At 38.2% G+C, this 71,204-nt stretch overlaps 5 protein-coding genes, 1 long non-coding RNA gene and 1 other non-coding gene across 14 annotated transcripts in view; 3 read left to right on the forward strand and 4 right to left on the reverse strand.

The window, feature by feature from the left end:
* LOC103715567 (probable RNA methyltransferase At5g51130) overlaps positions 1 to 6,909 on the forward strand; it is an 8,951-nt gene extending 2,042 nt beyond the window's left edge. The window contains exons 3-11 of one of the 7 annotated variants that reach the window (XM_008803240.3): positions 1,276 to 1,323; positions 2,554 to 2,827; positions 3,063 to 3,150; positions 3,261 to 3,326; positions 4,961 to 5,029; positions 5,134 to 5,736; positions 5,878 to 5,997; positions 6,495 to 6,591; positions 6,707 to 6,909. In XM_008803240.3, coding sequence (XP_008801462.1) covers positions 1,276 to 1,323; positions 2,554 to 2,827; positions 3,063 to 3,150; positions 3,261 to 3,326; positions 4,961 to 5,029; positions 5,134 to 5,223 — 635 coding nt within the window. In that variant the 3' untranslated portion in view covers positions 5,224 to 5,736; positions 5,878 to 5,997; positions 6,495 to 6,591; positions 6,707 to 6,909. Of the gene's footprint in view, positions 1 to 1,275; positions 1,324 to 2,553; positions 2,828 to 3,062; positions 3,151 to 3,260; positions 3,327 to 4,960; positions 5,030 to 5,133; positions 5,998 to 6,494; positions 6,592 to 6,706 lie in introns of all 7 variants that reach the window. The other 6 variants (XM_008803242.3, XM_008803244.3, XM_017844810.3 and 3 more) reach the window with 6 other exon arrangements.
* Positions 6,910 to 14,185: 7,276 nt separating this feature from the next.
* On the forward strand, positions 14,186 to 17,657 carry LOC103715566 (transmembrane protein 234 homolog). The gene is made up of 2 exons (XM_008803239.4): positions 14,186 to 14,702; positions 17,436 to 17,657. The coding sequence occupies exons 1-2, from the start codon at positions 14,354 to 14,356 to the stop codon at positions 17,465 to 17,467; spliced, it is 381 nt and encodes a 126-aa protein (XP_008801461.2). The 5' UTR covers positions 14,186 to 14,353; the 3' UTR covers positions 17,468 to 17,657.
* A 524-nt stretch (positions 17,658 to 18,181) lies between these two features.
* On the reverse strand, positions 18,182 to 20,958 carry LOC103715565. The gene is made up of 3 exons (XR_605406.3): positions 19,294 to 20,958; positions 18,617 to 19,209; positions 18,182 to 18,503 (listed from the first exon to the last, which is right to left on the reverse strand). It is a non-coding gene; the product is annotated as an uncharacterized LOC103715565 (long non-coding RNA).
* An 8,283-nt stretch (positions 20,959 to 29,241) lies between these two features.
* On the forward strand, positions 29,242 to 29,348 carry LOC120110704. Its single transcript, XR_005511845.1, has one exon. It is a non-coding gene; the product is annotated as a small nucleolar RNA R71 (small nucleolar RNA).
* Positions 29,349 to 30,614: 1,266 nt separating this feature from the next.
* On the reverse strand, positions 30,615 to 33,742 carry LOC103715595. The gene is made up of 7 exons (XM_026807885.2): positions 33,603 to 33,742; positions 33,168 to 33,309; positions 33,041 to 33,097; positions 32,500 to 32,685; positions 32,260 to 32,422; positions 32,100 to 32,143; positions 30,615 to 31,429 (listed from the first exon to the last, which is right to left on the reverse strand). Exons 1-7 carry the CDS (start codon positions 33,740 to 33,742, stop codon positions 31,415 to 31,417), a joined length of 747 nt encoding a protein of 248 aa, XP_026663686.2. The 3' UTR covers positions 30,615 to 31,414.
* A 10,241-nt stretch (positions 33,743 to 43,983) lies between these two features.
* LOC103715564 (aldehyde oxidase GLOX1-like) lies at positions 43,984 to 47,271 on the reverse strand. The gene is made up of 3 exons (XM_008803238.3): positions 46,707 to 47,271; positions 45,428 to 45,588; positions 43,984 to 45,279 (listed from the first exon to the last, which is right to left on the reverse strand). The coding sequence occupies exons 1-3, from the start codon at positions 47,154 to 47,156 to the stop codon at positions 44,103 to 44,105; spliced, it is 1,788 nt and encodes a 595-aa protein (XP_008801460.2). The 5' UTR covers positions 47,157 to 47,271; the 3' UTR covers positions 43,984 to 44,102.
* Positions 47,272 to 50,654: 3,383 nt separating this feature from the next.
* LOC103715592 (protein SPEAR1-like) lies at positions 50,655 to 58,951 on the reverse strand. 2 transcript variants are annotated; one of them, XM_017844816.2, is made up of 5 exons: positions 58,577 to 58,944; positions 58,330 to 58,428; positions 57,574 to 57,641; positions 57,384 to 57,471; positions 50,655 to 50,979 (listed from the first exon to the last, which is right to left on the reverse strand). In XM_017844816.2, the coding sequence occupies exons 1-5, from the start codon at positions 58,778 to 58,780 to the stop codon at positions 50,863 to 50,865; spliced, it is 576 nt and encodes a 191-aa protein (XP_017700305.2). In that variant the 5' UTR covers positions 58,781 to 58,944; the 3' UTR covers positions 50,655 to 50,862. The 2 variants fall into 2 exon arrangements, with proteins under 2 accessions (XP_017700305.2, XP_017700306.2); XM_017844817.2 differs by having other exon boundaries at positions 50,824 to 50,979; positions 57,305 to 57,471; positions 58,577 to 58,951.
* Between the last annotated feature and the right edge of the window lie 12,253 nt (positions 58,952 to 71,204).

Here is a 71,204-nt window from a genome sequence, read left to right on the forward strand (position 1 = left end):
TCACTGATTGAAGAGCTCGCGCTTTCTTCCCGACGAAGACATCTTTCTCTGATCCTTGAATGCTTCCTCGTTGCTTTGCCTTTCGAAGGATTCCCTTCAGCTTCCGCAATGATATTGTACCCTTTTTTCAAGGAAATCCCAATGCTTCTCTTATTCAGTAGTTCAATCCGCCTTTGTTTTTGCGAAATTTCAATTAGAAAATCTCAAAACTATGAACAGAGTCGCCGGTCAAACCGGATTTATAGCATCATTAAGGTAAATCAAAATGAAGATTGCAGGGTCTTTAGACATGTTGGGAGGTCACTCTTCTCGCAGGATTAGGAGGAATCGCAGGTAGGGCTGTTAACGAGCCGAGCTGAGCCCGAGCCTGGGAGAGCTCGGCTCGGCTCGTTTCACAGAAGCTTGGGCTCGGGCTCGGGCTCGGTAACGAGCTCTATATTGGGCTCGAGCTCGGGCTTGCTTGGCAAAGCAAAGGCTCGGGCTTGAGCTCGTAAAGCTCGTTTCAATTACGAGCTCCAGAACGAGCCCGAGCTCGGGCTCGTAATCGGGCTCGAGCTCGGGCTCGGACTCGATAACAAGCTATTTTTCTCTATGTGGTCAGATTTTTATGAATTATGGTGCTAAAATAAGATTTTTCAGTGGGAGACTAGAGCTCATTTGGGCTCGTGAGCTGCTCGGGCTCGGGTGTAAACAAGCCTCATATTGGGCTCGGGCTCGGGCTCGTTTGACTAACGAGCCGAGCCCGAGCAGCTCGGCTCATTAACAACCCTAATCGCAGGAGATGTTTGAGTTTGACTGCCTCGTCGCGCTTACCGGAGTCTGAAACTTGTGTGATGCCCCCGTGTCGACTGCTCTTGCCCCTCTGCAGCTTTCCTTTTCATTGTCCACTAATAAATAACTGATGGGTGACTGTGATCTCACTGTGTGAGATGCATGTGAATGACTTATGTGGACCAACCAGTTGATGGATCGCTGTGATTCCATGAACTAATAAAATGATCGGGATTGCTGTTTTTTACTTTTTATGTTAATGAGAAATTTTATTAATTTTGCAAATGATTTGGCATGGTGTCTATTCTAAAGGGAAGGGTATTTGATGGATGGTTAATATCTCATCACACATGATGGTTGGTTAAACTTACATCTCTTTTCAATTAAGCTTGACACTTTTTCCTGACTGTGCAGTGTCGGCTAAAGTCTAACTCTTTAAATATAACTATTCAGCATCCTTCCATTTTTCAATTCTCTTAGAGGTTATTTTTTTCTTTGATGCAGTAAAGAAGTTCTTCTGCCGAAGCATTCTTGGAATAGATATTGATGGAGGTGAGCTTACCCCCATTTCTGTTCATCTCTGATTCAACCATCTGATTCTACTTGTTTTTGGGGGTTTTTTTTAACTTTTTAAATATGTTTGTCAGTGAGTGCTAAACCAGAAAACAATGTTACATTAATTAATTCCTAAATTGTTATATCTCATTAGTTTGATAGATGTTATTATAGATTTGAAGAACTGCTGCTTCAAGTCCATCTTAAGCAAGATGAGAAACTAGATAGATTAATTGCACAATATCTATCGTAACTCAAATCGTCACCTGCCTTTTGGATAATCCACTTGCTTAACGTGCAAATGCAGGGTAGCCTTGTTTTGTTGTTTATGGGTAATAACTGGTGTTTTTAAGTAGCTCTTTAGCAATTTGTTGGAAATTTGTTTTTTTGCAGTTTAAAGGGTATGGATTATCACACTACGAATCCCTTATGTGCTTTGTAACAATAACAAAGGTGTGTTGTGATTGCCAAAACTTTTATCAAAAGTTAGTAGTATTTTTCTATGCTTTCATTTGTTATTTTACTGTTGGTTTTGTCAGCTGGACTTGTAAGATGTGGTCTTCTTCTTTTTTTTTGGTTCTTGGGGATGATATCCCCATCTTTCTTCTTGTTGCTGTTTTAAGGTGTTTTGATTCTGTTATACTTTACCTTTCTTGCAGTGTTTGCTTCCAAACTATTAGTTGAGTTATCAAATAAGTTTGCTAGGAAATGGTGAAACAGCTTTGCAATGGTGTTTTGCAGGATGTTGCTCCTGATAGGAATAGTGGAAAATATTCTGTGTTTCCTTATGTTATTGTGCCTAGGCATCCTGAATTGAATTACTGAACCTACGACCTCTGCTTGACAGGATATGGTAACACAGCTTTAGAAAGGCCTGTAGTGGAGCTCTTGATAGGAGTAGAGATGATCCATTTGCCAAGCTGGTCCTGAATTAATGTGATATATTGTTGTTGGTTGCAAATGAATTGATTTTAAAAATTTATCTTGGACTTGAGCAACAAATTTCAGCAGTCTAGATATGCTGCTCATTTGCTTTAGCTTTCTGATACTTTTCCTGGGCTGAGATTGATGACTTTAAGTGCAGTTTATGGGTATTTATTATATATTAGGTTATATGTTAGTTGTTGCTTACAGAACTCATTTGTGCTGTTGTGCTTATTTGTTGCATTCCTAATTCTTTATATTGTTATCTTTGAAAATCTTTTGATTGTTCTCTCTATGTATTAGGTTTGATTGAAACTGCTAACTGGAACTTACGGAAGATCGCTAGAATAGAACATAGTAATCATAAATCGAAGGAGGCTTCTGATTCACAGATTTTGGATGGTTCAAATTATTCAAAGCACAAGGTCTCTCAAGCTTCAGATGGGGAAATATTTTATGGTCAGCATGATGCCTCTTCTCCCTCAGAAGGCAATATTTTTGAAAGAGTTAGTTTCCGAAAAGAAAATTTTATTGAGGGTTTGCGCGGATGCTCAGAGAAGTATGATACTATTATTTGGTAAATTCATCATACAATCTTAGTCAGAGCTAGTACCTCAAACTCATAGTGTATGGCTTTTTAATAATTCAGGTGCTATAATTCTTAGTGGTTTCACATTTTATTCATGCCCATAGGCATTATAAATATAGATAATGTCTAAGAGAACTACTATACCTGATTTTTTCACATTTATTCAAGTAAAAGTTAAATGGCCTACCTGTTGCATGCTGAATGACTTTGTCCTTGTATGCAGTTTGAGTGTAACAAAATGGATCCATCTGAATTGGGGTGATGATGGATTGATTACTTTGTTCGTAAAGATATGGAAACTTCTTAGACCAGTATGTCTCGAATTGTTTAATATTCTTCTATTGTTCATTAGTGCATAACAAGCTTGGAAACCATAAAAACAGTTTGTTTCGTGTATTTGAATTTTTTTTTCTTTGGCCAGGGTGGGATTCTTCTATTGGAGCCTCAGCCTTGGTCTTCATATAAAAAAAATCGACTAGTTTCTGAGGTAATAAATGGTTCACTGTTAATTACTGTTTTTGTTTGCTTTGGTGACTTTGTGACTTTCCAACTGTATGAATTTCCTTTGAGGCTCAGCCTCGATTATTTGTTATCAAGATACAATACTAGAGAATTCTTTTCAATGTTATGGTATTTTCTTTTTTAAATGTATGCATGATATTCTTTTAATATAAGAATGTTCAGCAGATAAGAACTTATTTTGAATCTTAAGAATATCTGCTTAACCATGTGGGTGCAATGTTTTTTTTGTTTTTTTTGAGGCTGATATCTTAATTAGATTATGTCTTGTTTTTTGAGTATGTTGTCAAAAGAAAGCTGTCAGGGATAATTCTTTTCGATAAACCTTAGCTTTAAAACTCATGAACATGATCAACATAAATACAGCCATATTTGATCTTACATCCATGCACACTTTTAATTGTCCAACATTATTACACTATAGACTTGTCATCTTGCCGTATGTTTTCTCCTTTTGAACTTAACCCTCATGGGACATGCATGCTACATTTTTGAACATTTCCATTCCATTAATCCTGCTAGAAATTTTAAAAGTAATATTTTTTCATACGCAAACAACTTTGATTCTCCATTCCTTCAAAAGTAGACAATTTTATAACCTAACGGTATGACTTCAGGCCATGATCTGGCCTATCCAATAAATAAACAGAGAAATAGACATGCACAGCCTTAAGTCTGACCATATGAGGTAACAGGGAGCAACCTGCTTGTAGAAACGCCTTTCATCATCTTGCAACTGTTGGTTGGTTTTATGCAGCCATAACAGATTATGATAGGGGTAATTCTTCGAGACTATTGCTTCCTACCATTTGACCTTGTCCAAAGATATGATACATGAGGAGGATAACAGAACTGTAATGAATGGATGTGAAAATTTGCAACTCATCTTGGAGGGCAATATTAAAAAAAGAAAATCATTTTGTCACCCTTCATTCAAGTGGGCTTTCAAGATAAACCGCATTTGGTTGGCACTTTCTTGTATCAGGTGGCGTTCCTTTCTTATTTGTAATTAAACTCAAATGCTTTCAGCAGGATATGCCACGAGTTAAATCATTGAGCACAAAGTGATGGATGTTAGATACTTATAATCATGCTTTGTGCTGTTATTTTACTTAGAGATATGCCAATATATACATAATTTGATCTTGCATTTTGTTAGTAAAATCTTGTCATGAACTGTTTTACCAGACAAATTTAGTAGTCTCAATGTAGCGTTGATAATTTATACCAATACATACACTTTGAGGCTTCCTGTAGCAGAATCCAGACCTAACATACACATACACATGCATTACATGTATACACATTTACACACATTCGTACTTGAAACTATGTTTTTGCTGTGGTCTAAGCTTTAAAATTTATTGATTTTCAGTCTATATATGTTTTTTAACGTATGCAGATCATGATAAATAAGTTGGATTCTCAATTTAAATACTTTGCCGTATACTTTAGCACACTGACACAATGGAAACCATCCATTTCTGTGTCGACATGAAGAATAGATTAAAAACCCCTAAAATATGGACACAGATACATATGTTGTGAAACTTACTGCTAGATACTTGGTCAGTGGACTAATTAAATTCTGATTGTTTGCAGACTGCAATGGCGAATTACAACGAAATTACTCTGCATCCAGATGAATTTCGAGACATACTTCTAGACAAGGTAAACAGAGCCCAAGTACATTATTTGTTTTCGAAGTGATTTTCTGATTATTTATTTGGCTACCTCAGCTGGGCACATGACTGATAATTAATGTGTTATTGTAGGTCGGATTCAGGTCAGCAGAGGTTATAACTGGCAGTTTGTCCGGCACTGTTGTTGGGTTTGATCGACCTATTTTTGTCTTTCACAAGTGACCCCATGAAGCTAAGCTAATACGATAGCCAGCATACCTTACCTTAAGATATTTCTTAAATATTTGGATTCAGCTTTATGATGCTTTGTGACTCATTTCAATTAAGGTTACATTTACATGCAACCAATTCTCATTGTCTCTAACCATTACCTCATATTCAGTTTGTGTATGCTGTCTCTAGTGCGTTTCCCTCCTGACCTTATCCTTCTAGGTGTTCTGACTTCCTTGATGCTTGTATCATATGCATTCGCTTAATGTTTTGATCTATGCAGCTTTTCTTGCGTCGTCTGCCTTATAATTTTTACTTAACCATTAGATGCGCTTAACACTATGAGTCGGTTCACTGCATTATGATTATCCACATCCTTTTGAATAAATTTAAGGTGCGAAAAACTGTCTTCCTTGAGTCAGGCTATGTTAGATTCTTTTTTCTTTGACCATGGGATGCTCGCTTAACACCATGGAGTCCCTTTACTGCATCATCATCTTTGACATCCTTTTGAATAAATCAAAGGTAGGAAAAATTGTCTTCCTTGAGTCAAGTTATGTTGGATTCTTTTTTCTTTAATTGCACCGTGTGGGCTTCATTAGGCCTTCATGCTGAACAGACTCATTACTTGGAATAAGAATCCTCTCATTTCATTTTGTTTTCCAGATAGGAAATTTTGAAGAAATTGCAAGCTTAACAGTGGGTGTCCAATAGGAATTCTACACTGTTAAGATCACATTTGGATTGGTTGGCAAATTCCTGAATTGCTATCAGATCTGCACCATGGTGAGTCCTTCCAGCAAAATTCAAGCGATACAGAGTAGCCAGCATCTTCATCCATATGTATTACTTTTCTATTAAAAAGGAGCTATTGATGCCCCATCAAATAGACTGTAAAAAATAAAAAAAAATGTTGAATATCTATTTAGAGAAGAATAGGATGCATCATCATATTTGTCTTGAAGCAGTATCTCAAGTTTGAATGGGTAAAAAGGCTTATTGACATATACAAACTAAGCTAGAGATAGTGTACAACATGCAATTAGACCAAACTTTAATCAGGTTATATGTTTATTTCTTGCAATCTGTGTGCCTGCTGACAACTGTGCATATTGATTGATCAACTAAATTGGCATGTACCACTATGCACAGTTCAGTGTACGGCAAGCAATTTGTACCATGCAACTTTTAATGATGGTGTGTGTTTTGATGCTTGAAATCTATGTACCTGCCATTAAATGTGGATATTGGCTGATGAGCACTAAAATGGGGTTTGCATGCAGTAGGCTTTACGACCTGGCCATATTGCGAGTTTTTTCCCCGATCATAGTCGATCGAAGGAACGTATCCACATGACAACTTCAAGTACTTGACCATATTGTGAGTGTTCCCCTAGTTCTCCTTTCCCCTTTCCATATATGTTTAAATCTGTTGCCTTTATATTATCGGATTGAACCTCTGTTAATTAATATCTTCTACATGTCTTTGTTTAAAGATTGCCGAGGCACAAGTTGGTTCCGTCGCTTATTGCAAGGACTCTATATTTGTTATGGGGCACTCGCTTATGTAGGGATATGGTACGAGGGACATGCCAGTCCTGTTTTTTCTGGTGGTATGAATTGATATAATATTAACAACTGATACTGATCAACACAATGTTAACATATTTTTTGTAATATTCAATATTATTTTAACTCACTGTTGGTTTATTAGTTACTGGGAATGTGTAGGCAGCATGCTTGAGAAAAATGATGAAATGTACAATACAAATTAACAATAGATTGAATAAATGAAAACAAAAAACAAAAATAATAAATTGAATGCATAACATTGATTAAAAATAAAATAAAATTGATCGAAATTAAAATAAAGTGACAAGTATGCATAGTCAAATCTTCTATTTTGGGTCTCTTAATTACTTTCTTCTAAATATACTGTGATGTTAAAATAAAGATACATAAACAAGGAAGAGAGGGATCTAATAATATGTTCCAAACAAGAAAAGTTTCTGCTCATGTTTTTCCTCAAAATATATAGGTAGAGATAGAAACTTGGAATAGGAAGAGGGTCTGAAAATGAATTAGATACCGATATATCTATATTTATATACATATTTTTAAATAGATGTAGATATTAATCAAATGCCAAAATTAGTATGCGTATTTGTTCTATATCGACTTGGGTATGGTTAGGATATTAAATGTATATAAATATGTATGGATACAAGTGGGATACAAGTTGAATATTATTTTGATATAAATAAGATGTCGAGTAGAATTTAATAATAAAAACTAAATAAATGATATAATCATAAGGGATAGGTATGAAATCCACTATTGTGATTGCAAGCGATGTATTATAACTTGATAATGGTCTTGGGGCAAGTATTAAATTTGTGTAGAGTCTCTTACCAAAGATCGATTTGACCAAAGGTTTGGACCATTGATATTTCTAAAATTATTTACAAATATAGGAATATGTAAAAATATTGATATTTTAAATATTTTAAGCAAAAGTTTTGAAAATATTATAAAAAATAAAAAAGAATTTATTCATGTTTTAGTTTTGTCCAAAGGAAGAGAATTGATTTTTTAAAATGAAAATAATTAATTATTAAAATGTAGAATATCAAGTATATTTAAAATGATTAAATTTTATATTTTGGTAAAGTTCTAAAAAATAAACCATAGTGTTATATAGTAGAAATTAATACTGTTATAGTGGTTGCATGGTGGGCAACAATCCAATATATTTTAGGTATGGTGTGTTAATGAATTTTTTTACATATTTGATATCACGCAAAATTGTAGGCTATATCTGAATCTGTTGAATTCTAATGAAATATTTGAATTTGATAAAAATTGGATACGGAAACAAATTTAGTCAAATAATATCCGACTTAGTCCTAGATCAAAAAAAAAATCCGAAAGCATCTACCTCTTTTTCTTTCCAAAAATTAGAGCCAAAGAATTGAAGCCTAAGAAGAATTAGAGACTATCTATTTATTTGCCAATGAGAATGTGGGCTTATTTTTTTTCCCAAGAAAATATCGAGATAGAAAGGAGGATCATTGTTGTTTTGTTTTTTATTTATTTTTAACATAGAAAATTTAAGGATAGGGAGGGAAGAGAGACAGGAGGGGGGCATGTTGGATGGAGCTTACAATGGAGAGATGATTAATATTTTTTTATTTCTATTTCCTCTATTTAGATTTAAGAGAAATTTTAAGATTTATAAAAAGGAAACTATTGGCATAAAAACTAGACAGCTGGAATCGAGAGTAGATAATTCTCTGACTTTCGTACTTTTTTTAATAATATAATATATATTAGATTATGAAATCAATATGCTCAACAGCAATTAACCTCTCCAATAATATTAAATTTCTTTATCTTGGATGTGAAATATTGTTGGCTGATCTGTTCCTTCTTTTGTCACTTCTTATTTTATACATTCAAATTGTAGAGGTACTTATTCTCAATCAAGCAGCCGGTATAGTTGGCATGGTCACTTTCAGGGCCTTAGTAAGTAGGATGAAGAAGTTGCCTCCTCTCGCCCAAAATCTGTCATAATTGCCTCCACTCATGAGAATAAGTTGCCCTGTCCTCTCCAATAAGTCCAATTGCCTCCCTGTCTTCAAGGAAAACCCACCATTTGGCCATCCCAAATTTTCCTGCCGATCCTTTCCCCTTTTTTTCTCCATTCTCTCTTTTCTTCTCCTTTTCTTTCTTTCTTTTTTCACACCACCCATTTTATATAGATGGTTCAAATCTGGTAATAAAGTTAAAGAGGTTTTGAACATTTTGAATGATGATTGGTATTGTTGCTAGAAATTGGACCCGAGGACGGCTGTCGGCTGAGGAGGAGGAGCTCAAGTGCTCGAATGGTGGATGGCGATCTGTCGGCGGTCGGCATCCTCCGAAAGTCCTGCAAGAAGCTGGTGGCCGGGGTTTCCGGCGCCGGCCCTCCGATGCTTAAGTCAGAGAGGGGCTAATGTGCAGAAGGAGGAAGGAGATGTGTTTCCTGGGTTTCAAAGTCCAATCCCCTCCAAAGTGGAGGGGTTCCCCTTTTATAGAGGGGGATTGTGTTACCTGTGAAGTGACAGGGCAAATGGTTCTTTTTTGGTCATAATTGAACACGATCGTGTGCATTAATATAGTGTCGTGGGAGATCAAACCGGAGTCAGTGAGCCGTCGTGGCTGATCGGATGTGGCGGAGTAGTTCAACTGCCTGCCGTGGAGGGCTGGAGATCCGTAGATAACGAGCGCATTGATTGTTAAGTGAACCGGAGATCAGCGGAGGCCATACGCTTTATGGTTGAGTGAACCGGAGATCAGCGGAGGCCATAGGCTTTAATGGTTGAGTGAACCGGAGATCAGCAGGGGCCATATGTATTAATTGCTGATGGTGAACAGGGTATGGTCTCTGGCTGGGCTACGGAGAGGTAAGTAGTAAGGTTAGGTTTCTGAAAGCTCCCAAAGGAAATCAGACTGAGGTCGAATGCTATGACGGGGCATCCCGGAGTTCGGGATCTGGTCGGGCGCCGAGCCGAGCTAGTTGTCTTCTGGTCGGGCGCCCTCTGGTCGGGGCGTCGTCTGGTTGGGCGCCCGCAGGTCGGGCGTCTTCTGGTCGGGCGCCCTCTGGTCGGGGCGTCGTCTGGTTGGGCGCCCGCTAGTTGGGTGCTTTCTGGTTGGGCACCCGTTGGTGATTCTGGATAACATGGTTTTTTCCCTAACAGGTATGTTATGTATGTTAAGTTTAATGTGCCTAACCTCTCCATTGCTTCCCTTTTTTTTTTTTTATAAAACGAGAGGGGAAGGGGGGAGGAAGGGACAAGCCCACCCCCGCGTAGCAGCCCCCACTGGGCCCTCCATCCCACCAGGAGAATGTTCGATGCGGGCAAATCGGGTCGTGTGTTGGGCACGCCGACCTATTTTACTTATACCCTCCCCACCCGTGAGACAGCTCGGTTACCCGACTCGACCCTCCGTGTGAGTACATCACACCTGGCACCACCCAGGCTACCAGCCGACCAGTAGCACTTCCAGACCCCGTGTCCAGGCGTGGAGCATTCGGTCCCCAAATTTAATCGACGCCCGCGCGTTTCGAACCTGGAACCACTTGGTTGGAAGCAAACGCTCCGTTCCAACTGGGCTACCACCTTGGTTGCTCCATTGCTTCCCTTTCATGCACGCACATATGCATGTATTAAAATATATATATATTAGGCAATTCGTCATTTTTAGTCTGCAACGTAGCCCATCATCTCCCTTTTCCCACAAAATCGCAAGCTCTAGTAACTGATTGATCTTCGGATTTTAGAGAAATTTTAGATGTATCGTATGTAATTTACGATACTCGGGGCAGGACATCAATTCCGTCCCTGTTCAGGAATAAAACAGCCACGCTTGCCTCCCCTACAGTGTATATGCACGGCCATCATGCCCCTCTCGGCCTCGCTGTACGACTCTGGATGATAGATTCATGTCGGATACCATGTAATCCCTTCTCCTTCAATCAATTGCCGCCTCGTTTCCAGAGACTTACAGGAGAGAGAGAGAGAGAGAGAGAGAGAGAGAGAGAGAGCAAAGGTTAAGGAAGAAGCATCGAAGGAGCTCCGGCCGTACCGCACGCCTCCCTTTTCACTCCAGCGCGCGTCAACGGGCTTGGTCGCGGTCGTCTCTTTCGCGCACGCGCGCCAGGCGCTTCCAACGCGTCAGTCTGCGGTTAGGTCGTACGGGTCTTTGGGCCGCTCGCTCCGAGGGCGGGCGCGGACTCTCGAGCGGTCGCCACGCGTGGCCGGACACGATTGCCGATGCTGGCCCCATGCCCTTCGCCCTCGGGCCTCTCGGCCGGCGCGCGTGCTGCACAACCCGGCGACAGAGACGGCGAGTTTGGGGCATTAATAACTCCTAACCACCCCCCACGGCCACGAAATACTCCTACTTCTTAACTTCTTTCTCTGTCCCTCAAAAACTTTTTGTAGTAGTGTTCTTGAACAAGAGAACATGATGTGGGAAGCCAAAGTACCGGGAAGGTGGATCGGAGAGCCACTAAAAGGGGAGCATGTTTGCTGGAATTGGCGGCTGGGGCCCATGCTGGATCTCTTTCACAAGGTTCGCCCATGGCAGGGGAGAATGGAGAGGGCCCACCAATTAAAAGGTTGCTATAAAATGGTACGGTGAAGAGAAGAGCTTGGATACACCCCGTGGTGGAGGTTATTGCTTCGTATTATATTTTTGAAGATGCAGGATCTTTAAAGAGGGTAGAAAGGAAGATAGAGTTGCTGAACGGGAGGAGAGACAGGTACCTGTTATGCTTTGCCATGCTGGTTTTCTTATTATCCTTGCTTCTTTTTTTTTTGAAGTCTGCATGGGGAAGTTGTTAGCTGGCTTCTTTCTCTGCAAGCCTTCCATGTCTTTGATGCGACTTTGTCAGTCCGGCTACTCATTCTGCTATCTTCTTTACCCTTCTCCTCATGTGGGCACCAGAAACAACCCGTGCCGGCTCATGCATGCAAAAGCTGAGTTGCATGGATATATCCTCTCATCATATAGAGAGGAAATGAATGACACCAAGCGCTCTCTCTCTCTCTCTCTCTCTCTCTCTGTGAACTGCAACGTATCGTGAAGGCTGTCAAAGAATAAGCTTCCCTGAGGAAAATCACATGTTGGCCGAGAAGGCATATGATGCCATAATTCCTGGCTCTAAACCTAAACGCCTATGTACATAATTGAGACCTCTTGCTCTATTAACGGATATTTTTAAGTTTGATTCCCCTGTTTTCTCCTGTCTGTGAAATTCCATACGAGGACATCTCCAGGCAATATATAATTCACCCTTCGTTAACTCCTCCATGCAACAATTTCCTAAACGCCCGATTTGAAATGTAACGTCTGGTTTCATTGCTTATTATTAAGCCCACTGTCTTTCCTCATTCTCACCATCTTTTTACTTGGCTTGCAGGTAGGCACCCTACGATCATGGAACCAGAGTCACTACATGATAACAATGAGATCTCCATACCGTCACCGAAGTATGCTTTTTTCGATCTCTCCGGCTCCATTCTTACATCCTTCCGTCCAAAACTTGGGGCACCCCTTGCGTCTTCTCACAATCTGAAGGTTCTGGTTCCAAGCATGGATGCACTTGATCGAGCCCGATCAGTCCGGATTCAATCGCTTGCGCTGGAGCCGGATACCATCGTTGGCTCCTTGGAGTTGTCTCGGGACTCCGAAGGGGAAGGCTCCACAATTACTAGTGATTATTCTAAAAAGGATTTGGATGCCATATCCAATGCTGGTACATGTGATCTCTGGGATTCGGATGATGCTGATGCTTCCGAAGGTGAGAGATGTGTGGATGAAGTCTTCTGTAAAGAAAGTGTTAAGAAAAATATTGAGGTGCTGGCTGGAATGGTGGGCTGCAAAGGATGTGATGAGCCGGGAGTAATCTTGGATGAAGTTGTGAAGGTTCTCAAAGAGTTGGAGAGGGTGAGAACAACTTGTTGCTCGAAGAACTGATAGGAGAAACTTTTTTGTTCTTGCATCTGTTTGAGGCCTAAACCTGTATTGCATTTGTAATTCGCTTTTACTGGATAGTTTAGTCTACAGGATGGGTAAGGTGCTTCCTTGTAAGTTTCTTTTCGTTAATTTGGCTACTTCTGCCGTCTGATTGTGTGAGACTTGTGGTAAATCTTTGTTATAGTCCAATCCTTACTCCAGACCAGGCCGAACAGGGGTGCAATCACTAGGCTGTTCCTCTGTTTGCATCATAACTAGAACTTGAATTTGGGGATGGCAATGGACCGACCTGGTGTTCAGATTGTTTATGATCTGTGATCAATTCATCCGGGCTCAGTTGTTCTCTTCCTGGGCACCCTCGAGGTTGGATAAGTAAACATTTATCTTTTCTGTTGCCTGCACAAATGATGATTTTCTTTAATTTCTTTCATCCATCACAACTTTTATTGTGGGCCGCGACTTTAAATGTGCTATAGATATCGGTCATACTAATAGTTCATATTTAAAAGATATTGGAAAATAGTTAGGCATCTTTATGCTAAAAACTTGGGAGCATGTACATAGCTAAAATATCCTATAAAATTTATTTATCATATACTTTTCACATTTTGTTATGTAATATCTAATGTTGGTAATGCTGCTCTTTCTGTATGAAAGTTTGGAAACGTAAAAGCCTTATACATGAAAGAGCCATATTATACACACATATATGCATATATATATATATATATATATATATATATATATATATATATATATATATATATATATATATATATATATATATATATATATATATATATATATATATATATATATATATATATATATATATATTGGTTTCACCTTATCTTAAGACTTTTATATATTTAAAAATCTTCCTAGATACTTTTAGAACATCTTTACTGTCACATTTTTGATATATAAAATGGAAATAAATTATAATCTCATATAAAATTCCAACTTAGAAATCTACAAATAGTTAATAATTTATTTGAGAAACTTTATGTAATTTTTTCCAATATACTGCAAAGCATTTATATTCGTAGAATTTGAAATTTCAAACTATCAATACTTAAGGATCAATTACAAGTCGAATGATAAATTTCCATCACCATAGCAAATTTTTATATCCCATAAATAATGAAGAGTTAAATAAAGCTTTTTATTTATAATTTAAAAATATAGAGTTTCATATGTCCGGTATAGGTTCGTGATCACTACGTGGAGTATTCGGATAAACAATTGTTTAAAATCTCAATATTTTTACTATTATGAAAAAAACTTGGGGATTTTGACTCTGCTTTATTTTATATATAATTTTTTTTCCATTCTAAAAATAAGTTTTTATTACTTTATATATTATATCCTCTGAGCTTCCTTTTTAACTTACACAGCGATATACCAAAAAACACGCAAACCCCCGTATTACACGGCGACAGTAGATCACTCCGCAGAGTTGGCAAATAAGTTTAGGTCCGCCGAGGGACTGTTTTATAATTTTTCTTTTCTAATTCCGATTTATCAAGCTCAAACGAAAAAAATTGGGGCTTTTCTCTCTCCCTCTGCTCCGCGCCTCCTCGAATCCCCGGCGACCATCTTCGCAGATCAGGAGCCCAATGGCAGCCGATGTCGAGAAGATGATCGGCGTCGGGCTCGTCTGGGGCGCCACCAACGCCGTCATGCGCCGCGGCGCTCTTCTGTGGGACCAGAAACGCTCGGCGGCGCCGCCGGACCGCCGCCACGGCCTCCTCGGACACGTCCGCCAGTGGCTCGACCTCCTCCTAACATGGCAGTACTCCGTCCCTTTCATCATAAATCTCTCCGCCTCCGTCGCCTTCTTCTACATCCTCGGCGCCGCCCCAATCTCCATCGCGGTGCCGGTGACCAACGCCACCACCTTTGCCGCCACCGCCGTCGCCGCCATGCTCCTCGGCGAGGAGATGCGGGTCGGGCATGCACTCTTCGGTACCGTTCTTATCGTTCTGGGTGTTTGGATCTGTATCACATGAGGTGTTTGATCGTTGGCCTCATTCTTTTCTTTTCGGGGATTCCTCATTTTTGTCTAGATTTAATGGATTTAGTGACCGTTTTTTTTATTTTTCTTGTTTGTTTATGAATTCGAGTTATCTGATTTGAAGCAGATGTTTTGTTCAATTGTCTACGTTTGTCTATCAAATTTGATGTATGTAAGCTATTTCTATTAAATTAAGCTGTTCCATTGAGAAATTTAATGGACAGTTCTAAAATTTTATTACTTCCTGAATTGTACTTCTTTTGTGCTAAGAGAAATTTCCTGAATTGTACTAGTGAAGTAAAACTGAACCCTGTTTTGTAATCAACTTTGTGAATGCATTGGATTTCATCAACAGGTATAGATTTGATGAGCTACAGAGCAGGTTCTTTGTATAACATGTAACAAAAGGTTTTAGGAGGCAAGATTGTATTTTGTGTCACTTAAACTATCTATGACTTGTGAAAAAATAGACTCTTTTCATCTGGCATGGAGTCATTCAGATTTAAGGAGATGTCAGTGAGCCTTCTTATGACTAGGAGAGTTAGCAAGTGACTAGCTTCGTGAAAGTATAACTTGTGCCCTGGCCTCGTATGAAAAAGCTATGGCTAGGTGTGGCATGATCATGTTTCAATTATTTTGAAATATGGTCTTGAGAATCTCTTCAGGAGACTACTTAGTCATGGCACAGTATACAAACTCAAGAGCCCATGCATTTAATATTCGAACTATACCTTGAAGAATTTTTTGTTGTCAAAAATTCTTTCTCTGTTGGTGGAATCTTGATTTTGTTCCTCAAGGAAACCTTTTTGTTGGAGAGAGGAAAATGATGAAACTCATATTCATAGAAGAGGTGTCGGTCCCACATATTTCTTTTTTTTTCTATGCTGCCTTTATCAATCTCTATATTACCTTTCTAAGCTGTTTGTCCCTTGAACAAATCTTATGCTGATGTTGGTTTAGGTATATGAGGAAATATAATGTAAGAACTTATGACCAAAAAAGCTAGTAAGAATGTGTTATTTGAGTTTCTTATAGGCATCCAAAATCTATTCAGTATATAGTCGATATGAGACTAAATACACGGATCACCACACACTCCCCTCATTTAAGTCCCAGTGTTCTCACTAAGCAAAGGGCCCAAATCTAATCAAAATTCAATCATAAATACCATGATTGGCTCATAGTCTATCTTAAAAAGACTCGTGATGTAGTGTCCCCCAGTCCATATGGACCATGGACTGCTTTTACTCTGATACCATTAGTAATAATTCGAGACTTCATCCAAAAAGATAAGCTAGAAGGTATTATTTAGGTTCTTTGGCCTGGATAAATATCCAAGATTTGTCCAGTACATAGCCTATGTGGGGCTAAATACATGCCCGCAAGATTCCTCACATATAGATTCATAGAAAAAGGTTCCACTCCCACTTTCCATTTCTTCATGTCCTACCTCTTTCAGTCACTATATTACCTTTCTGAGCTGTTTGAAACCTTTATTTCGTTCTTGTCTTGAAATATGGACTAGTGCTAAATAAAATTAAGTCAAAAAAACAATACAATGATCATTCTGTTCTCAAAAGTTTCCTGATTTAGGACCAATTTGATTGACTTTAGAGCTGGATAATCTAGACCTGATTGGTGAATTTGATAGTATGGCTCTTTAAAGCTTCAATACTGTCTTTTATTTTTGAATAGCCATTGTTCTGTATAGGTACTATGGCTTTTTAGCAGATTATTAATTTATCACTTGTTTGTCGCCATGTCTGAAAGAACTCCAATAACTTATATCTATTGTATCCTTTACTGGCTAAGAATCAAAGTACGCTCTTGTACAATGGTTAAGAAAATGGTGTCTTTTTAGTTGTCTTCAACCATGAATGCCAAAGGATTGTTGTTTAAATTCTGATTTTTTGTTCCACCATGTGGGCCTGAAGGCTAATACCAATTTAGGGGAATCTGGATGAAGAGTAAACTAGGAAGGATCAGGGGAACGATGGGATTATATTGGGCATGGAAAAGAAATTTAAAATGAAGTGATTAAGGATGCAAACTTAATTAGGAATTCAACAAAAAATAGATATCATTATAGAAAAATTGAAAAGGATAGTTCTTCACTATATTATTGCATAAGCAATAAATGCATTTACACCAAATTTCCATAACACTTATTGGAGTGATTTAATGGCTAGTTCATCTTAGTGCATTATTAAAGTAGAAAAATATACTTTTTAAACTTATATTACTTTGTTGCTCATGCTTTGCCTGATTTTTTGGCAATAATAAGAGTTCCTCACACCCCCAAAATTCCATACATGTTTCCATATTATATGCTTCTCTTTTGCTTTTTTTCTGCTCTTTTGAATTTGGCCTAGGGATAAGCCTTTGCAAAAAGGATGGTCTTTAAAAATTATTTTCGACATTTAGCTTGTCTAGAAACTTCGAAACAGTCTTCAAAGTTTATGAAAACTCAGAATCCATTGAAGAACCTCTCTTAATCTGTAAATTTTGCATTTCATTTTACTTTTCTCAATTATCCTGCCTTACCGTATATAGACTACTATATCTTTTGTTCAAATGAAAAGTCAGTTCTTCCTGGTTGAAGCTTGTCTTGAATTATCTCAAGGCAAAGGTAAGGATTTAGGAATTTACCTGTGATTTGTTTTTCTGATGCAATGTGCCTGCAGGTATTTTCTTCTTGCAAGTTGACAAAGCTTAGTTACATCCTGCACGAACTGCTACCTGTTAAAATTTTTCCTGCTGGCAGTTTTAGTCTGAGGAGTTTGCGTACCCGCTCTGCATTTGCTCTCTGTTTCTTTGTTTTCATATGAAAATATACCATCTTTAAATTTTGGTCTACTGAACTTATTGTGGTAAGTAAATATTGAAGGATCCTTGTCGCAGCTTTAGATCTTCTCTCAAACTTTTAGAGGGCTTATCAACTAGAATTTTTTTACTTGGATTGTTCAACCTTCTTCAGAATCTCATTCGTATTTGGCACCTAGGCCTGTTAACGAGCCAAGCCGAGCCCGAGTCTGGGAGGCTCGGGCTCGGCTCGTTTCACAGAAGCTCGGGTTCGGGCTTGGTACCGAGCTCTATATTGGGCTTGAGCTCGAGTTTGCTTGGCAAAACAAAAGCTCGGGTTTGAGCTCCTGAAGCTCGTTTCAATTACGAGCTCAAGCCCGACCCCAAGCTCGGGCTCGGGCTCGATATGAGCTCGAGCTCGGGCTCGATAACAAGGATCCAGTATTATCTTTGTGCACGAGCAACTCAGCATCATATATGGCTTTCCAAAAGATTATATGTGCCTGTATCTGCATCCCTAGCAGCATGAATGAATCCATCCAGAATTAATTTCTTCTGAAAACAATTGAAATCATTTATTGTTTATTGTCTAAATGCAAAGATAGATATATTTTCACACAAATCAAAATAAGGGCATAAAGCACAAGTCACCAAGTTTCAATATAATGAAGTGTTTGGCACAAACCCCATCCCACTCCCCAGGTAACTATTCAGCACATAAGAAGTTGGCAGCAATTACAAGATCAGAACCCCAGTTAGCCAAGTGCAGAACTCACAACACCTCAATACCGGGAGAAAACAGGGAAAATCTAAGCACCACAAGGCTATATCCTCAGTTTTTGGACTTCGAGTGCTTCACAAGCCAATCTATTACAGAGTCAATGTTGGTTGAGTTCTTGCATGAGATCATGAAACAGCAAACTTCTTTATCAGTGATAGACTTTAGGCCCCTGCAATGCAGAAAACGATGATCAACAAACACAACAGCTTGTATTGATCTATCTGTTTTATATCATCCTCAGCGACAACCATATTCTTGGGTCAATAAATTTTTGTTACTTACATCTCCTCAGTCAAACTTTGCTTAGACAGAGCTTCAGGCTTATCAATTTTGTTTCAAAGGACCAGCAATGGAATCCTGCTCAGTGATGGCTTGCTTAGAAGGTCATGAAGTTCACTCTTTGAGATTGGCAAGTTATCGCGATCTGCTGCATCAACAACATACCCACAAAAATAAGAGGAATTCCACAAATATAGTAGAAAGCAGTTCACCTTATATCTGAGGTATGAGAAGAAGAAAATAATTGGGACAAAGCTTCATGGTCATGGTCATAGATAAACTCATGGTCATGGTCATAGATAAACTCGCAAATATACAAATGCATGTATAGACCACATTTACCAAAGTAATAAACAAAATCTCTAATTGCTCACCATTAGATGCTGGGACTCAAATCCAAGTTGTCTACACAAAGGCAAGCACAAAGGCAACAACAATCAAAAAAAATTTAAATGGTCTAAGTGAAACCCCAACAAACTAAAAAACATCCTATACAAATCAAGTTCTACAAAAGAGTTCAAGAAACACAATAAACATAATAAATTAGTCTAGTTTAGACCACTCTCTGTGTTCCATTGCATAAACTCTTCATCAACCTGTAAATTAAACAAGAAACCAGAAATTATAAATTGAAAAAATAACTACTAAAAGATATATTAAATACTATAAATGATACTTACATTTGATGATTGCTCCAATCCAAGCTCATGATGCAACCAATCTCCAATACAAATCAAAGCTTGTTCAGTCTCAGGCTTTAAAGAGCTACGATATTGATTAAGCACTTTACCTCCAGTACTAAATGTAGCCTTTAAAGCAACAGTAGTAATAGGAATGGATAGTATGTCCCGAGCCATGTTTGATAGATAGCGAAATTTTAGGGTGCTAGCTTTCCACCAGTTCAAAGCATCAAACTTGTCATAGTCTTCATCACTAGGCTTGTAAATACCTTCTTCTAGATATATGTCCAACTCAGTTTTGTTGGAAGGAACAACATCCCCATGTTGTTTAGCCCACATATCAAAGTCATCATCATCCCTTCTTTTTCTTTTCAGTTTGGAGAAGGTACTAGTGATATTGCTAGCGCTTACATTTAGGTACTAGTGATATTGCCAGCGCTTACATTTATTTGTCCCTCTGAATATACATATTCCTTATAGAGCATATATAAAGCTTCACGAACATCATCAATATGGCATTGAAAAACATTTACACCATAAATTCTTGGAAAACAAAATATAATGAGTCGCATTTTATAGCGAGGGTCCAAAACTGCTCCAATTGCCATTAGTAAGTTACAATCTCCCCAATACTTCTCAAATTTTTCATTCATTCTTCGAGTCATGTGCATCACAAAGTCTCTAGAATCGAAGGACATATCATTTAATTTCTTCTTCACTCTCCAAATTTCTTTAAGGAACAAATTTGAAGTTGGATATTGATGTCCTGAGAATACTTCTGTGGCTTCATTAAAAACTTCCAAAAATTTTGAAACCTCTATAGCTCGTATCCAGTCTTCCTCGAATGGTAACCATTTATAGTCGGAGTCTCTTTCCTTGTACATTGGAAATACCGGTCTGAACTCCACATCAGGTTGAAGAATTTTAGAGGTTGACAACTTCAACTATCAACAATTTCATTAAACTTATGAAGTCGTGAAGGAGACATCTCCAGATATTTCATGCTTTCACGGATATTCTCAATTACATCCCGTATTTCTGCTAAACCATCTTATACCATTAGGTTCAAAACATGTGCACAACAACGAACATGAAATATTTTTTTCATTGAAGTAAAGCTTTCCTTTGATTGCAAAATTATTCCTCAAGACCTTGACTGCTGTGTCATTCGAAGATGCATTGTCTAACGTAATAGTGGAAACCTTATCTTCAATCCCCTATTCAGTTAGATACTTAAGAATACAATCAGCAATAGTAATTCCCGTGTGGGGAGGTGCCAAGCTACAAAAATTTAAAATTCTCTTTTGCAACTTCCATTCAGAATCTAAGAAATGTCCAGTAAGGCAAATGTACCCTATTATTTGATTTGAGGTCCATAGATCAGTCGTTAAGCTAATTCTATCAACATTTCTTAACATTGACCTCAACTTTTGCTTCTCAATTGCAAACATTTTCAAACAGTCATTCCTCAAAGTAACCCGCTTTATTAGCTCAAATTTTGGGTTAAGAGCTTTACAGAATAAAACAAAGAACTGATGTTCCACCATCCTAAAAGAATACTCATGCACTATAAACATCTTTGCAAGAATCTCTCTTATCTTGTCTTTATCATACTTGTAAGTTGCTAGCATTGCATGACCTTGAGTAACCTTAAATGACAATAAGCTTTATTTTAACTCTTTGTCTTCGCTAGACTTAGAAAGTTTTTGAGGCATGCAAGCTTTTAAATGTTCTTTAAGATGAGTTGTGGCATCCCCCTTTCTCCATGCCAATTTAGCACTACAATGATTGCATTTTGCCTTTATGTTGCCATCAACTGTTACAATTTCAAATTCAGTCCACACCTCAGATCTCATTTCTTCTACACCCATTTCTTCCATTTCATCATCTTTACAATAACATATTCTAATTCAACAACTTCGTTTGCATTATAAGCTATAAAGGCATGTTGATCGGATTGAGGTTGGCCATCTGACATTTTTTGAAAAACATAAATAACCAATCAAATTACATATTTAGTACATAAGCATGCCATATAAAGCCTATTCAAGGCCAAAACAAAACCACACAAAATGACAATCAACAATCTAAAACAATACCCCAAATCATATTTGGATCACATCAAAATTTGACATTGGAGTAGTTCATCATTAAAGATTAGTGCCATTGAGAAGAAAAAATTGTGCTCACCAAAAACTTGATAGTCCCTAGACTCTACCACAAGTGTATGGGTCGTGACAAGTAGAAAAGGGCAAAAAGAGTATCGTTTCTATAAGAAGGCGATTCAAATACCAATTTATAAATTTTCTATATTATTTAGACAACCCCAAATTGATGTGACTGACTGCAATTTCTTAACTTGAAAAATTAAATATGAAAGGTTCCTAGGGCTTGGATTTCATCAATTGAATTCTTTCAATGAATTTAAATCTGATTGTTAATATTTTGCTAATTACAATGACCGAATCCCTTTTTTTTATATGATATCCTCTTTCAAGGCATAACACCTATACCTATATTAATCCTATGTCTATTTTCGTGATCATAGAAATTAATATAAATTCATCATGATTTGTGAAATTCTTGAATGTAGGTCACAAGGGTGTGCATTTATTTCTAAACTACACTGCCAATATTTGATAAATTCACCAACTAATATTGAACTTCAACTTTCATTACTTCATTCAACATCTTAAGCATACAATTCATGGCCAGTAAATTGCAAGAATAAAAACCAAAATCATCAAATTGCAATTAACAAAGGATATTCAATACAACCATACTCAATTCATATCAAAAATTCAATGACTACATCCTAGTCCCATGATAAGAAAACTAGCAAATCATAACTAATAAATCAATCCAATTAATTCTCAAATATAAATTTGCATTTAACATCCTTAATAACAATTTAACAAATAAAAAAATCAGAGAAAGAAAAAGAACTCCGTATTTGCAAAAATCCTCCGCTCCGCTCTTTCTCCCAGAATTCCAGCTTCTTTTTTTCCTCCTAGAATTCCTGGCTTTTCCTCCTCTTGGAATTCTAGATTCTCTGATTTTTCCTCTTCCTTATCTGCTTGCCATCCCCCTCGTATCTGCTGGCCATCCCCCTCTTCTCCCAACCGATTCTCCTTTTTTTTGAATTTTAAAACAGATTTACCCCGTATCTGCTGCTGAAATTCGGAATTCTAGGCTGATTTTATTACTCGACTCTTAGCTGCATTTAGAGCACCAAAACGACACACTTTGGAGTTGGACCCTTCACGAAAGTTTTAGATCTCATTCTCATCTTTCCAACACACCTAGGCTTGCTTTATTTTGACGTCTAGAACTCCAGATACAAGCTGAAAACCAAAATAGGGTCTGGGCTACAGTAAACTTTTGGATAGATTCGGACTTCTTCGTTTTTGCTAAGTTTTCAACTTCAAAAAGGCAGAACTGGATTTTGGGCTTTTTATAAAAGTTTTAGGCCTACGTCTTAGCTTCCAGCAAGCCAAAAAACATAGTTGGCTCAGCGTTTTCGGAAAAAAAGAAAGTATGAACCTTCCAATGTCCGTGTGGAATGCAACTTGTTCGCTGAAGTGGAGGCGCTTTTATCCCATATATGTAGGTGGGAACAGAGGAAGGGGTCAGATTTATCCTGATGAAACCGAGGTTTGTAGCTCCAGTTAGAACTCAAAAATCGAACAGTATTCTAGTGTGACTAGACCAACCCAGCTAGGACTTACTCTCTAGGCCTAGCCCGAATCTTCCTCTTCACATCAGCCCAATTTCAACCTAATTCAATAATTAAACACCTGTAAAATACCGAGAATTCTCAAGAATTAAATAAACATAAAAGACACCTAAATTCTAGACAAATGAGCTAAGAACATACAAAACACTCTAAAACAAAATAATTAAGACTAAGAAAATGTGTAAAATAAATTTCCACATCAAATGCCCCCAAACTTGAATATTTGCTTATCCTCAAGCAAAAGAAAAACCATAAAAACAAAGGATAATAACTATAGTCAGGCTCAACTCATCACACCTAAGGACCTATCATGCAAACATCAAATCTTCAACTTAGTACATAAACAATAGCAAATAAAGAAAAACTAAGCATGCTTACATTCTCTAGATCAAAATCCATATATAATTCCAAACGCGATCATATTTATTATGCGACCAACATAATTGAATCATGTAACACTTCAACCTGCAATCACCCCTTCTCACTACTACAAACAAGGTAGCAAACTAGAGAGTTTTTTTTTTTTTTTGAAAAATTATTCTTTGTCTTTAAGTTGTCACTCGCCTTTTGACGTGAATATAAGCATTTGTGATAGATGCACCCGGTTACTCAACAAGTCACACACTTAAAGTGCTTTTGCATACTCATATTTCAAGTTGCTGTTTGACGTAAAAGTAAACATTGGTAATGAATACCCCTAGTTACTAAGCAACTCAAAATATTGGAGTAGATAGAACTTTGTACACATTTATTTATTCGATTGTCTAATCATTATCACTCTATTTACTTAAACCCTGTTTAGGACTAGATCAAAGGGGATAATCACAAGAAAAGCATCACACTTATCTTTTATGCATAATCACACAACTTATACAACTTTGCAAGGAAAGATGTACTTCAATAATCCCAAAGGAAAACAAATATGCTTACTCTTGCTTTATAAGATATTGCCCATAATAAAGATATTGCTTATCAAAATTCAATGCTTAAACACAATAAAGAACCCAAAAGTGTAATGTGGATCCTAGATAAGTCTAACATAAGTGCAATTGCATGTTCATTTCTCCTAATCTTTCACATAAAAAGGTTTGGAAGACATGGATATGATCACCAATTAACTTGCATGAAAGTAAACAAATCAGAATTTCGAAAAAATTTTCTTTCTCAAACAAACATAACCAGTACCGGCATTCAATATAATCAAATATCCACTCCCCCAAACTTAATTTTCACATTGTCCTCAATGTGAAAGCAAAGAAAAATGGAAGACTAATACTCCCCTTTTAGCAAGGCTGAACACAACAAATGTTCGATTGAATTGAACATGAACTAGTTTCTTGCTTGATTTTTCCGCACCTACACAACACAACCAAAAAGAAAAGGGTCACAATAATAATTATTCAAAGATTTAAATGACAACAACAATTAAAATATATAACAAAAGACAAAAGAAAAGAATTTTTTTTTTTTTGGTTGGGTTGCCTCCCGAGAAGCGCTTGTTTACAGTCATTAGCTTGACTTCTACACCATCAACCATAGGTAAGATTCTTCAAAGAGTAAGTCACCCATTTAGAAACCGCAATACCAGCAAGATAAGGCTTCATACACTGCCCATTAACCTTGAATGCACTAGTGACTTTACTATGCACCTCAACAGCACCATATGGATACACTTTTGTTACCGTGAATGGCCAAACCACCTAGAACGAAGCTTGTCTGGGAATAACTTAAGTCTTGAGTTGAAGAGTAACACTTGCTGCCCAATTTCAAAATTTCTAATTAGAAGATGTTTGTTATGCCAATGCTTTGTCTTTTTCTTGTAAATCCGAGCATTGTCATAAGAATCCAGCCTAAACTCCTCCAACTCACTCAACTGTAACAATCTCTTTTCTTCTGCAGCTTTCAAATCTATGTTCAACTCCTTGATTGCCCAATAGGCCCTGTGTTCTAATTCTACTGGTAAGTGATAAGGCTTTCCAAAGACAAGTCTGTACAGAGACATATCCAAAGGTGTCTTAAAAGCTGTCCTATAGGCCCGAAGTGCATCATCTAACTTATTCGCCTAATCCTTCCTTGAACTACTCACAGTATTTCCAAAATTTGCTTCAATTCCCTATTTGCAAGTTTCACTTGCCCATTTGTTTGGGGATGATAGGCAAGTGCTACCTTATGAGTAACCCCATATTTTTTCAAGAAAGCCTCAAATGACCGGTATTAAAAATGGGAGCCTTCATTACTAATAATAGCTCTCGGCACACCAAATCTTGAAAAAATATTTTTCTTCATAAATCTCATCACCACCCAAGAGTCATTAGTCTGAATTGTAATAGCTTCAACCCATTTAGACACATAATCCACTGCTACCGGGATGTACTGATTGTTGAAGGAAGAAGGAAATGGGCCCATGAAATCAATTCTCCATAAATCAAACAGTTCAACCTCTAAGATATTGGTTAAGGGCATCTCATTCTTTTTCGAAATGTTGCCAATCCTCTGACATCTATCATACATGCTCATATATTGTCTGGTATCTTGATACATGGTCGGCTAGTAAAAATCAGACTGCCATACCTTTGCAATTATCTTGGAGGTACTGAAATGTCCACCACACTGCAAGGAATGGCAATAGTAAAGGATATCTTGCATCTCATCCTGGGGCACACATCTTCTAATCATCCCATCTGCAAAGTGTTTATAGAGTAGTGGTTCTTCCCAAAAATAATGCTTCGCATCCCACAAAAACTTTTTCTTTTGATGATAGCTCAAATCAGGGGGAGCAATGCCACTCACCAAATAGTTCACCAAATCAGTATACCAGGAGATGATTGAAACTGCCAACAACTGCTCATCTGGAAAGCTTTCATTAATGGGCACCTCATCTGCTCTTGACTGCCCCTCTAATCTAGACAAGTGATCTGCCACCACATTCTCCATGCTTCTCTTGTCTTGAATCTCAAAATTAAATTCTTGAAGCAACAGCACCCACTGAATCAAGCGCGGTTTGGCATCTTTCTTTTTCAACAAATACTTGATTTCTGAATGGTCCGTATATACGATCACTTTGGAATCTACAAGATAAGATCAAAACTTGTCAAAAGCAAACACAACAGCAAGCAATTCTTTTTCAGTAGTTGCATAATTCAACTGTGCATTATTTAAAACTCTACTAGCATAATATATAACATGCAACTTTCGGTCTTTTCTCTGATCGAGAACAGCACCTAAAGCGAAATTATTAGCATCACATATTAGCTCAAAAGGCAAACTCCAATCTGGGGCTGTCATAATTGGTGCTGACACCAACTCTTGCTTCAACTTGTTAAAAGCATTCAAATAGTTCTTATCAAAATCAAACACAACATCCTTATTCAACAGATCACAAAGAAGTTTAGAAATTTTAGAGAAATCCTTAATAAGATGCCGATAAAATCTTGCGTGACCAAGGAAACTTCTAACTCCCTTAACATTTGTAGGTGGTGGGAATTTTTCAATAATTTCTATTTTTGCTCGGTCTACCTCAAGGCCTTTTGCTAAAATTTTGTGGCCTAAAATAATACCTTTTTGCACCATAAAATGATATTTCTCCCAATTCAAGACCGACTTGGTCTCCTCACAGCACTACAAAACTCGAGACAAGTTATCTAAACAACTATCAAAAGAAAATCCAAAATTAGAAAAATCATTCATGAAAACCTCCATGATCTTTTCAACAGAATCAGAAAAAATAGCCATCATGCAACGTTGGAATGTAGCAGGTACATTACACAAGCCAAAAGGCATCCTACGAAATACAAAAGTACCATAAGGACGAGTGAAGGTAGTTTTTTCTTGGTCTTCTGGGAATATAGGAATCTGGTTATATCCTGAATAACCATCTAGAAAACAGTAATATGCATACCCAGTAAGTCTCTCAAGCACCTGATCAATAAAAGGTAAAAAAAAATGATCCTTACGAGTAACACTATTAAGTTTTCTATAATCTATGCAGACTCTCTACCCAGTTACTGTCCTAGTGGAAATTAATTCATTATTTTTATTATGCATCACAGTCATCCCACCCTTTTTAGGTACTACCTGCACTGGACTAATCTATGAACTATCATATATAGGATAAATAATCCCTGAATCTAACCATTTAAGAACTTCAGCCCTAACTACTTCTTTCATGTTAGGATTTAACCGTCTCTGATTTTCAATAATAGGTTTATATATATCCTCCATTAAAATTCTATGCATACACAATGAAGGGTTAATTCCTCTAGGGTCTGATATAGTCCATCTTATGGCTTTTTTTCTCAATCTCAAAATACACATCAATTTGTCAAGTTGTTCATCAGATAAAGAAGCACTCACAATCACAGACAAAGTATTATTCTCACCTAAAAATGCATACCTAAGATGTAAGGGTAATGGCTTCAACTCCAGAACTGGTGCTTGCACATTAGAAAGGGGAGGGGGTGGCTTACCTTTGCCGATATCCTTAAATGAATACCTCTCTGCTTCGGCTTAGGACATGTAGACTCTAATGCACATGCCACTTTTGCAACCTCTAGATTATCATCTTTACTTGTTTCTGCACTTACTAAATAAGTCTCAAGAGGTTTTTTAGCATTTTCAGCCCTAAAAATCTCTCTGGTCGACTCATCTACAACATCAACTCGAAAAATATGATCAGTAAAATAAGGATATTTAGTAGCTTCAAATAAATTAAACTCTACCTCTTCTTCACCAATTTTCAAAGTCAGCCTACCATTCTTAACATCTATGATAGGTCCAGCTGTGGCTAGAAAGAGGCGGCCTAAAATGATAGGGATCTCGGTGTCTTCTTCTATCTCCAACACAATAAAATCAACTGGAATGATAAACTTCTTTACCTTGATCAGCACATTCTCAAGAACACCTAGAGGATATTTGACTGATCGGTCAGCTAGCTGCAAAGAGATGGTAGTAGGCTTCAACTCTTTCAATCCAAGCTTTCTAGGCACAAATAAAGGCACTAGTGAAACACTAGCACCTAAATCACACAAAGCTCTAGAAAAATTAACATCACCTAGAGTACAAAGAATAGAAAAACTCTTTGGATCTCTTAGTTTTGGTGGAAGCGTATTCTGGATAATGGTACTGCATTCCTTCGTCAAGGCAATGGTTTCGAAATCTTCCAATGTTCTCTTCGTAGACATGATCTCCTTTAAAAATTTCAAGAATTTATGCTAAGGCATCTGCAAAAGGAATATTAATGTGAAGCTGCCTAAATACTTTCAAATTTTTTTTCAAAGTATTGATCAATTTTATTCTACTTAAGCCTTTGAGGAAAAGAAATGGGAGGAACATAAGGTTTGACTAGTGGTAGTGGGGATGGTGTCTTGGCTAGGTCCTCAACTTCTTCACCGACCCTCTTGCTCACCTCTTCATAGTCTACTTCATTACCAACTACAGTCTCACCACTTACCTGACCAAGTTGCTTACCACTTCTCAAGGTGACTGCCTTGCAATGCTCCTTCGGATTGACCTCTGTCTTACTAGACAAATTATCCTATCTACGAGAATTGATGGAATTAGCTAACTGCCCCAATTGCACCTCTATATTTCTGTTGGAACTCGCCAACTGGTCAACCTTTGCTTCCAATCTCTCAAATCTCTCTGAACTGGCATTGGCTAACTTCTCAATAGCCATCTCCCAAGACTGCTTACTTTCTGGTTAGGATGGTCTTGGTTGGAAACCAAGAGGATAGAGAAGTCTAAAACTGCTACCTTGGTTACCTTGATCCTTCCATAAAAAGTTGGGATGATTCCTCTAGCCTGGGTTGTATGTGTTGGAATAAGAGTTGTTCTGCTGCTGCTGACTATTATAATTAGATACAAATTGAACCTGCATACAATCAGAACTCATGTGAACTCCTCCACAGCAATCACAACTCAATACAGGATTAGTAACGAAATTCACATTACCTAGCTTGCCGAACATTTTTACCAGAGAATTAACCTTGGCATTAAACATATTTATGCCATCTACATCATACATGCTTGGAACTTTCTTAGGCATACCTCTTTCATTAGACCACTGATAATTATTAGAGGCCATTTCTTCTAACAACTCATATGCCTCTTCTGTTGACTTACTCATTAAAGTACCTCTTGCAGCTACATCTATGGTAATCCTGACTGAATGTGTTAATCCATTATAGAAAGTCTATACAATCAGCCAGTCAGGAAGACCATGATGTGGACACTTTCTCTGCAAATCCTTAAACCTCTCCCAGGCTTCATACAAAGATTCACCATCAAACTGAGAAAAATTGGTAATATTATTTTTAAGTTTGGCAGTCTTACATGAGGAAAAATACTTACTCAGAAAAGCTTGTGACAAGGCATTCCATGTGGTGAAAGAGTTAGGTGCTTTGGAATTCAACCAGGCCTTGGCTTTATCCTTTAGAGAAAATGAAAAAAGTCGGAATCGAATAGCATCATCACTAACTCCATTCATCTTGATTGTATCACAAATCTCTAAGAAATTGGCAAGATGTGCATGTGGATCCTCAGTAGGTTCTCCACCAAACTGCTCCTGCTGCACCATCTGGATGAGACCAGGCTTAATTTCAAAATTATTAGTATTGACTGTAGGTCTCACAATACTGGGTAGAGCACCATTGACATTCGGCATGGCATAGTCACTCAACAATCTTTTATTCTGGTTATCTTGGTTATCGGCCATAGCTATTGCTTGTTTTTACTTTAGCTCTAATCTTTGTTGTTTTCTTAATGCTCGTAGGGTTTTCTCAATTTTTGAATCAAAAGGCTCAATTAGCTCACAGTTTCGTGGCATACACTAAATACAGAAAATATAAATTAACAAAAAGAACAAAACAGTCTAAATTAATGCAGAAAATTATTTGTATTGATATTAAAAATAATCCTCTCCGGCAACGACGCCAAAAACTTGATAGTCCCTAGACTCTACCACAAGTGCATGGGTCGTGACAAGTAGAACAGAGCAGAAAGAGTATCGTTTCCACAAGGAGGCGATTCAAGTACCAATTTATAAATTTTCTATATTATTTAGACGACCCTAAATTGATGTGACTGATTGCAATTTCTTAACCTGAAAAATCAAATATGAAAGGTTCCCAGGGCTTGAATTTCATCAATGGAATTTTTCAATGAATTTAAATCTGATTATTAATATTCTGCTAATTACAATAACCGAATCTCTATTTTTTATGTGATATCCTCTTTCAAGGCATAACACCTATACCTATATTAATCATATGTCTACATTCGTGATCATAGAAATTAATATAAATTCATTATGATCTGTGAAATTTTTGAATGTAGGACATAAGGGTGTGCATTTATTTCTAAACTACACTACCAATGTTTGATAAATTCACCAACTAATATTGAACTTCAACTTTCGTTACTTCATTCAACATCTTAAGCATGCAATTCATGGCCAGTAAATTGCAAGAATGAAATCTGAAATGATCAAATTGCAATTAACAAAGGATATTCAATACAACCATACTCAACTCATATCAAAAATTCAATGGCTATGTCCTAGTCCTAAGATAAGAAAACTAGCAAATCATAACTAATAAATCAATCCAATTATTTCTCAAACATAAATTTGCATGCAACATCCTTGATAACAATTCAGCAAATAAAAAAAATCAGAGAAAAAAAAAGAACTCTGTATTTGCAAAAATCCTCTGCTCCACTCTTTCTCCCAGAATTCTAGCTTTTTTTTTCCTCTTAGAATTCCTAGCTTTTCCTCCTCTCGGAATTCTAGATTCTCTAAGTTTTCTTCTTCCTTATCTGCTTGCCATCCCCTTTGTATCTGCTGGCCATCCCCCTCTTCTCCCAACCGATTCTCCTTTTTTTTGAATTTTAAAACAGATTTCCCCCGTATCTACTGCTGAAATCCGGAATTCTAGAGGCTGATTTTATTACTCGACTCTCAGCTGTATTTAGAGCACCAAAAAGACACACTTTGGAGCTGGACCCTTCATGAAAATTTTAGATCTCGTTCTCAGCTTTCCAACGCACCTAGGCTTGCTTTATTCTGGCTTCTAGAACTCCAGATACAAGCTGAAAACCGAAATATGGTCTGGGTCGCAGTAAACATTTGGACAGATTCGGACTTCTCCATTTCTGCTAATTTTTCAACTTCAAAATGGCAGAACAGGGTTTTGGGTTCTTCATAAAAGTTTTTGGACTACATCTTAGCTTTCCAACAAGCTAAACAACACCTGAAACCGAGGTCTGTAGCTCCAGTAGAATCCAAAAATCGAACAGTATTCTGGTGTGATTAGACCAGCCCAACTAGGACTTACTCTTTAGGCCTAGCCCGAATTCTGCCTCTTCACATCAGCCCAATTTCAATCTCATTCAATAATTAAACACATGCAAAATACCAAGAATTTTCACGACTTAAATTAATATAAAAGATACCTAAATTCGAGATAAATGAGCTAAGAACATACAAAACACTCTAAAACAAAACAATTAAGACTAGAAAAATCTGTGAAATAAATTCTCACATCAACAAGACAATGAAAGAAAGCAGGATTAATAGCACAAAACAGCCATAAGAAGCAAGGTCAGGTTTAAAGGATCAAACACTTAGTAATGAACCTGAGGATTTTTTTTTCATTTTGGAAAGAGAAACAAATTAAAATTGGATACCAGTTTGCAGTTTGTTTTTCATTTCATGATCCGGATTGATTTTGATTAGGACACTATTCACACATGCACACATTTGGAAGAGAAATTCACATCTAGTCGCCTACAGAATTATTGCCATGTTATAGGAACAAATGTATGAATAGTATGGAAAAATGGCATGCATATTCATAGAAATACAATGTTATATACAATGGCATTGACCTTGATAATCTTATTATCTGAATTTAGAATGGATTTTAATACCTTGAGTACAACAAAAAAAAAGGTGATACAAACAGAAATTGAGAACTTGTTCCATGAAAAATACTTACTCAGCAGTCCTAATGAGAATGAAAAGAAATTACAGAATTAAAATTAAATAAATGCAAGCAAAATAACAATGAAATACCTCTTTTCTCTCATCACGCTTCCTCTTGACCTGGTGAAAGGTATCTAAAAAGGCATTGCACCCGTTAATACAACTCCTAGTTAAACCCATCCATTAAAACCCATTACAACAAATCCATTATACCATCATCACCAGTTTAGCAAGAAATAATTGCAAGTACCTTCAAGAAGTCGGATCGGCATGGCCATACTGGCATTGATGCTCGGTGGAATGACTGGACCCATCACCGTGCCGGGATTGACCACCACTACATCCAATCCATTCTCCTTGGCGAATTCCCATGCTGCCTTCTCTGCCAAAGTCTTCCAAGCTGGATACCAAATCTGAAACACCAAATCGTCAGAAAAAAAAAAAAATCTAATGGTCTCAATTAATGGGATTCTTTTAATTGAGGACTCACCTCGTTTTGCTTGCAATAGTCGACGTCGGTCCAGCAATTCTCGTCCTTGACCATGTCGGCGGGCCAGCTAGGGCTAGGGATGATGGCCGGGATCGATGATGTCACCACCATCCGCTTCACTCCGCCCTCCTTCGCTGCGCGGAGCACATTCAGCGTCTCTTTCACCGCCGGGTCCAGTAACTCTCTCTGCTATGCCCCGCCAAAATTAAAGAAGGAAAAAAAAATCGTTAGGCGAGTTTGAAATCAGGGACCGACAGATTAGGAGGTTGGCGAGGTAGAGGATCCTAGAGCGGAGGTCGCTGACGGAGATGGAGGTTGGCGAGGTGGAGGATCCTAGAGATGGAGGTCGCGGCCGTGTGAGTCATGATCCTATCAAGATCAGGACTTTCAGTATAAGCAGATAAAACCCTCGATAGGCCAACAAAATATATGCACCAAAACCTCTAAATCTCGTTCTGGAAACTAAAAATAAACGATAAAAAACGTATTAAAAAAAGTGAAAAGGCATCAATTTCCTATAATCCCAGAAACACAAACATACCCACAGTTCTGATCTCTGTTCTTCGATTTCCCTTCTTCTTTCCAATAGCCAACAAAGCTACAAAGATTGCAGAGGAGATGGAAAACAAACTTCACTTCTGAGAAGAAGAAGAAGAAGAAGAGATTACCTCAGCTAGGGCAGGGGATGAGCGACGAGTTCCACGGGGATAAGACAGCTCAGTGATGGAGGTGGTTTTGGAAGAGACAATGGCAGCACCGGAAAGAGAGGGGAGAGCGAAAGCTAGGGCAGACGGAGAAGGAGGTGGGGATTAGGGCAGCGCCGCAGCAAGTCGGGGGAGGAGGATGGTTGGAGAGGACTCAGAGGAGGGGTAGCCGGGTAGGAGAGGACTAGAGGAGGGCCTTAGCACTTGGGTTGGAAATTTGGAATCGTTGGATGCAAGATCTCCAAGTGATCTCGACTGTAGAATCCCGAACTCATTTGGTTGTGTTAAGTCACGAGCTCCGTTTAGGCTCGTGAGCTGCTCGGGCTCAGGCTTGGGTTTAAACGGGCCTCATTTTGGACTCGGGCTCGAATTCGTTTGACTAACGAGCCGAGCTTTTACTGAGCCGAGTCCGAGCAGCTCAGCCCGTTAACAGCCCTATTGGCACGTTCTCTTTGAATTTCCTGCTCCCCACATGAATCAACCACATCCATTTCATTCTTTTTCTTCACTCCAGCAAATGCTGCATCATATATTGTCATGTATGATCGGCATGTCCTGTGTTTTGAAGAACGGTTCTCAACTAAGAATATTCATATGATTTCGTACTCTGATTTCATTGTGCATGGAGACTGTTCTGATTAAATATCTCAAAGATCGAGTTCGGCGAACCTGCTCTTGCAGTCAAATCCTCTTGCCTCCACTTTGTTTGTGTCCTGGGTTTTGGGCTTGTAAAATCTCTTGGGTAACTAAGCTTCCATCTACATAGCGCAGGAGGCATGCTGTTCATCATACTGCATTTGTTGGAATTTCATCATATCCATGCTTGAAACTCAATACCACGACGGTAATCTCCTATTCATGGGCACTGACTTGTTTCTTACCTCCTTTCTCTTCTTCCATGCTTATAATGCTCACTAGCTTTTCCACATGCGTGAGTACAGCGCGAGCATCTCCTGCATATCATTATTCGTGCTCTCAAAAAAGAACTCAAAACAGGCTTAACAAGAGAGCGCGAAGACAACAGCGAAGCAAATGTTGCACCGGTTGCAGAAATGATGTGCCAATTTCCTATTCCTCATGAACTAGGACCGTGCTAGGAATGCTGAAAGAGGTATATGTTACTCTTCCTATTGCTCCTTTTTGAACAGGCTGCTAGATCAAGGGACAACAGGAAAGTTAGATGTGTATCTCATCTTTTTGAGATTTCTTGAATCATTAAAGCATCCGCTGGCAAAATGTAACTACTTGAATCTTAATATGGCACTGATATGCTCTTGTCTTTCTTTATATCAGCACGGAGTGTGATTGGTATGAGTTGATGTTTTCAGGATCTAGTAACTTCCCATGCATCTTGCCTTCAAGTCTTAATATGAGATGGAAACAAAAGGGGGGGAAACAAAACAGCGACTTGAGCATGAAATCAAGAAAAATGGTGTTCGATTAAGATATGGTAATGACCATCCCTCGGATCTGTTTAAAATTCTGACGAGTGCTTAATTATGATATGCCATATTTAGATACATTAACTTCCAGAGCTTCTCAGCTTCTTGCTGCTTCCAGAACTCTTCCATAACTCCAAGAACTTCAAAAACTCTGCTGCTAACTGCCTTAACTAATCTAACTGATTTTTAGTTAGTTCGTTACCTTCTCTGTTAGTCGGTTATTCAATCAGTGTAATGTTATAAATAAGATGTATCCTGTAAGAAGAACTTAACGAGAATAAAGAGAGTCTTCTTCAAGCTTCCTCTGTTTTCACAACAATTCTCCTACCTATTTTTTACATGGTATCAGAGCAATTGAGATCACTTTCCCATGGCTGCCTCCACTCGCAGCGATGCAGGTTCGGCTCCTTCATCGGCTCAGAGTGTAATGGAGGATCCGGCAAGTCCATATTACCTGCATTACGGTGACAGTACAGGTTTGCAGCTCACCTCCTTGATCCTGAATGAGGAGAATTATTCAACTTGGAGCAGGTCGATGATTACGGCCTTGAGTGTCAAGAACAAGGAAGGATTTGTCGATGGAAGCATTCCTCAACCTCCACAAAATGACCCACATTATGCGGCATGGTGGAGATGTAACATGATAGTTTCCACATGGATTTTAAACTCTATTCCAAAGGAGATGAGCACCAGTGTAATCTACATGGAAACAGCAAGAAAATTCTGGTTGGACTTGAAAGAGAGATTCAGCCAAAGCAATGGTCCAAGGATTTATCAGTTGCAGAAGACAATTTCATCTCTCTCTCAGAACCATGGAAGTGTAATCTCTTACTTCACCCGCTTAAAAGGACTTTTGGAAGAGTTGGCAAACTATAGACCTCGGCAGCAAAATGAGCATCAATCCGAAGAGCAGGTCATCCAGTTCTTGATGGGATTAGATGATTCCTACTCAAATGTTCGCGGACAGATCCTCTTAATGGATCCTCCACCCCCAGTTAACAGGGTGTTTTCTCTTGTGCTCCAAGAAGAAAAACAACGTGAGGCTGCCATGATTCAAGGTCCTGAGGCTGTTGCATTTGTCAGCAACTCCAATGAAAGGTCAGTCAACCTTTCGCTCAATCAAATAACCTATTCAAAAGCAAAACACTATGGGTCCATTTCGCAAGAAAGATGGACCCATTTGCATTCATTGCAGGAAACCGGGTCATACAAGGGATTAATGTTACAAGCTTCATGGTTTTCCACCCGGGTTTCACTTCACAAAGGGCAAAGTTTCAGCAGCAAATCAAACTTCTAGTTGTGTTGTAACCCCAGAATCCCCGTGTGACTTCTCTAAGCTGAACATTACTCCGGATCAGTGCCAAAAGATCCTTTCGATCTTGCAGCCCCAACTACAATCTTATGGGATGACTTCTGTCACAAAGGAAGCTCCGGAGTCTTCGGTGAATCAGGTTGGAAACTTACAACTGACAACCAATAAAACCAGAGCATCACCCATTCCAAATTTTTCAGGTAAGATCACTCATTTAATGACTGCTCTTGCTCGAAATCAAAGCCATATACCTTGGATTATAGATACCGGAGCCACAAACCATATGGTGTGCTCCATCTCTCATCTATCCACAATCACGGGAAGTATAAATGCCACTATCAGACTTCCTACTGGTGAACGTCCGGACCTTTGCAACACACGTGGGAACTGTGAAACTCTCAGAGTTGCTCACCTTAATGAATGTCCTCAGTGTTCCAAAGTTTTCATTCAATCTTGTCTCTGCTAGCTAGAGATGGGCATCGGGCCGTGCTGGGCCCGGCCCTGTCCAGGCCCACCGGGCCACAGACTAAACGGGCCGTGCCTGGCCCGGCCTGTTACTAAACGGGCTGTGCCAGGCACGGCCCGCTTAGCCTATAAGCTAAGCCCGACCCAGCCCTAGGCCCGTGGGGTGGCGGGCCGTGTCGGGCCCTGGCACGAGACGGGCCGTGCCTGGAACGGCCCGTATGGTAAAAAAAAATAGCCGTTACGGGCCGTGCCAGGCACGAGACGGGCCATGCCTGGCACGACCCGTCTGGCTACCAAAAAATAGCCGTTACGGGCCGTGCCTGGCACGGCCCGTCTGAAAAAAAAAAGCCGTTGCCATAACGGCTTTTTTTGGTTTTTACCCAAAATACCCCTCCCAATATTATAAAACGGCTAATTTGAGGGGTATTTTGGGAAAAAATATTTGAAGTCCTATAAATACCCCTTTTCTTCCTCATTCTCACCACACCAAACCAACTCTTCTCTCCTTCTCTACTACTACTATTTCTCTCTTCTAGCAATATTTAGCAAGTGCTCTTCTAGCAATTTAATTTTTAGTTTGCATTTAGCAAGTGTTCAAGTGCTACACAAGAGGAGGTTCTTGTTGAGAAGAGAAGGAGGTTCTTGTTGAGAGCACAAGAGGAAGCTCACAAATCTCGGCTCTACCTCTGGTCCTCTACTCAATTCCTCCTTGTGGTTAGTTTTTATTTTTTGCATTCATCAATTTAGACATATCGTCTTTTGAGGAAAGTCATTTTGGCATTCCTCCTCTTTCTGAGGGAGAAGAAACTAATCCCCAACCTCATGTTCCTAGTTCCTCTAGAACTAGTGAACCGAGTGAAGATCAAACCTCTTCTCGTAAGAGTACTAGTGCTGTATGGAATGAATTTGATAGAATTATGGTTGATGGAGTCTGGAAAGCAAAATGTAAAGATATGCCAAACTTTATAGTTGTAGTAGTAGTGGGAGAACAGGCCATTTAAAAAGACATCAAGAGAGTCATAGGATGCATGATTCTCGTCTTCAAAGTACCCTTAATATACAAGGGGGATCACTTTTAGGTAATTTTGCATATAGTCATGAAAATCAAAGAAAATTACTTGTAAAATGGATAGTTAAGGATGAATTACCTTTTAGTTTATGTGAATCTTTTAATTTTGAAAAATATGTTCAATTAAACCTACAACCTGCTTACAAAAGAACTAGTAGGCGTACATTTAGAAGAGTAGCTATGACTAACTTTTTAGCAATGAGACAAAGTTTAATTGAAACACTTTCTACTTTAAATGTAAAAGTTTCATTAACTTCTGATATTTGGTCAGCATCTGTAGGTAGTAATTGTTTTATTGCTATTACTGCTCATTATATTGATAATGATTGACAATTAAATAAACGTATTCTTGCTTTTCGTACTTTTGATTTTCCACATTCTGGGCAACAAATTTTAAATGCCATTTATCAAACTGCATGTTCATATAATATTAATGATAAAATTATGTCTATTACTTTTGATAATGCATCTAATAATAATTCTGCTGTTACATTATTAAAGGACTCATTGCATCCCATGTTAAATGAAAATTTATTGCATATTAGATGTGCATGTCATATCTTAAATCTTTCTGTTCAAGCTGGCATGGGCATGATTCAAGATGCATGTCATTTCAAAAATTAGAAATGCAGTTTCTTTTATTCATTCTTCAAGATCAAGACTTCAAGAATTTAAAAAACTATGTATAAATCATGGTAAACGTTTTAAAAAATTTAAACTTGATGTAATTACTCGTTGGAACTCAACATATAGCATGATACATGATGCATACCCATATAAAAACTTATTAAGTGCATACATTAATGATCGTGGATTAGGCTTTACATTGACTGAAATTGATTGGAATAAAGAAAAAATTTTGAAAGATTTTTTGCTTAGTTTTTATAATGCTACTAATGTTCTTTCTGGTATTTATTATCCAACTTCATGTTCATTTTTACAACAAGCATATATGATTAGTCAAAAATTTGTAGAACATAGATATGATGATGTTTTAATGCTTATTATTGAACAAATAGAATCTAAATGAAATGAGTATTGGGACAAGATATGTCCTATGCATAACTTAGCTGCTGTATTTGATCCAAGAGTTAAATTGAATGGCGTACTAATTTTACTTGATGCATATTGTGAAAATATGATTCAAGATCCTGAACCTGCTAAAATTGAGTTAAAACAACTTCTTTATGATATTTATGCTATATATGTGAAAAAATTCGTGGATCTAGATTCTCCGTACAAATCTCTATTTCTTCTTCTAGTAGTTCTCGTTCGTCATCTATTTTTTCATTCATCGCACAGAGAAAACACACACATGCTTCAAGTTCATCTTCATCTTCTTCATCTTTAAGTAGTGAACTAGAATTTTATTTACGAAATGATCTTCAGTCTGCATATGATGAAAATCAAATAGAGAGTCTAGATGTATTATCTTGGTGGAAGAGGGTTAAAAATCAATATCCTGTTATGTCTGCAATTGCACGCGATATTTTAGCTGTACCGATGTCCACAGTAGCATCGGAATCCGCTTTTAGTGTAGGTCGGCGTGTTCTTCACGAAAAAAGAAGTAGGATAACTGGCGAAACGGTTGAGATGCTTCTCTGCTTCAAAGATGGGTTGGATGCTGAGGCGAGACTTCAAGATAAAGGTGGACATGATACAACATCCTCTGATGATGATGATACAAACACTACTGAATAGTGAATACTGATGATTAGTAAGATTTTGATCATTTATTTTTATTTTTTATTTTTTTATAATTGTACATTTTTATTTTTTTAATTGTTAAAGTGAGTCATCTCTATTTTTTCTCCTTTGTTATTGTATTCTGGAGGTCAGACCAAGGTCCAAACCTCCCTTCATGTACCATTTTGATTTAAATTAATAAACTGGTAGGGGTCTATGCCAAACCTCCCACCATTAAGGTGGCTTTATATTAATAAATTCTTAGTTTCCAATATTTATTAATTTATTAAAAAAAATTTATTTTCATTTATTTTAAGGGGGACGAGCCGTGCCTGGCCCGGCCCAGGCCCGGTTCAGGCCCTTATGGGCCGTTCCGGGCTGGTTCGCGGGCCGTGCCGTGCTTGGCCCACGAATCGTGCCAGCCCAGGCCCTTATGGGCCGTGCCGGGCTGGCTCGCGGGCTGTGCCAGGCTTGGTCCATGAATCGTGCCAGCCCAGGCCCTTATGGGCTGTGCCGGGCTCGACCCGCGGGCCAGAAATTCGTAACCCAGCCCGGTCTCCTTTTATGGGCCGTGCTAGGCACGGCCCGTTACTGTAGCAAGCGGGCCGTGCCTGGCACGGCCCGCTTCGTGCCGGGCCGGGCCGGGCCATGGGCGGCCCGGCCCAATGCCCATCTCTACTGCCAGCAGACTCATAAATTCACACAATTGTTGTCTGATATTTCTGCCAAAATGTTGTGTAATACAGGACCTGTTGAATTGGAGGATGATTGGATCGGGGAGACTTGAAGATGGTTTATATCACCTTCAAGTAAATGACATGCAAGCTGCAACTGGTACTATAAATTCTCCACTGTCATTATCTCCTTCATTGTATTCCTCTGAAATTCAGCTGGTAGTACTCATGAATTTGACCTCTGGCACCGTAGACTAGGCCATTTGTCTTTCCTTCGACTTTGTCTGATAAACAAATCTGTACCTAAGATGAACATTTGCTTGAATAACCATTGTACAATTTGCCTACTGGCCAAACAACAAAGGCCGAGTTTTCCTCACAGCACCCATGTTTCAAGTACAGCTTTTGAAGTGGTTCACTGTGACATATGGGGTCCCTTTCTTACAACTTCACTTGATGGTTCAAGATATTTCCTCACAATTGTTGATGACTATAGTAGAAGTACTTAGGTCTACCTCATGCAATTTAAGTCACAAACTAAGGATATCATTCAGTCCTTCTATGCTTTAATCGAGACTCAATTTTCAATTAAGATAAAGATAATTAGATCTAATAATGGTAAGGAATTCGATATGAAGGAACTCTATGCTTCAAAGGAAATCATCCATCAACTTAGTTGTGTAGAGACTCCTCAACAAAATGGGGTAGTTGAGAGAAAACACCAACATATCCTTAATGTGGCAAGGGCGTTAAGGTTTCAAGCAAACCTACCCTTAAAAATTCTGGGAAGAATGCATCTTGACTGCAGTCTATCTTATCAATCGATTACCGACTCCAAAATTATTTGGGTTATCACCCTATGAAGTCTTGTTTGGCTCAAAACCTTCTTATGATCACTTGAAGGTGTTTGGTTGTCTATGTTATGCTTCAACTCTAAAGAGATTTAGGTCCCAATTAGATCCAAGAGCCACACAGTGTATTTTCATTGGTTATCCTAATGGCATAAAGGGTTATAAGCTTTATGACATTAATTCCAAAAAGGTTTTCATTTCAAGGGATGTTGTCTTTCATGAGTTTGTATTTCCTTTTCATAATACTTCCCATGATATCTCCCCTGTATTGAATTCTACATCTCAATCTTGTGACATGATATTTTCCCCATCTGTAATTTCCTATGGTCAGTCACATTCAACTAGACCCAAAGCTTACCTCTCTGCACCAAATACTGAAACTGGCACGCCCACTGGCACGCTCAATGGCACGCCTAATAATCAGGTTCATTCCACTCCTCTGTCTTCACCCCACTCCACATTAAAGCTACCAATTGTTTATATTCCAAATCACCCTCTTAGGAGATCTTCTAGGCTCAATCCTACACTAGTTTCAGAGACAACACTAGTGCCCATTTTTGCACCTACTCAAAATCTTAGGAGATCTCTTAGGATCAAACAGCCTCCCGCATATTTGAGAGAGTACCATTGCAGCTTAGCATCTTCAGCTCCTCCCTCTCAATCACTCCAAATTCAGTAAGGGTCCCATGCAGAATTAGGAAAGCCCTATGATATCTCTACTTTTCTGGACTACAACAGACTCTCCTCATCACACCGTGCTTTCAGTATATCTCTTTCCTCTTCAAATGATCCAAAGAACTATATTGAAGCATCTGCATCCCCTGAGTGGTGTAGAGCAATGGAAGCTGAGCTGAAGGCACTCAGTGACAATCATACTTGGACCATAACTCCATTACCTAAAGGGAAGAAAGCAGTAGATTGTAAATGGGTTTACAAGACAAAATTTAAAGCAGATGGAACTGAGGAAAGAAAGAAAGCGAGGTTAGTTGCAAAGGGCTACACTCAGCAGGCTGGCCTAGACTACCATGACACCTTCTCCTTGGTTGCTAAAATAGTCACAGTCAAAACACTACTAGCAATTGCTGCAATCAAAAATTGGCATTTATACCAACTTGATGTCAACAATGCATTTCTACATGGTGATTTAAATGAAGAAGTGTACATGAACTTGCCTCCGGGATATGAATTTCAGGGGGAGAAAGATAAGAAAATGGTCTGTCATTTACACAAATCCTTGTATGGGCTGAAGCAAGCTTCAAGACAGTGGTTCGCCAAGTTATCTTCATTCATTATGTCCCAAGGTTTCATACAATCAAAGGTAGATTATTCCTTGTTTACATGGAAAAATGAGTGCTCCTACACTGCAGTTCTTGTGTATGTCGATGACATAATCATTGCTGAGAATGATAGTTCATACATAGACAATCTCAAGAAAACTCTTGATGCAGAATTCAAGCTCAAGGATATGGGAGTTTTAAAATTTTTTCTTGGCCTTGAGATAGCAAGAAGCTCAAAAGGAATCTCTGTGTGCCAATGGAAGTATGCTTTAGAGATCTTGGAAGATGCTGGACACCTTGGTTCCAAACTGGCGAAATGTCCTATGATACAAAACTTAAAACTAAGCAGATTTGAGGGAAAGTTGATTGAAGATCCCACAGTTTATCGACGATTAGTAGGAAGACTACTATATCTTACTATAACAAGGCCTGATTTAAATTACTCTGTGCAGGCTTTAAGCCAGTTCCTCGCATCACCAAGACAACCGCACTTGGAAGTTGCATATCGAGTTCTAAAATACTTGAAGGCTACACCAGGACAAGGTTTTTTCTTTCCATCAGATTCTGAGCTTCATCTAAAGGCCTTTTGCGATACAGACTGGGCATCCTGCTTAGATACACGTCGATCGGTCATAGGGTTCTGTATATTCCTTGGTAAATCTCTCATTTCATGGAAATCAAAAAAGCAGCACACCATTTTCCGATCTTCTGTAGAGGCAGAATATCGTTCCATGGCCTCCACATGTTGTGAAATTCAGTGGTTAATCAATCTTCTCAAAGATTTTGATATACAACGTACCAAACCGGTGCTGTTGTTTTGTGATAATCAAGCAGTGTTACACATTGCTGCTAATCCAGTATTTCATGAGAGAACGAAACACATCGAGATTGATTGCCACATTGTGCGAGAGAAACTTCAACTGGGAATAATTCGAACCCTTCATATTTAGGAAGTCTGCAGCTTGCTGATTTGTTAACAAAGGCACTTGGAGCAAATCAGTTTCATGTTTTGATTCGCAAGATGGGTGTACACAATCTATACACTCCATCTTGAGGGGGAATTTTGAGATACATTAACTTCCAGAGCTTCTCAGCTTCTCGCTGCTTCCAGAACTCCAAGAACTTCAAGAACTCTGCTACTAACTGCCTTAACTAATCTAAATGATTTTTAGTTAGTTCGTTACCTTCTCTGTTAGTCGGTTATTCAATCAGGGTAATGTTATAAATAAGATGTATCCTATAAGAAGAATTTAACGAGAATAAAGAGAGTCTTCTTCAAGCTTCCTCTGTTTTTTCAACAATTCTCCTACCTATTTTTTGCATGCCATCCCCATATTTTCAAAAGGGATCCATGTACGCCATCACATATGAGTGATTGGTGTCGCGCATGAGTTATAGTGCCGATGTAGAATCATACAAGCTTTCTCCAAGTCCAAGTGTAGATTGACTCTGATCCAACCAAAAATGGGCTTCATGTCTTAAGTTTTGCGTGCAGTTCCAATCTACCATTTGGCCGTCCGGATTAAATTTGGGTTCCCTATATTGGGTAGAGTCTAGGTTTTGTGGAGCTAAATTTAAATTTTGACACTACTTTGGTAGGGCTGAAATCTGATCAGGTCTGAGTCTGTCAAATCTAGACGTAACCCAGCTGGATATTGGCTCTTAATTTCGAACCCATTTCTGACCCATGTGTCTTTTGTTGCAATTTGTCTGGTTCGGTCAGCTAGATATGTTTCTGATCAGAATCTAGCTAACGTACTTGCACCACTTTTGCTCATCGAAGCTGGCTGTCATGGGATCTACTCCACATTCCCTAGCAAAATTTATCAAAGAAAAGATTCCATTGTTTCATAAAAATACTATAACCATAACTATCCGGTCTTGATTATTTGGGATCAGTTTTTTGACATATCTTCATTCATAAAAATTAGAAATAATTAAACTAAACATTTATAAACAAACGCCATCAGCTAACAACTATATGCCAAATATCTATAAAATTTGTTGAGGAAGAAAAGAAGATACTTAATTGTGTCTATTAAATCAAGCACTCGGTAACAGCACAGTTAGAGAGGAGGAGAATTAAGGAATGGTAAGGCATGATGATGGCGCGGCGCCCTGGTTTAGTGGAGTTTAACCCAGATTCCCTTGCTCGGCACCCCCCGGTGCACCACGTGCACCTGGTAGTACCCCGGCGGCGCGTACTCCCCGGACGGCGGCGCCCTCACCGTGATACTGTAGCTCCCGACGCTATTGATCATGGCGAACTCCTCCGTTTCCAGGATCAGCAGCCTCTGGTTCATGGAGTAGCCGTGCGTCGTGAGGGGCTGCGCGTACATGGTCACCATCAGGTCGTCCCTCTCCACCAGCTCCGTCATGATGATGGCGAAGGCGATGGTGAAGCTCCGCCCGTACTGCATCCCCTCCGCCGGCAGGACCTCGGCGTTGATGCTGGGCCTGTGGATGTTCAGCTCCGGGTCCTGGTACGGCGGGCTGAACTTCTCCACCCTCAGCTCCGTCGGGAATTCCTCGCCGATGAACTTGTAGCCGTCGTTGGTGTTGCTGCCGGCGACGAGGATGTCCCCGTCCGGCAGGACCGCGGAGGTGGAGTGGTACATGCGCGGGATGGTGGAGGGGGCCAGCGCGCGGAACCGGTTGGCCCGCGCGAGCTCCGGGCGGTAGAGCAGCGGCGTGAGCACCGGGTCCTTGGCCTGCCACCACCCTGCGGAGCCCTTGGCGGCGCCGTTGATGATGAGCACCTCGGCGTTGGGCAGCAGCAGCATGTCGCCCATGGTACGGGGCATCGGCATCTTCTCCATGCGCCAGGCGGCGTCGGGCTTATTGATGGCGAGGCGGGCGCAGCTGCGGAGGGCGGGGACGAAGATCTTGACGGCGGAAAGGTTGAAGGAGTCTCTGGGGCAGCCGCCGCAGATGAGGACTTCCGGGTCGACCGCCGGGCGGCGGAGGTCGAGGGGGAGGAGGACGGACATGCCGGAGGCCGGGTAGTTGCGAGAGCCGCCCCGGAGCTTCGGGTACTCGCGGATGACCTTGTTGGCCTTGTGGTCGAGGAGGATGGCGCGGTCGTTGGCGAAGATGAAGAGGTTGCCGTCGGTGTTGAGGTGGACGAAGGGGTAGAGGTTGTTCTCTATGACGTCGGTCGTCTCTTTGAGGAAGGGGAGGTAGTACGTTTCCTTGATGGTGTTGGGTTGTCCTGCCGGGGGCACGTACTCGTAGTTGAACTCCCGGCGGCCGCCGATGACGACGAAGCTGCCGTCGGGAAGGATCTGTTGAGTGGAATACCTGCATGCATGAACAAAAGAAAAGTGCTGCAATAATAATTACAAGAGTGCGTGCATGCATGCATGCATGAATCAATGCATTAGTCTAGTCTTGTTGTTCTATTTGGTTGAAACCAAAGAATTAATATGTTTTCAGATATACTACCTACCATTTTTGTGCGGAGAGATCATAGGTGAACTCCTTGAAGTCGCAACCGGCGCAAGGTTCGAGGTATCTCACGCCTCGTCCCCCATCGTCATACCCTCCGGTTTGCACCAGAGTCCCCTCAGCGTCCAAACCTCCAGATGAACACCATGTATCGGTCAGGACCTAGATGCAAAATGAGATCATTAGATGGAAGGAGGAAAAAACGCATCGTCTCTGAACAATTTAGTTGAAGACAGAGACTCCAGCAGCCATTTTTCCAAACAGTCCTCCTCTGTCGACCAATTACAACAACGCAAGGGCCGTAAGGCAGATGCAGCAGTATCATGCCAAACTGGACCACAAAGTACCTGAAGATGAATTCAGGAGGGAGAGAAGCCATACTAGTTAAAATGACAAGTAGTTTGGGAAAGAAATATCACCCCATCAAAATCCTTCCTTAATACCTTCCCTTTATTAAGAGAACATAGTAACTGTATGAATCCATATATACACCTGCATGCCTTCTTTATTCAAGAAAGGAGAAAATTGAACTTATGGAAAATTAAAGTTTTTGAAAAAAAAATATATTTCTATCTGTTTGGGAGGTGGGAATGTTAAAAAAAAAAAGTGAAAATAAATTCTTCGATTCTAGCTTTTAACCAAAGCTTGGAGAACCAGACTTTCCTTTCTCTCACGAGAAAACCTTTTTATTGTTCTTTTTCAATTCCAAAGATTTTCGAACAACCTAACGGACCCCCCTAAGATTTGATCTGTATCCAACCCCAGCAAAGATTAACGTATCAAACTCCCTCCCTTATTGTGTACAAAGCCAACTACATGTAGAAATTAGAATTCATAGCGAATCAGCATCTAAAAAAACTCTGTTAAGTCTTTCTCAAAAAAAGATTTCTTAATTCATCATTCATATAAAATTCCATCTAGCATGCCCAAGTAACTCTTTCATCATCGAGTAACAACATACAAGCAGATCCTGATGCTATGGGATGTCACCGTGGGAAGATTAACATTGCAAGCAATAATTAGCGCGATGCATTAAGAGGTTGATTGTTAAAAAATATTTAATGGTTAAAAACGTAGAGGGGGAGGAGAGAAGAATTTTGGAAATATTTCTGTGTATTCCAGCGATAAATAATCAATTGATGGAATCAATTGACGGCTCATATACATCAACAGTAATGGTCCCATGCAACATTTTTGCATATATATCCAACCTACGCTCCAAAATATTTTCATGCAGAGTTTTTCTGACAGAAAATAGAAAGGAAGGTAAGGGAACGTACCTTAAGCGGCCGGACCTCAGCGGTGTCGATGTCAAATTCGACGGCGTGGGCCCAGCAGTCCAATGCTTTTGTCGGGCTATGGGGATCCACGCGGCAGTTGCCTTGCGGCAGGGCGATGGACGACGGCCCAAACGCAGTGAAGTCGAACATGATGGCCTTGTTGTTCTTCATGATGACGAGGTGCATCGCCGACACCCCGGCATTCTCCCTCACGAGCTTCCATGCGCCGGCGTACTGCGTCTCGAAGTCGGGCCTCTTGACAGCCTTCGGGCCCTTGTTCTCGCCATGTTGCGGATCCTCAACGGGCGGGGGCAGGAATGGGTTCAGGAGATCATCGAGTCTAGGCCGCCGGAACGGGTTTCCGAGTATGCCAAACAGTGTGGGCTCGACGACGTTGGCCCCAAGGAGGATGGGAAGGAGGAAGAGGGTGGCACGAAGGAGAGCCCCCATAAAGAGACTCTCTGTTGGATTGGATCTCTTTTCTTTCTTTCTTTCTTTCTTTTTTCTTGCTTCTTAGGTAGTTTCTCCTCTCGCCTATATTCCTAGGTTCATTTAGTCTCTCTCCCTCTCATCGCCATGGGGGAATGGATGGTTCGCCTTTATACTTGAGAGAAAATTCTGGCGTCGAAGTCCAACGGATGGTTAAAAAATAGCACAGGTTCTGCTGGCTCGGGCTCGATGTCTCATTCATAGTTCCGTCTTAGAATTTTCCATAATACCAGTATTGCCATTCTTCCTGCGAACAGCAAACAGTGATGATGGCATTTGTGTAATAAAAATTATGGATGAAGGCTGATTATAGTTAGTCGATCGAAGAACTGAATTCTGGGCTGACGCGCTTTCTTCAACTTCTCTCTCCACGCCCCAAAGGAGGCTCTCATGGAGTTGCGGACTGTAACCCAACAACGGGTCTATGTTCTAGAAAGGAGAAAAAAAAGGGAAAAAAACAGAGAGAGAAAACGGCCTTTGAATTAATGTCGCTGGCTCACTTTGAATTTCAGAATATTCTTGGGCTCTGATTTGTTACCAAAGGGAAAATAAAAATCCAAGGAAAAGAAATAGAGAGATAAAGAAGGGAAGAAGAGAGTGAAATTTGAGATTCTAATGCTCGAATTTTATCTTTTATTCCCTAATTGTGAAAATTCTTTTTGTCCTGGAGCTCCCTAAATATATGCATATTTGTTTTATTGGTTGATCCTCTGTGGTGCCGTTTTGCATGATAGAAGGTGGTACATCTTAGAAATTTCAACCACATCATCCATCTCGAAGCTGTCATTCAACAAACAATGCACAATAATTACCACCAAAATAGGAACATGATTTTCGAGATGAACGACAGTCATCTATCTTCGAGATGGATACATGATGTTTATTTGGAGTTACACTACAGTGCAAAACATGCATAAAAGAGGATCCAAACTTGCTATGTTGGAAGAGCCAAGAGGTACTGCAAAAGAGCGGCAAGGGATGCTAAAAAAAAAAAAAGCATGTCGTCAAAATATGACCCTTGGTTGAAACATTTACTCTACTTTGGTTAATAATTGCTCCCTTTCTCCTAGAGAAAATCTGCCCTAAACAAGACCCATCTAGGCATCTTCTAAGAGCAATATTAGTTCGACCTCAAAAGGGTTATTCCCTCAAACAAGTAATTATATTGAAAGTGCAAGGCTATTAGCCTCATGAACAGTAGGACGAGACCCCCTGTCCCATGGCAGGTGCGGAGGACCAATTCTGGCTGAACCTCTCGAAGAGAACCTTCTTTTGCGGGTTAAAGAAATTCTACTATCATCATCTCTTCTACATAATCTTTCCATCACAGTTGTATCATTCACATTACCATTTCAACGTACGCCCATGCACCCATAAGGCCATAATCACCAAAAACAATATTGCCAACAAGCGACCGTTGCCTCTCCATCATCGCAAAGACACCACTCGAGGCAGTGAGATGGCGCAGACTGTTGGTCATAAACTAAGGTCTGGTTGTCTTTCCTTGCAAAAACTAAGAGAACTTAACTGGTGTGTATATGTATGTATGTATGCATATGCTTATATCAAAAATTGTAAAATAGATTAGAACTTTAACATTATCCATGCATTACACCATTTTTGCAGGAGAATGAGACACTGATGCATAAAATGGAGATAATTCATAACAGAAGGGTGATGAAGTTCTGGTTGTGTGATCGCTAGGTTGACAGCCGGATCTCTGATGTACGAATCTGAATGCTAGGTGACGGAAAGGTTTAAATGCAACACGAGCATTGGAAAGTGTGACCAACAGCAATTGGTTGTACTACTAAGGAAAAATAAAAACAATACTTCTTGCCGCTTGGGCAGGAGGTGGAGGATTCCATTCCGGTGAATCACCCTCGCGAGGTAGTGTGGGAATAGAAATGAAAGGTGGGGCTTGGCCGCTCAGGTGACAGAGGAACTAAAGCAGGTATCAGCCAGCATGCTTGATGACTTCATTAACAAAATGAGCTTGTATAGGGATGCAGTAGGGAGATACGCAACAACTTGCGAGGGAATATTACATGAGAGGAAATTTTATTCATAAAGAAGAGCAGAAATTGTTTGTGTGTGTCTGTGTGTGAGAGAAAGAGGGGGTGTGGCTGCTTGGTATTGCTCGTCTTCTCCTTTTGTTTTAGAAAATATAAGAAGGAAAATGAATTAGATTGACAAGGATTGTGAAACCCTTTTTTTCAATTTTTTTTATAAAATATTTAGAGTTTCTGGAAGCAATATTGCTTTTTTAAAGAGAGTAAAAATTAAAGTAAGGGACGGCAGAAGTTTTGTACAAATACTATTTTCAACATCGATCTCTATTTGACATTTAACTTATTTGTAAAGAAACGAAAATATAAGAACATCAAAAATGCCATTTTATTTTAATTTTATATTAGAAGAGCACCCCATGATTAGTGAAAACTCAACCGAAATCAAAACAACATTGATACTAACATCTTTTGAGCTAAATAATCGGAGGGGGGGATGCTTCAGTTTTTACATATGATGCAGCAGTGGTTGGCCCGCCCTCGGACATGTCGGAGGCTATCAGAGCAACTGGCACAGCACATCAGATCTGGCTGGCGAGGAACGTCTGCACCTTCGGCGAGCGCAGGGTGTCATCGAGGTTTGGAGCGGAGTTCACACGAGTACAGGCATTGGAGATCAGACCTTCTTCAGATGGACCTTTGATAGTTCGGGATACCTGGGTTCCCTCTCTGCTCTGGCAGTGCGGGCTTCGTGATACGGAACCCACACTCCAGAGTGGTGGCAGCATGTGGCTGTCAGTTGTTCGGTACGTCGGTTTCTGGGCAGAGTTGCGAGCTGCCTGAGCGGGTTTTCGATATGCGAGGCAGGTATTGCAGGCTGGCTCAATTATCCTGGAGGGCGACTCGGCCACAGTTATCAGATGGATTCAGGAGGGGCTGAGGGGTGAGGGCACAGACCACCCCTTGGTTCGGGATATAGGGATGATGTGCGGGGTTGGGGTGGCCGTCCATGCCAAACATGTATTCAGAGAAGCCAATTGGGCAGCCGATTGGGTGACTGCCTTTGCGGCTCATCATTCAGGGTACACCCTTTGGATGGAGGAGGGGGAGCTGCCACTGGCACTCTGTGAGTTGGTGTTTTTTGACTTTATTAGGTGTATTTGTATACGTATTGTATGAAAACCCGCTTTCAGAAAAAAAAAAGAAAAAAAAAAGAAAAAGGACAATGCACTTCCTATTGAAAAGCTCATGCACTCTATAAACATTTGCGCTATAATAAGTGACTTGCAGTGCGAGCTCACAAATATGTCGAATAAAAATCAGAAAAGAAATGCTGAATACCTTATCCTGATCCCTTCCGCCTTATAATGGTCCGAACAACATTTCAACGTCTCAATGAAATGAAATTTTGCATAGGGCTTGCCCAATATTGCTATCTCAGAAAGAAAAGAAAGAATGAAATAAGAACATATATAGGTTTCTCAATTCACCCTGAAAGGGTTCTGATAGTTGTTAACAAACTTCTCAATGGTTTTGGATCTCCCATCACATGCATTCCTTTAGCAAAATGATCAGTTATCATCCCAACTATAACACGGCAACATAAATTTATTGTAGAAGAACTAAAACCATCAACCTAAAGCGTATCTCTCAAGCGTCTATATTGATAATCTAAGCTCTAGATCTACTTCTTCTGCGTCACTTGAATCAGAGTTCTGACTCATTGAACCTGTTGAGTGGCTTCGATCATGCCTTATCTTCTTCTGCTCCGAGTTCTACAAAATAATCAAGTTATGATATTTACTATGATATAATAAAAAGGGGTTGATCTAGCAAGATGCTTAATAAAATATTTAAATTACATGAAAGAAAATTTAACAATTATAATAAAATAGCAGTAAAAAAATATCTGGCATGTGAAATTTGAGAGGCACGCCAAAAGACGTACTGTCCTAATGCCGTTGTTACCTCCTCACATGTAGGTATTGGCGGCCAGCGACGACTCCAAGATATAACCCAAATAGCTCACATCAGACCAAATTTATAGTACACGTTTGTAGTAGGCAGATTACCTAGTGTATATCGATTGCCCAAAATATAAAATAGTATATATAATTGTATAAAAGAGAATGGTCGTAGGGAGAGACTATGAGAGCAAGAAGACTCTTTTTGTTATTTTTGGGTGCAAGAAATGTCTCATATATATTAGCCTTTTGTATTCCAACCATAACGGTTGAATACTTATGGCCTCATTAAGGCCATAATAAGAGATAATGGGAAGTTCTGAAACTTCCAAATGGAATTTGAAAGGCTTGGAGGTTATGACAATTTTTTTAAAAAATTTTGGGGGTTACAAATCTTTTTTATTAACACCTCTTTAAAACTTTGAAACACTTTCAAATTCCAACAGTCCCCCACAAGTTTCAAAACTTTATAAAATCACATACACACACACATATATATATATAGAGAAATTCGGGCAACTATACTATGCAATAGGTGCAGGTGTCTTCCGGACTTGAACCTACACTTAGTGTTGACAGTTCTAACCTGAAGGATCATAGTGAACTAAGTCTTGAACTAGACTCTTTGGACTAGATTTTAATATGCCACACACATAGTATTGATATAGACATGGTGTGGGTTAGCGCTATTTATGGCCATGCGTTGAATCTTGATTCTAATAAGAGTTATTAGAGAACAATCCAATTCTCATAGTCGCGGCCTCATGACAACTCTCATTTAGGTGAGTCCTCCAAGAATACATGTGACCTGTATCCTGCAGGAGTATGCCTGCCTCGGGCTCTTTCAGGTTAACACATTTTCTTAACACTACATATTAGAGCACTATTGCCATAGGGATGAGCAAGAGACTCTCTCCTTAAAAGTAGTGTCGAAATGAGTCAAGCAACATGGATTGTTTCTACCCATTGAACTTTTTTCATGGGATCTCTAATCATAAAGGTTGGGTTACCTCCTTAGGTGACTCTCTTGTGGGCTTAAGCCCATCTCCCTCGATATGTCAATGACAACTCTCTTAAAAAGAGCTTTGGTCAGCTGATCAGCTATATTTTTCTCAGACTTTACAAATTCCAAAGACACAATATTCTTATTCAATAGGCTTTTAACTGATTTATACCTCACTTGCAAATGCCTATTCATTTTCTTATTGGTATGTGCCTACCTTACTAACTCTATTTCTGCCTTACTATCACAATGTATGGAAGTGGCAAGTATGAGTTTATTAACTAAAGGCATGTCAAGCATCAGGTTCTTAATCCACTCAGCCTCTAAGCAAGTCGTATTTAAAGCTATAAGTTCTGACTCTATAGTACTCCTAGAGATAATAGTTTGTTTCTTAGATTTTCAAGATATTGCTGCTCCACCCAAAAGAAATACATACCCTGAAGTAGACTTCACATCCATATTGTCTGTCAATTTGCGTCACTAAACCCTTCAACTACATTCAGAAATCCCTTATAACACAATGAGTATTCCATGGTTCCTCTAAGATATTTAAAGACTCTCTCTAAAGCAACCCAATGATCTTTGCTAGAATTATGAGTATATCTACTAAGTCTTCCAACAACGTACGCTATATCAAGCCTAGTTGTATCTGCTATGTATAGCATTGATTCAATCGTTTGTGGATACTTCAATTTAGATACTAGTTCACCATTATTTTTCTTCAAATGCACATTTAGATCATATGGTATTAATATAGGTTTACAATCAAAATAATTAAACTTTTTTAACATCCTTTCTATTGTACTGGTTTGATTAAGAGTAATTTTTTTAGGTGTTCTTTCCAACTACATTTCTAAAATTATATAGGCTTCTCCTTAAACCTTCATGTCAAACTTTCTAGAAAGATAAGACTTAACATCATTTACTATCTCCAAATTTGTCCCAAATATTAATATATCATCAACATAAAGACATAAGATTACATGTTCTCCATTACTCTCTTTGTAGTACACACACTTCTCATATTTATTAATTTTAAAGTCATATTTTAAGATCACTTTATCAAACTTCTCATGCCATTGCTTAGAAGCTTGTTTTAAACTATACAAAGATTTAACTAACCTACAGACCTTATGTTCTTGATCTTTAACTACAATACTTTCAGGTTGTTCCATATATATCTCTTCATCTACATCTCCATTTAGAAAGACAGTCTTAACATCCATTTAATGAATCCCTAGGTTATGCATTGATGCTAAGGCAACTAAAATTTTAATCGTAGTTATTCTATCTACATGTGAATATGTATCAAAGTAATATATTCTTTCTTTTTGTGTAAAACCTTTAGCCACTAGTCTTGCTTTGTACTTGTTTGTGCTTCCATCAGATTTTAACTTCTTCTTGAACATCCATTTACACCAAATAGCTTTATTTCCAGAAGGTAAATTAGTTAACTCCCAAGTATTATTTTGAATAATAGACTCTATCTCACTTTTTATAGCTTCATTCTAAAATGGAGTATCTAAAGAAGACATAGCTTCCTTATAGGTAGTAAGATCTCCTTCTGTTAAAAAGGTATAAATTCGTCTCCAAAATTTATCTCTATTCTAGACCTTTTACTCCTTAACTCTAGTTGTGGTTCTGGTTCCTTAGGTACACTTGTACTAGTGGAAGGTTTATCATAAGTAGATGATTTATCTATTACTTGTTGTGAAATTTTATTTTTATAAAAAAATATATCTTCAAAATAGGTAACATCTCTAGATTCTATAACTGTATTATTTGAAATTTCACTAATCTCAGAGTTTATAACTAAGAATCTATTAGCACTACTATTTTGAGCATACCCCTATAAAGACAGCATCTATAGTTTTAGGCCCTATTTTCTTCCGCTTAGGCTCAGAGATTGCTACTTTTACTAAACACTCCATACTTTCAAGATTTTAAGTTAGATGTTCTTTTCTTCCAAATTTCATAAGAAGCCTTATCATTATCTTTCATAATTACTCTATTCAATATGAAATATGTAGTAAGAATTGCTTCTCCCCACAAGTTCTCAGATAGCTCAGAACTTATCAACATTGCATTAACCATATCTATTAAAGTTCTATTTTTTCTTTCAGCTACTCCACTGATTGGAGAGAGTATGGCGGAGTTATTTCATGTACTATTTCATATTCCTCACAGAAGATGTTAAGATCAGTACGGGTATACTCACCTCCTCTGTCGGATCTGAGTTTCTTAACCTTTTTTTCTAATTGATTCTCTACTTCGGTCTTATAAATCTTGAATTTATTAAACACCTCATCTTTAATTTTTATTAAGTACACATAGCAGAATTTCGAACAATTGTCTATAAAAGTCACAAAATACTTATTTTCTGCTCTTGTAGGTGGTCTATTTGAATCACATACATCACTATATATGAGCTCTAAGAGTTGAGTGTTTCTTTCTACAGATTTATAAGGCCTTTTAGGTTGTTTAGCTTGTACACACACTTCACATTTATGTTTAAAGTTTAGATTGGACTTAGGGACTAAGTCTAAATCGATCATTCTTTTAATTTTTTTCAAGTTTACATGTCCTAATCGTTCAAGCCATACATTAGAAGATTCAACATTGAAAATACTTGAAGAGATAACTTTAACTTCTAAAAGTACATTTAATTTAAACAATCTTTCACTAATAAATTCTTTTCCAACAAATACATAATTTTTTGAAATTACAACTTTATTGGATTCCATAACAACCTTGTATTCTTATTGGACTAAGGATAATCCACTAACTATATTTCTTCAAATTTCTGAAACATGTCGCACTCCTTTTATAGTTAAGATCTTTCTAGATGTCATCTTCAAATCTATATCTCCAACTTCAAGCACACATACAACAGAGTCATTACCTAATGTTACACTTTCTCCACTTGATTTCTGATAAGTTTTAAAATAACCATAATCAAAACAAACATATATATTAGCTCCAGAATCTAACCACCAATCTTTATTTCCATAAGTAAAATTGATAGAAAAAGAACTAAAGTTATACCTAAAGGATGGTTTGGTTGAATTCTCTTTATCCATCAACATATAGACTTGAGCCTTTGGATCTCTTTGATAGTGATTTGACTTAGGCTTGGGCTTATACTCCTTAGTCTTTTTGTAGAAACAATTTTTCGCCATGTGATTAGCTCTCCCACAAACAAAGCATAGCCTTTTCTCACTTCCTTTGCCCTTGAATGTTTTATTATTATTATTATTATGGCATTTGAAGTTTTGGTTTTGGTTAGAACGATTGTGGAATCTATTATTTTTCTTGAAGTTCTTACCCCTACGTTTGAAATTATTTTTCTTGTAAATATTCTTAGCGTTATTTTCAACTAAGTTCACCTTAGGAGTCTTTTCAACCTCTTTCTTAGTATTGGCTCTATGTTTTTCCTCAACTCTAATAGAGTTTATGACTTGGGTTAAGGTTAACTCTCCTTGTTTATGGCTAAGGGACTTAGCATAGTCATTCCAAGATGATGGCAACTTATCTATAAGATAGGAGACTTTAAAATTTTTACTAAATTTGGTTTTTTTTTTGTCAACTCCTCTCAGAAGTTCTTGATACTCATGAATTTGATCTCCCACTAGTTTATCATCTACCATTTTATAACTATTAAAATTTGGGATAGTAAACCGATCAATGCCAGCATCTATTATCCCATATTCAGTCTCTAAAGCATTCCAAAGTTCTTTTGCATTTGAGGTATTGGCATGATACACATCATAAAGGTGGTCAGACAGAATACTAAGTATTCTATTGTAGCAGTGGTACTCTATTTGCTCATTAGCCATCCAGAAAAATAACTCTTGATTAGACTGTGGTTCTTCTATAGCAGATACAAGTCCTAACATAGTCGACCAATATATAAGTTGTTTTTGCCACCAACGAAAATTTTGTCCACTAAATTTTTCGGACTTAACACTATTTGCTTCTTCCATATTTGTCATTCTAAATTTTAAACTCTAAGATTTTAAAGTTTAAAAGGACAGTAGAATATTCAACTATGAGAAAAAATAATAACCAATAATGTCAGTAATGAATAAATATAAACAAGATATTACTAAGAGTATCTATACTATGTAACAATAATTATACTAATTATTATAAAGAAAAACAACACTAATGTCACTAATTATGTTTAATACTTGCAAGCAAACGGTTACAATTCTCATTAAATGATTATTTATTGCCTTAAGCAAATTGTTATCGAAAATTAAAATCCTAAGAATTTTTTTAACTATTTTAATTAAATTGTTTTAATCTTCCAAAACTTATTATAGCTTTAATCAGTCAAACTTTTTCTTTCAAATTTTCCTCTTTTTTTATATATATTAGCCAAAACTATTTTCTTTGATTAAATAGTAAACTGTTTTTTTAATTAAACAGTAAACTATTTTTTTGATTAAAATAGAAAACTATTTTTTTAATTAAACAGTAAACTATTTTTTAATTAAAATAGTAAATTGTTTTTTTATTAAAACAGTTTAATGTTAAAATTGAGAATCTATAAAGCTAAATTATATATATATATATATATTATTTAAAATGTATCCAACAATGATTTCTAATAAAGATGAACGAGAACAGTGTTCAACAATGTATCTTATCTGTGAGGTTTGAGAGGCAAGCCGTTATTGCCTCCCCACATATAGATATTGGCGGTCAGCGACGGCTTCAAGATACAACCCAAATAGCTCATAGCGGACCTAATCTATAGTGCATGTCTGTAGTAGGCAGATTACCTAGTCTATATCGATTGTCCAAAAATAGTATATGTAATTGTATAAGAGAGAATGGTGATAGAGAGAGACTATGATAGCAAAAAAAAAAACTTTTTTTGTTATTTTTAGGTGCAAGAAATGGCTCATATATATTGGTCTTTTGTATTCCAACCATAACGGTTAAATATTTATAGCCGGCCATAATGAGAGATAATAGGAAGGTTTGAAACTTCCAAATGGAATTTGAAACACCTGGAGGTTAGGACAATTTTTTTTTTATATAAATTTTGGAGGTTACAAATCTTTGTTATTAACGCCTCTTTAAAACTTTGAAACACTTTCAAATTCCAACGAAAGGAAAGTCTACCGTCAAGAGAAGAACATAAATGCTCTTCAAAGAAACTGCTGTTCATCAAAGTGTGGAGTAGGCAAGTTTTGAAGACAACCTCCATTGTTTGCTCCCCGATGGGTCGTGTTACAGTTGGCGGTGCATGATGCTGGGGTAGAGAGGTAGCATTATGATTTGAGAGGGGCCTGGTATTAATTGTTACAAAAATGTCAGAAAAGAAATATAAAATAAGTTTTATTTGCCAATGACTCAATCTTGGGATAATAGGCAAATTAAATTCATGATACCTGGATGGAGGACTCGAGTGGAATTCACCAAGTGTGACATGTCTTCTTTCGGTGTCCCCATAACTCATCTTCAACCAAGTCAGGTAAGGTAGTATCATGAGAGCAGAGAATTCATGCAAGAAAGATGTAAGAGATGGTAAGAGTAGACCAGATTTCAGACTGCCGTTCCCCCCAACAATAAGTAAAATATGATCATTAAGCATTTTCCAGCTAATGGTGCAATTAAAAATATATATTAATTCCAATATTTCTCTCAAATATATATATATATATATTCCTCGGTTCCACCTCCTTTGTGTGCTCTTATCCGTTCTGACTTAATGGGCTGCTGTGTGAGTCGCTGTTGTACAGGAAAAAAAAATACCCTTACAAACAAGTTCAGTGAAAATTAGGCTAGGTTTGTTAATCAGGATGTAGGACCGATCTAAGTTACAGTATAAGGTCTTGTTAGTTGAAAGAATAGTGAAAAAGCATGACCTATTAAAACTTGATGACTATGATGATGATCTTGTTCATAAGAACCATTGAAGAGATCATGGTGATTGTGGTAGAAAAATTTGGAAGGCATCTCTTGTCTCAAAAAAATCTGAGAGGCATCACAAATCAAATACATGTCAAGAAATATAGGGGTGCTTTCTTTCCTTCTTTTTTTTCTCTAGTATATTCTCTTTCACTTCTGTGATTTTCTGTTGAGATCGAGGTCGACATACCATGATGTTTTCCTAGAGATAGATAGATAGAGAGAGAGAGAGATACCATGATGTTTGGATGAAGAGCGACGACTGAAGATGCTGAGACCATGTTTGAGGAAGAGGGAGATGATGAAAGTGCCATATCTGGTACTCTCATGTTATCCTGCTCGAAGACAACCATTAAAAGAAAGCTTCATGAAAACTATGCGATCATTAGTAGAGAAAATTATGCTTGTTAATGTAATCGAAACAACACTACTTAAAACTTGTATAAGAGAAAAAGAAATCCAGAGAAAATGGGAGATATTTACCATTCTGGGATTACTATGAAATGGGGGGTGAAGGAAGGGAGGATATTCGGCCATTTGGTGTTGCAATCTGATCTTCTCCAACTGAGCCACTCCAAGTCCTCTCTGGGGTTGCTTTGGCTTCTCTGAACTGCTTTTCTTCCCCTTCCTAGAGGAAGTAGATCCTCCACTTCCCGATCCCAATTCACCAAAATAACTGCTGCCCATCCTCTCTCTCCTCCTTCCAAAGCTCCAAGTTTATCCCAATGCAAAGAGAGAAAAAGAGAGAGAGAGAGAGATGAATTTAGAGGATCTTTAGGTGTGAGAAGGATGGACCTCCAAGATCCATTTAAAGGGTGCTTTCCAAAAGCAATAACTGCATCGCTGGATTAGGGTGATATTCTTTGGCGTTTTTGCGCTTATTTTTGTGCGTGGATAGAGAAATATTATTTCTTTAAAGTATCAACGAATCACGGTGTGTGAAGGAGATGCAGTCATATATAAACCCGTCACGAGTTAAACAATAAAAAGATTTAGTCATTGATTTGTCAAAGATGGCCCGTAGGATTGCTTTCTTATTTGGCAAGTGAATTATACTGAATTATATACTTTTCTTGTGTTATAGTAGAAGAAACAAAATCTATAAACGTTACGAGTAAATATCTAGATACTAAGGTAGGTTGACCACAGCAGCATTTCTTTATTAGATAAAATTTTAACAAATTTGCCTCCATTCCATAGCTGAAAACCTGATAAGCTCTTGTTTTATTATATTTCGATCTATTTTTGAGAATATTCTCAATTATAATTTCGACTAATTATTTGAACATAGAATTAACTTCTTTAAAACAAATCGTAGATTTCTTTTTTTGGTGTTCAAAGAAAACTCCAATTGGATTTTTCTAAACGAGGTGTGAAAAAAAAATCTAATCGGAGTTTCTGAAAAAGTGCAAAAAAAAATGATTAAAGGATCGAAGGGTCCTCAGGAGATTCAGTACCTAAATTTTCTGCAAAACCATATATTTTCTTATATGAGTTGCTTATATCCATGTTTTTCTAATACAAACAATTTCCGAAAATACTGTCAAGCTTAGGTTTAGTTCAAATAGATCGCAATCCCTGGAACGGAAAGAGAGGAGGCTAAGATACGGTTGCGTACGTGGTGATTAATGGGACGGAGAGATTATAGGCGATGTTGTTGGAGAAACTATAGAAAGATATTTTGTTTGACTAACTCCAGTGCCTAATGAAAAATGAGGACCAATCAAGTTGACAAATGCCCCTTTTTTTTCGCAGGAAGAAGTTAGCTAATGTCCACTACAAAAAAAACCATCTTTCCCGACTTTTGTCTGCCGACGCTAAGTAGAAGCGTCGGTAATTTTTTTGGAAGTCTGGCTTCCGCCGACGCTTATAAGCGTCGTCGCACCCCGTGGCTTGGGCCGACGCTTAAAAGCGTCGGCGGAAGCAAAAATCCTTTTTTTTTTTTATTTTTTTCCTCCCAACGACGCTTTCTAAAGCGTCGTCGGAGGCCATTATCCCCCCCTCCCCTCCTCCCTGCAAATTCCTCCCGATCCCTAACCCATCCAGCCGCCCCCCTCCCCTTCTCTCTCCGCCGCTCGCCCCCTCCCCCCTCCTCTCTACAAATCCCCTCCCCTCTCCCGATTCCTCAAACCCCCTCCCGATTCTTGATTAGGTTCCTTCCAAGAAGCGAGAGAGAGAGAGAGAGAGAGCGGCCACCCACGCCCCCGATCCCTCTTCTCCGGCGTCGATGGAGTTCGATGGAGCTTCCTCCCTCTTCTTCGGCGTCGGCTTCATGCCTTCTCAGGCCACCCAAGCCCCCGATCCTTCTTCTCCGGCGTCGATGGAGTTCGATGGAGCTTCTCAGAAGAAGAAGAAGAAACGCACAGGCGTTCAGAGTCGATCAGGCCATACGCTCGTTTCTCGGAGACCGCGGGAGCGGGAGCTTCCCTATTTTCAGATAGCTCTTGCACCCTCGAGCTCCAAATTAGAGGTTTGGTTTCCTTCCTCGCAATTCTTTTTTCCGTTGCTCGGTTCATGTGCTTCATCATCATCATCATCATACTTAAGCTCATAAGACACAGAGCTCGGCTTCCTTCTTTGTCGACATCTATGTCCTCCCCATGTTCCATCTGATGCCTTTTCTCTGGAAATTCTTCTTCACGATTCTTGATTTGTCCGGTTTCCCATGATATAATTTTCGGTGGCTTCTGGCAAGCGAATGGAAGTGTATAGAAATGCCAAGCGACAAAGACGCTCGACCTTCGGCTAAAGCGAATTCTCTTCTCTTCTGGCAAGCGAATGGAAGTGTATAGAAATGCCCGGATGGGAAGAAGGTTCTGCTGCTTTGGTGCAGCACAATCAAGGAAAAGGAAGAATGGTGGTCATCGCACAACATCGGATTCAGGTACGATTCCAGATCATCCACTACCCATCGCCTCTCTCTCTCTCTCTCTCTGTAGGAAGTCGAAGTCGAAGTGGGAGAAGAAGCAGCAGCAGCAGCAACAGGGCTCCGCTGCTGCCTCCGACCAGCCCCCGGCCAACCCGCTGCCCAAAGAGGGCGAATGACCGTGCGATTCCCCGCCGAGGAGCAGGCGAAGGCCGCGGCGGATCGGGCGCAGCAGAGGAGGCGACGGCGGCGGTTTTCTTGGGTATTTTTATATTTTTTTTTCTGGAAAAAAACTTATGACGACGCTTTAAAGCGTCGCTAATTGAACTGGTTGAGGAATTTTAGCGACGCTTAAAAGCGTCGCTAAAAATAATTTAGCCACGCTTAAAAGCGTCGCTAAAAATAATTTTAGCGACGCTTAAAAGCGTCGCTAAAAATAACTTTAGCGACGCTTTTCAAACGCGTCAGCAATTTTTTTCCACTCCGACATAGCCGACGCTTTGGTGACGCTTTGAAAAGCGTCGGAAAGAAAATTACTGACGCTTATAAGCGTCGGTAAAAGCCTCAAAAAGCGTCGCCAAAGCTCCTTTTTCTTGTAGTGGTCCTTAAGTTAGTGTTTCTGCTTCTTTTTCTTTTTTTCTCCGGTCTGATTGATTTTTTTTTCTTTTTTGAACTAGTCCCTTCTATAATGATCAAACTACCTTATTATCAATTTATAGAAGCATGTTTATTTTTTCGACTATCTTTCCACCTAGTTTAAATCATTCTATTTTTTTTGTTTGGCGTAAGTAACTAGTACTCCCTTTCCGCAAACCCTAAAGCTACTCTTACTAGAGCGCAAGTTGGACAAAATAGTTCAAAGCAGCAAATACCTCTAAATTACAAATAGTTGTGCCTTAATTATGAAGTCGAAGTCTTGAAGATGGAGGCACAAATACACACCCTATTTACAATGAAAAAAGAAACTAATATAGTATAAATGAATTAATCAAACCAACCTTTGATCCTTTGCTCTTCTTTCTTGCGCAGGATGGAGCTCTTTCTCCCTGAGCAGACCTACCAGTTAATCTTCATCAAACTCAAGTGCTATCAAAAAGCGCTGTGCATGATAAAGAATAGTAGGACATTTTTGTAATCATATAAACACTAACTATGAATAGCAATTAATCAAAGAAACTTCATTTAAGCATCTCATTGAATTATGTTGACTTGTCCAACTGGCTAAGAAGTGATGTCATTAATACCAGTTAATCCATCATGTAACATCTAAAATTTCATTGTCATATATAGCTAAGTAAGTAATTATCCTAAAAAAATATATAGCTAAGTAATCTTTTTTTTTTTTTTTGAGCAATATCTAAGATTTGAATTCTATACCTCCTTTAAGGATAAAATCTTAGTGGAAAGGTGCTAATAAATTAAGCCAACAATGGCTGACAAGTTACCTAAGTAAATTCAGTAATTCACCAAGCATAATTAATAGCAGCTAGAGGTTTCAAATTGACATGAAAAATACCTAAGAGACAATAAGGTAAATTTCAAATTCTTTTATATTCCTCAGAATATCACAAACCATTGATCACCATAAACTTTTAATAAAGTACAAGTGATACTTCCATCTTTTGAAGACCTAGGCCTTTTGCATTGGCCTCTATGCCCATAAGAACCTCCTACCCAATGATCATCTGCACACATCAAACTTATCCATTTGATTTTGAAATAAGTTCCTAATTTCATGCTTACAGTGCCACACATAAATAATTTACAATGTTCTTGATTTCGCTTATAAGCAATATAGACACACTTCTAATAGACATAAATAAATAAATAAAAATTATTTGGGAATTAGAAAATGTTATTTTTAGGTAGATTTTAGAATTAAAAATTTTAACTATGATGACTCCAACCTTTTATTTCTATTCAGAAATTTATTAAAATTTTCAGTTGTCTATATAAATTTATTATTCTACTGACTAAAAATATATTTTATATTATTAAAATTTAAGAATACAGAATTTTTTTTTTCTTCCATCCTGCACCATTATGTTATGGAAACGAAGATAAACCATTATTCTAAGTGTTCTGGTGTTAGGTCACATCTAAGAAGGGTTGGGTGGCAATGCAATGGAGTGATCACAGTTACTCAAATGAGGACAAGTGTCTGATGTCTATAAGAAAATAAGGATTGCTGGTCACGGACGTAACAGTCAAGCTATATATTATTTTTCCGTTGTGGTTGTAAAGCTACCTTTTAAATAAATTAGAAGAGAAAAGATGAAATACACTTTCATGCAATAAAATAAGTAAAGAAAAGTTAAAAATTAAATTCATTAACTATAACAAGGGTAGCACAATAACTTTGACCAAAGAAATATTGGTAGCTCGTGGCCAATTTCTGAGTAAAATTACAATTGTATGGCTGAACTTCAGGCTGGTTAGATGGGATTAACTTGCCCGATTCAAACTCAGCTAGGCAAAAAATATTTCAATTAAAAGGACTGAAATACGTGGTTCCCAAATGCCCTTAATTTGTTTAGTATGGATTGTTATCTTCCTACATTTCTATACAGCCTGATGTTTTCTGATCATATCATTTGGTAGGTAGCACAGCTATCAATTAGGTTGCAAACTTCATTCTTGATCATGTGGACAATATAACAAGTATTAAATGCATATCCTAGAAACTGCTTGACTTCAGTTTCACTGATGCCATCGGAAAAATATATATATATATATATTGGTCACAATTTAATTTTAGTCAACTTGCTCAATGCCACATTACTTTTTTCTTTTTGAAACTAATAGGTATATTGACCAAATTGATATTTGATTATCAGGAAGTTCTTAAACAATAACTTTTGAAAGGTCAGTCGTGTGAGAAAATATTAATTACAACCTGTTTACATATATTCTCATTTTCATATTAACTTTTTGAAAGGTTTGCCATATGAGAGATATTATAGCATAATTATTTACAATATTCTCATATTCATATTTTGTAGTGATACTTTTATCACTACTTATTATGCGCACTTCATGTGTAACATGGGCCACTACTAGATATGGCTTGGTTGTCGGATTTCATAACATGCAGCTAATATAAAATAATGATGCTTTGCCTGTTGTATTTTACTATCAGTGGAGGAATATTTGTGTTGATGCGCTTTCAGAAGTGTCGGCATGAAAATTTATGATGCAAATTTGCATAAGCAAATGATTTGTAAAATGCTGCCCTTGATCCCTTTCTCTGTAGTGTCGGCAAGACCCAATCTGATTAATATGAAAACTTATTGGTCTATATCATGGTAGCCATTCACTTTCATTTGTCAAAGCTACTTAATCTCTCTCATAAAATCGACATTTTACCAACAAATTGTTCTCTATTTTATTGAACTAGCATAACACTTTACAAATTCTTACACCTTAAGAACCACGCAATCAAATGTAATGTAAATGTAGAAAGCGCAAGCACAAATGCATAACTCTTAAAAATTGTTTATAAACTAATTGGTTGCCATCTAAAGCATAACATTTGTTCCCGTTGATTGTTGATTGTGAGAGGCAGTGCAATGAAATCAAGGGAGCCAAAGATATGTCCATTCTTCAATGGCTATGTTGAAAAAGAAGAATGAGAGAAGAAAATTGTATTTCTGCCTGTCTATTACAATGTACAGAAGCAAACTTTATATAGACTAGGAGGCTGACAAAGATTGGCACAAGAAATCACAAATTAATCAAAATGAAGTTTGGTAAAACCGACTAAGTTTGGCACAATCAATAACAGTCTTAATCAATCATATGATTTTGATAGGGTACATGGCTTGTTTGATTTTTTTTCCCCCTCCCAAAGTAAGTCTCTCCCCTATTTTACTTAATTATATAGTGTTTGTAACGTTTTTATGTATTCTGTTAGTCCACAAATAAAAGTATAAAATAAATGTGGTGGTGATGAGCATTCAGATGCAAGGCATGGGGCCATAGGCGAGAAATATCTTAAAGTTGGTAGAAGCTGCAGCCAGAGCGACAGAAGATATAACCAAAGAACCGAAAGCATATGAATAGACTGATCCTGGTACTCGAATTGGCTCGAATGTTGGAACAATTAATCCAAAGGATCAAGTGCAGGAATAACGTCGTCCCCTCGGACAACATGGACCATTGAATAAAATTGAATTACGGGGTTGTATGTTAAGCGCAAAACAAGGATTCGCCTTCTTTCTCCCGAATTCATTGTTGGATCATCCATCGCACAGCTCTCAAAGCGCTCCATTTTTATCATTCACCGCTTGCACAGCTCTCAAAGCAATCAATGGATGGTCCAACATGTGATTCGTGCGAATCGTGCGAAGGAAGGCGAATTGCTCCTATTATATACAAAGAGTGCCGTGGGGAGCACAAAGCCACCACCCCATGCGTTCTTGGATATCGTTTGGAATGACGACACTATGAGTCAGCGTGATAGCAGGATTTTTTCACTTCATCGGGTAAAAGTAATTCACTTGTTCTGGTTGTTGGGAAGTTCTGCAAAAAGAGATCAACTTAAATCAATTGAATTTTCCATCTTATGAAAATATGAATTACTATGATGGTTTATCCTGAAAGTTGTTAGTTTATTATACTTTTTCCCTTGTGATTTCTTATAAAAATTAAATTTACCTTGTAGGAGGCTCTGATAATGATTGGATGGATTCGAGGTCTAACTAGAATTGGCTTTGAACATCCATTGCTACAGAACATTCGCAGATTGGCCAAGAATTGCATGACCTTCTAGATCACTCATTTATATCGGAAAGTAAACAGAATAGCTGATTGGATCGCTTTCTATGCGGCCGAGCACTCTAACAATATTTTTTGAACCAAATATAGTACTATTCCTTCTTTCCGTTATATTTTATTTTATAAATTTTTTGGATGTACTCATATCAAAATTATATTATCTATCCCGCTTATCAAAAAAATTAATAATTTTACAATATTCTACCGAAAAAAAATTATCGTATGCATCAGCCTACAATGCATGTATGCACTCATTACCAACAAGCATACATTAACTAAGTTAAATTGCCTATAATGCATGTCTGAACTCATTACCAACAAGCGTACGTTAACTAAGTTAAATTTTTGAAAACAATACTTTGACTAAGATAAATCCGTGCATTCAATTTAGGGTAAAGGCACAATGGTGTAATGAAGTCGGAAATGCACTAAAATTCGCAATAGATAAGTAAATATGGCCAGTTTACAAAAATAAAAGATAGAATGAATTTATTTGGATTTTTTAATTTCAAAAATAGCATAGGTACGTTGACTTTTATTTCAAGTAATTATATTCTTTTCAGGCCTCCACGTACGCTAGTAGGATATGAGGATATGACCTTACGAAACTATAGCTCTTGGACTATTGATCAGATTAAGGCTATATACTTTCCTTTGACATTTTAAAATAAAGCGGAATGGAATGAGACTCATGTTATACGGTACATTTGATGCTCAATGATCACAAGCAAGCAATTTTTTGTGTGTCTAAACTCGAACATTTATCACCCTATAACTTAGGTCGAACACTGGCAAGAATAGCCTAGAAGGTGACTTCTGTAGTTAACCATCCAAGCAGGATGTTCCTCGAACTTCTTAATTACTTTTTAAAAAGGAAAATTAATGTAAGCCCATCAAATGTCATAGTTTCTGAAAAGCCATCTTAAAGCCCCTCTTGAATTGAAACTACAGTCATCAACCTTTATATCTTAAACAACAAGCACTACAGCAAAAACAATATTTTCCAACGCTTTTTTGGGTTTTTACCGATGCTAAAAAGCATCTCTAAAATTTTTCCCAACACACCCTCAAGCGTGGCAACCTCGTCGGCTATGCGAGCGTGAAAATGGATTTTTGCGACGCGCAGTTTTGCGTCGACATTAGATGACGCTTTAAAGCATCGCGTATTAGCGACGCTTAAAACCATCACATAGGCGAAGATGTGAATGGCTGGCGGCGAGCTCAGCGATGGCCCAGGCGGCGGCGGCGGCTTGGGCGATGGGGGAGCAGCCCTTATACAGCGATATCATGGTCTACAGGAAGGAGTGTAGACCGCGATATCACGGTCTTCTGCTGAGGCAACGAGCTAGGCAGTGGCGGTCTGGGCGCGCATGGGGCCCCATCCTTGAAGAGCGCGGAGTAGATGCCGGAGTTGGTGACAAAGGAGCTATTCTCATATCTGTCGCTCCTGAGTGGCTTCCTTTCTTTCTCCTTTTATTCCGATCGATCCGCCGATGTGGGACTAACTTGATGGCCATATATCTGCGGCCTCCTTCTTAACATCTCTATCTTTCCCTCGCCGGAATCCTACGGTGCAGAAAAGTGGGAAGGGGGAATTTGACGACGCTTACAAGCATCATCAACCTTTTGGGTGAACTTCCGATGCTTATAAGCGTCGTCAACTTCCGACGCTACAAACACCCGTCGGCAGTTTTTTACGATCTAGCATTTTTTGCCGACGCTTTTTCCTAGCGTCGGCAAATAAAAGTCGGGATTTTAATATTTTTACGTAGTGAAGAAGACTGGTACATAATAGAATATCCAGAAAACTAGCAATTATAAAGATATTCCCTCTCTCTCCCTTCCTTTCTACAATAAAAATATTTGTTCCTCTGCCTGATGCGTATTATCTAAGGTTACAAATGGGTCGAGTTGATCCGTAACCTGACTAGATTAGATCCGATCCGACCCATTTTAAAGGACCTATGAGCCGAGTTGGGTTCTAAAATTGGACACGTTGCATTTTCGAAGTCGGGTTTGAATTTTTTGAATTTAGAACTGACTCAACCTGACTCAATCTGTTTGAAATTTGGATAATTTTGGATTTCCAACCCTACAATGCGACTCGACCTGTCCCAAACTTGTTAAACCATTTGGGCCCGAGGGTCACAGGGGTGCAGGCCCAGCCACCCAACTGGTGCTTAAGGCCCAATCTAGAGTCTTAACTCTCAGTTCCTAATCGTTGTTCTAAAGTTGACAGTGAGTAAAAATGCAGAATAATATAATGATATTGTGCTTCGTAGTGGTCTCAAACTGTGGAGTTGCGTTTTTTCAAGAAGATTCCTATAATTGATGCTCGTTAGGAGTATGAATGCTTTTATTGATTATATTTAGCTAGGATGAAATCAGAAGAAAAGAAAAAGAAAATACGTATGGAAGAATTTATTTTCTTAAAAAGAAGAGGAAGCAACAGACACAACAACATATAGTGGAATTAGTGTTGCAGATCAAATCAACTTTAAAAAAAACAGCAAGTATTACTGATACCGGAAATGGGTGAAGGTTCATAAGTTTATTCTGCCTGTCTGGCAATACAGACCCAACCTTTTAGCGTCATTATGTCGAGGCTTTGTTTGGTGTTAGGTTCAGTGGTAGTAGGGCTTTCGCAGGTAGCTTGAGCCTCATGACTCTTTGTTCTATGCAACTTGCTGCTTTGGTCTAATTAATTAATAGTGGGCCAATAAACGGCTAATAGTATCTAGACTCAATTTATACCTGAAATCAGTCATGTTAGCTTGTGCTAATAATATCCCAAACATGTTCTACATATTAAATATGATAAACATTAATCCATTTTTAAGCAAAACAAATATTTATTCGTTATCTTTATACATTATCATTTGATTTCTATATCTCTATCAATCTTATTTTGAGGAAGTGAAAATTCCTTAGATGCAGTTATTTACAGTGTAAGCAAAGCCATTGGCTTATATCCTTACTCCATGTCCTATTTTTTGATACATCTACCCCATGCCCTTTATTGCAACAATAACTTCTTGGCATGTCTAATTATACCTTGGTTTAGACATCTTCTAGGAATCTTCTTCAGTTGAGACCTTAGATATGTCAAGACAATAGAACTTTTTATATATGGCTGGCATTTCTTTGCTATGACAGGCTCATGGCCAACTTGAAGTTGCTTGGAAACACACTTGTTGGTTGTCTACCTTTAGATCAGCATTGATTTTTTTTAGATAAAATAGTAATACTAATACGTTATTTCTGAAAAAAATGCTAAGATATAGACTATAACCACCATACAATTAGAATAGTAAATCACATGTTACTTATGGCTTACACACATAATAAAGAATGGAAATAAAAATTAAGGAACAGGATGCTGTTCGGTATTGATGTGAACAAATGGCTAATAAATAAAAAGGAGATGTGGATGGATGGAGATCTTTGCCTGGAAAGAGGAAACATAGAATATCTAATATAGATTGTGGCCACATGCACCATATCACCTCCCAAGATACTTGCAAGCATTGTTTGAGAAGTGATCTCATATACTCATCAAATAATTTAACTAAGCAACATTGCTTAAGTGAACACAAATAAGTCGCTTAAAGAGTCACTTAGGTTGTGTGATGCCTTGTGATCATTTCTCCCTTTGAAATGGCACCTTAAAGTGTATCATTGAAAGAAGCAAAATGATTGGTGGAAGGCAGCTGAGTATTTTTTATTTCTATGACCAACTTTTCTGTGTTACCATGACATTGATATTTTAGCTAAGAAAAAAATTAGGTGAGGTTCAAAGAGTGCTTAATCAACTCGTTATTCTGCTTTCATATTCAAGAAAGCAATATATATTATAAAGTAATTTAACACAAAAAGAATGTTTTTGATGGAGTGCGAAGGACGATTGAATTAAACTTTAGAGATCATGACATAAACTAAAGTAAATTAAATTGATGAATCTTTCACTCTATCGAGAAAGATCTTTCTGAAATTTTTATTCATACATCAAACCAACGCTCCTTACAATATATTAAAAGCCCATATAGGACATGACGTTTTAGTTGGGGTATTAGACCTGGAATAATACATTCCATAAATAAAATCAAATAATAAGAAAAGATGCTAAAATTATTCCACTACAAATATAGAATTCTGGTTAAAATTTGATATTCTTTTCGATAAAAAATCTCTTAATATTTGCTTGCCCAAGTCCCCGGTTACAAATATGCTAGCTCATGCAAAATTTAGCATGGTTAGACAGGTTATAGTACCCATCTGCCACAACTTTTTCTACATTACTTTTTTTACAAATAATGTACAAATTAATATTAAGTAATGACATAAAATCAATACCATATTGCGCCATGTCAAAAAATAAAAATCTAGATTAGGTTAAAAATGTAAAGTTCGGGCAATGACCAAGATTAAGAACAAAGATGCCATGATCATTTAAGTCAAGAAGAGTTGGTGATGAGGATCTGAACATATCATGACTTAGGGTGATAACATGGCTTGCTTATATCCATCCTGACGAGCCATTGGAACTCTAGAGTTGAGACAATCATAAATTGGTCATCTGCATCCATCCTAGCATGTTCATTTACCAAGATGATGCATGTGTAGCTATTTGTTGTTGAGATAAGCTGTTTGGCACCCTCTTCCCATGGGGAGAGGTCTTGGATATATTGAATCTTAGTGTGGCCGCATTAAACTGCCATTTTTCTTTCAAAACCGAATCGTAAATTTCAAACCTCCAGAACTTATGATCCTACATGTCTGATATCTAAATATTTTAGATAATAATTGACTGTGAACCCGTTGGAATCTTTGTGTGAATGCCTATACGAATATTGGAGCATGTTTTTAAGCACACATTGATTATGCCACAGAGATGAGACGTGTACTCGTACGCAGCTGATCTTTTACCATCCACCCACATTACTAGGAAGAATTAACAAAGCACAACCACAAAGTGAGTCTTAAGCTTATAGATATCTTCTCTGCATAGAATTCCATAGTCTCAGAATTATGAGGTAAGGGCTTTTCTTCTTCTTCTTTTGACAATGGAACACAAAGGTGATGGTGGAATCTTCAGCCTCTATTGTTTTCATCTGATACCTAGGGTTTCCTGACAAAGTTTGCTAAGGAAAACCTTCAGGTATATATAGAAAAATATTTAGAATATTGCCTCGAAAACAGGATGAGGTAAGGGTAATAGAATAATTCCACTTGATCGATCCAAAAGCAGCAGTCATCATGGATTCAATTGTAATCTATTAGTTCTAGCATTAATCTACTACAATTATTGAGTTCTCTTACGACTGTTGAAGGTGACTCGAAGCTACCAGGACAGCTTGAGGCTGCTTTGCAGAGATGCCACATGGTTCGATAGTCCTTGCATAGGTGGCTGATGTGAAATTTGGACGGGTCAAACCAAAAGAAAACTATAGCAATTAATGTTATCTTGGA

The sequence above is a fragment of the Phoenix dactylifera genome, chromosome 4, assembly GCF_009389715.1.
Source record: "Phoenix dactylifera cultivar Barhee BC4 chromosome 4, palm_55x_up_171113_PBpolish2nd_filt_p, whole genome shotgun sequence".
In the NCBI taxonomy this organism is placed as follows: Eukaryota; Viridiplantae; Streptophyta; class Magnoliopsida; order Arecales; family Arecaceae; genus Phoenix; species Phoenix dactylifera.

Bases quoted from the DNA above. Each gene is read 5' to 3' on its own strand.
- LOC103715566 (XM_008803239.4), top strand. From the start codon at position 14,354: ATGGCAGCCGATGTCGAGAAGATGATCGGCGTCGGGCTCGTCTGGGGC. The intron at 14,703-17,435 runs GTACCGTTCTTA...ATGTGCCTGCAG, and splicing joins GGTCGGGCATGCACTCTTCG to GTATTTTCTTCTTGCAAGTT.
- LOC103715595 (XM_026807885.2), bottom strand. From the start codon at position 33,742: ATGACAATATATGATGCAGCATTTGCTGGAGTGAAGAAAAAGAATGAA. The intron at 33,310-33,602 runs GTAAAAGCTCGG...GGCGCTGCCCTA, and splicing joins AGCTGCTCGGACTCGGCTCA to ATCCCCACCTCCTTCTCCGT. The intron at 33,098-33,167 runs GTAATCTCTTCT...CAATCTTTGTAG, and splicing joins CATCCCCTGCCCTAGCTGAG to CTTTGTTGGCTATTGGAAAG.
- LOC103715564 (XM_008803238.3), bottom strand. From the start codon at position 47,156: ATGGGGGCTCTCCTTCGTGCCACCCTCTTCCTCCTTCCCATCCTCCTT. The intron at 45,589-46,706 runs GTACGTTCCCTT...TTTTGCATCTAG, and splicing joins CTGAGGTCCGGCCGCTTAAG to GTCCTGACCGATACATGGTG. The intron at 45,280-45,427 runs GTAGGTAGTATA...TCATGCATGCAG, and splicing joins GATCTCTCCGCACAAAAATG to GTATTCCACTCAACAGATCC.
- LOC103715592 (XM_017844816.2), bottom strand. From the start codon at position 58,780: ATGGGCAGCAGTTATTTTGGTGAATTGGGATCGGGAAGTGGAGGATCT. The intron at 58,429-58,576 runs GTAAATATCTCC...GTCTTCGAGCAG, and splicing joins TTCATAGTAATCCCAGAATG to GATAACATGAGAGTACCAGA. The intron at 50,980-57,383 runs GTTGTCTTCAAA...ATTATTTTGTAG, and splicing joins TCGGGGAGCAAACAATGGAG to AACTCGGAGCAGAAGAAGAT.